The 72,089-nt window shown below is 41.3% G+C and overlaps 1 protein-coding gene across 1 annotated transcript; it reads left to right on the top strand.

Annotated features, from left to right (window-relative positions):
• Nucleotides 1–51,910: 51,910 nt before the first annotated feature.
• Nucleotides 51,911–55,157, top strand: eve1 (even-skipped-like1). Its single transcript, XM_034089156.1, has 2 exons — nucleotides 51,911–52,156; nucleotides 54,681–55,157. Exons 1-2 carry the CDS (start codon nucleotides 51,911–51,913, stop codon nucleotides 55,155–55,157), a joined length of 723 nt encoding a protein of 240 aa, XP_033945047.1.
• The last annotated feature ends 16,932 nt before the right edge of the window (nucleotides 55,158–72,089 follow it).

Below are 72,089 nucleotides of genomic sequence, written 5' to 3'. Positions count from 1 at the left end.
TCGCACATCCCTTTCAAGATTTCAAGATTTTCTAAGGTTTATTGACATATCATATACACAATAGCGTAGTTATGCAATGAATGAAAAACTTGGGTCACAGGTTCCTCAACAGTGCATTACAAGACATCTATCAATGTGTGTATACTTCCACCATTACACTGTCGTATTCTGCACATTTCTTTAAATAAAGCCTTATTAGTTAGCACATCCTCCTATCAGGCACTACACTGTTTTACTCTAGATATCATTTGAGTATCTTCTTGATATTTTCTATTCTATATTTATATAATTGACCTTCTACTTTCCCACTATTTTGTATGTACTCTTAAAGGGGAAAGGAAACACCAAATACAGTTATAATATTCCGGTAGTTTATTCATTTTACAATGGATATTGATCGTAATATTTATTGTATATGATATTACTCGCCAAAAGAAAATTAATTATCCGCCGGCCGGGTGGGGAATTCCGGGACCAGGCCGCCGCCATTAGGGGAGTCCCAAATGGTGACGTCACTGGCTGTGTTTTCGCTCCACCTGAAGTCAACACAACGTAGCAGATATGGCAGCAATGGAGGAATTTTGCAATGAGATCGACGTTTTGAACGATGAATTTGACTATTCGTCGGGAGATGACATTGATGTGGAAGCATCTACAGTTACCAGGCATCCCATGGCCTATGCTTATGAACCGATTCGGTCGAATAGAGTGGCATACGATCCGGAATAACACATTTTAAAAAACACAATGCTAACAGTGAGCCTCTTAATTAGCCCCGAGCGAAAATGCTAACCTATTACTGCACCGAAAATCACTCCTAGCTCCCTTATTACTTATCCTAGCCGCACATCCAACACATCGTTTATGATCGCAAGGAGACACAGAATCTAACGGTGCCCTCCTCAACACTGAAAGATACAAACTCGCGAGGTTATCCACAAAAACGTACATCAAAACAAGTGGCGCTAGGTACTAACATACGCCAGGCTAACGGCTTACCTTCCTCATTGGCTGGTCTTCAATGGCATTACAACGATAAAAACGATGATGTAGTTAATCCATAGGTTAATATCCAATGGGGCTGTGTCCCCTTTGAAATGTTCTGATAATCTATAAGCAATACAACTGCAATTCCGTTATCTGCTGTCCGCTCTGTGCTCCGTGCGCTCTGGGTCCTGCAATACCATCCATCAATAGCAATACTAGCCTGTTTAGGGCTGTTTTCGACAGATGAGCGTGTGTATGCCAGTTTAATTAGTTGAGCTATAGAACACCCCCAATTCTCTATTGTACGTCATAATAGCTACCATTTAGTTTGGACGCGATTGCGTTAATTAATAAGGTCACACTGTGTCAGTAAATACATGTGTGAGCTAGTAATCTGGTAGTGCTGCAATATTTACCTCTCTCTCGGCAGCTGAAGCAACTCGTTTGGTGGCTCGAACTTCACGTTTGTTGACACTGTCATTGTCTTGCGCGGCCGACGTGCTGGGACGGTCGGTGTTCCCGACTGCATACGTTGAGAAATCGAATATTGTGGGAACAGATCCTGGCTTCAAATCCAATGTTTTGTATTGAACCAGGCATCCAGACTGGACTTTGAGCAGCTTCTCATCCTTTAGTGGCAGCCTATGGAAATGTACTTCTTCCTTCTTTGTATAAAATCCATTTGTGCAGCCTGGGGCAATACAATAAACTCCTGACGACGACCGTTTTCTTGTAATGTAAACTACTGGTGCATTGCACGCCATGTTGTTTGTTATTGAGCTTTGGCCCAGGAAGCCGTACCCAATCAGTGACGTCACTGGGAAAGTCCCGGAGCAATGGAAGCGCCCATGGTCATTAGGCACATATTTCAAAAAGTAAATTTGAGTATCTCGATCGTTTATATTGGAAATAGACTAGATAAATACATTTCCTAATGGTAATATTGTCGCATGGAAAGCAGTTTGAAAAGTGTTTCCATTTCCCTTTAATATTTGAATGTTTTCATAAAATATAACACATTCAAAAGTGCTTTACAAAAATGAAAGACATTAAGAAAAAGGTATTTTAAACAGTCATTACAAAGCAACACAATCTTCTTGCATTGCAATTACTCTAAACGTGTAATAACGTGCTTTAACCAGTAGGTGGTTTGGGTTAAAAGCATAGGTTAAAAGGCTGTCAAGTTTACAGTGTTAACAAAATAAAATATACTGCTGTTTCCGGTTTAGTTTACGACGAATATTATTTTGTTATTGTTTTGATATTTGTAACACAAAAGCGATGGAAAAAACCCATAGCAACTAAAAAAAGATGGTCTTAAAATGACCCAGTCGTCTAGTAGTTAATAAAAAACAATAATATCAAAACAAAATATTACTACTATCTTTATTTTGAAATTAAAACAGAACGGTAAAAGAATAGTTTCCGGTCTATTCCGATGCCCGATCTCTGTAGATAAATAAAGAACTATGACAGATGTGTAATATTTAATGCAGCCAAACCATTTATTACAATGCATTCATGTGATGACTATCAAAGAGTAAAGCAAGCACTGCTGAATAAAGTATGATTTTCTCTTTTACGAAACGTTTTTTTTCATATGGAATGCAGTTGGAGGTCAACCAATCAAAGAGCTTGAGGACTGATCACGGGGTTCATGGTGTCTCAAACGATAGCTGAGGATTCTGGGTAGTGTAGTGTCTTCTACCGTCCAAAAACTCCGAAAAAATATTTGTTTCTCCGAATCGAAGGGGGAAAATACAAAAGCATTGTACACAATTCAAACCAATCAATGTTGTGTAATTAACAAGGACAATTTGGTGTTTTTTAGTCGATGAGTAGTGCAGATATCACTATAAAATCAATCGACAGTAAGGAGAATAGTCTACTTACTTCCGGGTGTAAAATTCTCCGTTATCCAATGGGAATGGACGCTCGTAATACAAGACATGATCATTATCTTTTAAATAACGTTAACTAAAGGGAACAATCTATTTGACACAGCTGAAGCTCTGGCCTTCCTTAAAAACAAACTAATTTAATACAATTAACAGTTGCATTACACACAATGCACTGTTTTTTAAGAACACAAATTCGTAACTAATGTAATTTTTACATTCTGACGAAAAATTAAAATAATTATGAATACAAATAAAATAAAAGAAGCCTCCCGTGAGTTACTACACGCTATAAAGTAGATTTAAAAAACGTTGTATAGAATAAAAGCTCACTGCGGGACGTTGTAGAAATGCGTGTGTGCACCACGACAAAGGAGCCTCATTCACTTTACATTGGGGTTGTTTGCGTGGTGCCGACACGTAAATGTAACAAAGTTCGTGACTCCACCACGCATTGTGGTGTTAAGAAGTCGTGGTGGAGTCACGCATTCTGGTGAGATCAGGTTGGCCCAGCAGCTGATCTCTGAGCAGGAGAGGTGGGGAGAGGCGGGGCTATTGCGTCATAGTTATCAGGAAATGATCGTATAGGGCAGAGGTACCCAACCAGTCGATCGCGGGGAGATTCCCAGTCAATCGCGAGATACAACAACAATATTCTGTTTTATCGTTAATGTCCTGTAACATAATCTTCCTGTGCCAGAATTATGCACTTGAACGCATCAAAGCTTTGTGATTAGCCGGCGTGACCCCATGTGTCGGGGCGTGGCTGGTGGGCAGTGGCACTAGTTAGCTGACGTTGTCCGTGTCAACAGGAGTGACAGTCCGCACACACATACAAAACCGCAATTATGGCAGAAGCAAAAAAGCTCAAAATATATAATTTTCACTCCGAGTGGGAGGATGATTATTTTTTTGTTTATCCCAATTCAAAGTCCATCTGTCTCATATGCAATGCGAGCGTGGCTTTATCGAAGAAGGGTAATTTAGAGCGGCATTTCAAAACAGTGCACAAACGCTACGAGACGGAATTCCCTCCTAATTCTGCCCTACGCTCTTCTGTTCGTTGCGTGCATATGTAACAGAGTTAAACATGTGAATACTAGTGCTGTAGCAACGCGTCGACAACGTCGACTTCAAAATATCGTCGACGACATATTTCCGCGTCGACGCGTCGCTACACACACGTGGGTCACCCACAGCAACAAGCAGTTCTAGCTGTGGTGGCTACCATTAGCAGCTAGCATTTGCTCTCCGATTTTTACATTAAAATGGAATTATGGATTATAAATTCAATCATTTTTTTATACATAGACGTTAAAAACCTATGGATTAACCGATTCAGCCGCGTTCTTTCTCATTTTAATGCCATTGAACACGTCTTTTGATCAGATTGACAGCTACGGTGGTGAGACGATCTCCCTAGAAGCTCTGTAAAGGTACGTGTTGTGATGACTGTATTTGCTTCCCCTGTCGCGAGTCCGGATCACTCAGTGATGATACTATATATCTACATAATCTGTGGAGTCTCAGCTTTAATCGGATATCTTGTATGTGCAGCTACGATAAGTAATAAGGGTACTTTTATCTTGAGTTCTGTGCCAATGTCCGTTAGCATTTTTCGCTCAGGGGTCATTTAGATGCTTCTTATGAGACTTGTGTTTTGTTTTGGTAAACATGGTTTGTATCGTCAGTTAGCTGAGATTATTTCCGTTAATCTGGTATAACACATTAATAGGTTCTTAAATATTAAGATCCCCTGAGACACAGTATCGTGAAAATAAAAAGTTTTACATTACGTTTTTTATGAATTGAACAACAGAAAAATAATCGTTAGATTAGTCGACTAATCGATCAAATAATCGCCCGATTAATCGTTTTCAAAATAATCGTTTCCCCCCAGCAATAGTGAATACATAATTATAAGTTTGTGAATGTTTAATTCATAATAAATTGTGAATTTTAAGAGATGAGATTGTTTTATTTAATATTTTAAATTTTGTTTCCCGTATAAACACCTTCCCGTTGCACGTCTTTGTTTACTTCCGGTATGTATTTTCCACCCTCCGCGGACTGGCCATCTGTAGAATCTGGAGAATCACAGAACAGCCGGTCGTCAAGGGCCGGCTCGATTCGCTGACGGCCGTCACCGCCCTTAATTTTTTATGTTTTTAAATGGCATCATTGAAGTTGCACCGACAGAGGTCCACCGTCTCCCCGTTGACAATTCACTCCCCCCCCCTCTATTTGGACTGGTAGATCTCGGCAGACCGGCAACTTTAGAAGTAGCTCATGGTTCAAAAAAGTTTGGGCACTCCTGGTATAGGGCATAGAAGACATTTGGCCCCCCAGAGCGTTTCGTCCACAGATCTACAAAGCAAATACCAAAGTGTTAAAATCCCAGAGTACTGATTACCAGAGAAGAAATGTGTACACTTTGGAGTACAATGGACATAAAGTACACTTCTCAGAGTGCACCAGAACCTCTCTTTGGTGTTGTTTTTTTGTGTGGTGTTGGTGTTGACTTGTGTAGTGTTTATTCTGGGATGATGGACTCCCTCAAGAGTATATATTTGCATTGAGTCTGTTTGGTCCGCATCGATCTTAGGTTTCGATTCGTCATCGGCCGCGCCTTCTCATTGGTTTAATGCAGCCTCGTGACCCTCGGCTTTTTGAAAATATTCTCCAGGAAAAGCGTGACCGTGACCGTTACAGATTGATGCAAGAGTTATACATCCATGGATCGAACACGGCAACATGTCTCCGCAGGAGGGTAACGTTAGGTAAGTAGACACCAAGTGAATAATTCTGAATATTCATATTTGTCTTCTTGTTTTAATTTGTATAACTAAACAACTAAAAACGATAACGTTAGCAAGTAGAGTATTTGTGACGTTATTGTAGTGGTAACGTTAGCCGTAGTCAATCAGATTAACGTTATTCTGACAACGAAAGATGTATTTATTTGCTATTTTAGCAGCCGCTCCCGTGTTAATTGTTAGGCTTCATTCACACTGACTCAGGGGGAAAACCGCTCCTATTTCCTATCATTCGACTGGGGGTTACGTTACGGAAGGGCCGCAGCGGCCTTCAATAAATGTTTTTGTAATCCATAGTCAACTCTAGTCTGCAGGCACCGTTTGAAATAATGAGACCGTTAACGTTAGCAGCTGTTAGCTTCGCTACCGCCAATTTACGTTACTCCTGTAGAATGAATGATTTCGAAGCTCTCGCCTCCCGCCTGATATAATGCTGTTAACAGTTAAGTCTAAGTTCGCACTACATTTGGTACTGTACATGTGCAATAGAGTGGCGAAGTCCCTCCCCTTCCAGGTTTTTTTCTAGGAATTCATTCAATGACTTTTTAATTGATGATTCTGATGAGGAGAAAGAGGGCGAGGACGAGGCTTTTGGGGCTTTGGAAAGTGATGTCTTTCCCGTGGTAAGTTCTATTTGTCATTATTAAAAAATAGGACAACGTTTGTTTCCAGGAACTGATAATGACACATACTAAATGCAATAATTTCGCTACATTTCCGAAAGCACCAGTACCCAAGACAGACAACCCCTCTTCACCAATCACCAATCATGTATAATGGACTTTATACATTTTAAATGATTTAGGAAGAAGTGGATCTGGCCGTCCTTTTAAGTGACTTCAGAAAGGAATTCGTTTCTGATGGCCTAGTCAGTAATATCTGCATCAGGAGGAAGACACTTCGTGAGAGTGCAATAAAAGCCATCTCAAGGGTTACATTCTGCTGGAACAATTCCCCCTACATAGAATTTGTAGGAGAAGGTGGAGATGACATGGGTGAACCACAGAGAGAGTTTTCAGGTTTGAATAACCTCATTTAGTGTGTGATTCTTAATCATAATGTGCCCTCGTTTTCAGGTTGACTGCAAAGTTATAGTACTGTATCTTTTTCTCAATTGATTTATTGTAGACTCTTGATGATAGAAGTACAAACATCCATGGGAATATTCGAGGGAAAGGCTGGTCAGGTCTTCCTTACCTATGACCAAGCAGCATTAGATGGCCACAAGTATTTCCAAGCAGGCCGCCTAATTGCGTGGTCAGTGGCACACGGAGGTCGTGTATCAAAGCCCTGGATCCCAGCCTGTACCAGCTGATGTGCGGCCAGGAGCCTCAACTGGAGCAATTTGACTGCAGTGTGCTGCCTGATCCGGATGTTCAAAGCAGAGCAAAAAGGGTGCCTGATTATTTTTATATTAATTAATATTTGTTAGGATTTGATAGAAAAAATACATTCCTTCTTGGTCAGTGAAAGTTTGTAAAAGCATAAAAAGCATTTCTACTAAACCATTGTAATTTATCAATCCGGCTACATTATTTTATCTCTAAGATCCTACAGTGCAAGTCCGCAGAGGACCTGTCTGCCCTCCAGCAAGACTTGGGGGACTGGACCTCTGAGTGTGGCGTCCCTGGCATCTTCAGTGCCACTATCGGAGACATTCCGAAGATCTATGCCTCTGTAGTTAAGCACTACATATTTCTCAGGTAAACAAAAACACGTATAAACAAAAACATATGAAGTCATAGACATTATAAAACAATGTTAATATAAAAGTCATAACTTACTGTATGCTACTAATATTTAACATTTTGAACACTGAATATTTTGTGTTTTACTTAACGTAGGTTAAAATGTTGCAAATTATGTATGCTCTTTCTATTATCACTGCTTTTTAGTCTTTTCCAAAAAAACACATCAGTCTTTCTTCAGGATATGTGTTTGATCTTTGTTGGCTTATAGAACGGCCCAGATGGTGAACCAATTCACGGAGGGCATGAATGCTTTTGGGAACCTGTGGGACCTGGTCAGGAACAACTGGATGGCCTTCCTTCCCTGCTTCACCAACATGAGGACCCCGCTGACAAAATCCTCCTTTAAGGCCATATTCAAATATGAATACAGTCCAAGAGGAACACATCACCGGGAACAAGAGGAGCACACGATATACAGCTGGGAGTTGGTCCTAAACCTCATCGAAGGTAAATTTTATACCTTTAGGAAAATGTAAAAGCACCTCATATGACATGACTATAACTCAGTAAATACTGTTATCAATGGATGCTTTACAAAAAGAAAATCGATTTAATTTAATATCAATGTAGCTAATGCAAATACACATGTTGATGTCAATATACCATAAAGCCAAATAAATGTAAACTACATTATTGATTCACGTTTGATGCTAAATTACTTTAGTGATATTATTACGTTCCACATTTGACTTTAAAAATGAAAATAACTATTATTCCAATATACACTTTTGTCATTGGCAGACAAACTGACTGAACTGACCTCTGAGGACCTGCTGATTTCCGTCACCGGGGCAGATGAAGTTCCAACGCTTGGCTTTCCACACAAGCCCTCCATTGACTTGAATACACGGGGGGCCGGCGTGCGTCGTCTGCCATACGCCTCAACCTGTGCTGACGTTGTTCCTACCACGAGGCATCACAGAGGAACACGAGCTTCACAACATACTGAAGCAGTCATTAAAGACTCGTGGGGCTTTCTAAAGGTCTAGACAAATAGACGAGGAGGAGGATTGGGAGGGTGTGCCGAGTATGACGATAAGGTGAGGGAGAAAGTATTACTGCACTGGGTGAAATTTGACATTATTGCCATAAATATGGAAACTGTGTTTGAACTTTGTCACCAACATTGTCAGGAAGTGCACTAATGATACCTCAATTGTTGCTTTGTTCTCTACGGTTCATGTTTGACTCCCTACTTATAAATGCTCTGATGTTAATACCATATATTATTGCAAAGCCCGTCATACAAAGTTTAAAAAGAACGTTACTTTAATAAAAGTACATTGGATGTAACATTGTGCAACATGTCCCTTATGCTGCCGCTGGTAAAGATAGGGATACATGTAACTCCTGGCTGGTAGCTAAATGTATAATAATATATCATCATTTATTTGTTGTTTTATTTGTTCATAAACTTAAGTCATTCTACAAGTTGCAGTTTTATGGGCGTTAAGTGCCAAACAATGTGTTGTCCTGTGAGCAGTAACTCTAACGTGGCCCTGTGTTAAGAGGGACCTTGTGTTAGCCTGGTGCGGAAGCTCAGCATTGTGTTCCATTCCTTTGATTTGTTAAGTACTTCAAACATGATATGTATGTTGACATATGCCGTAAGTCCACCTGAATAATACATCTGATTTTACATTTACTTGGTGCTATGATTTAAATGTACTTAACAAAATGAAGATAACAAATTACTTGCAAATTTAAGTAACGCATTACATAAAAGGAGAGATGTTGAGTAAAAGAATATTATTAGTAATTTCTTCTAGAATTTAAACACATAATATGGGAGCCGTGTGGCGCAGTGGGTTAATGCGCTCTTCAAATCAGAAGGTAGAAAGTTCGAGTCCCACTGCAGTCAGCATTTTGTTGTGTCCCTGTGGCACAGTGGATGGGAGCTCAGGTTCAAACCCCACTGCAGTCAGCATGTCCTTGTGTCCCTGAGACACTTCACCCCAAAGTGCTCCTGGGGGGATTGCCCACGGTACTGAGTATGGAAGTCGCTTTGGAGAAAAGCGTCTTAACAAGTAACATGTAATAATCAAAGTGTTATTTACTGAACCAAAAAGTCATTTTTCCAGTGTGTATTTTCAGTGGCGTTACCCAGTGTAGTCGGGGAGAACGGTATTGGAAACAGAAGAGGAGGGGAGGGAGATGGAAGCAGGGAAGAAAGGAGGAGTGTGGATGGTCATTGTCGCTCTCGTCATGACAGACACAGGTCGGTTCTTTGAAACGTGCGCTTATTCTTGGAGTTATATATTGTAGCCTATCATTTACAGTAATAGTGAATAATATCCCCTCACACTTAATAGTTTTTTGCAGTCACATTATGTTCTTTCAATTAGAACATGCTTTGAATCTGTCTAACACAAAGCAGATACCTGTCCTTTAAGTCAGTTGTTCCAGTCATTGCATTTTGGAGATCTTGCTGTTGTTCAGAGCTCAAGATCATGTGTGGTTGTGGCACTATCACTGCTCGTTCAAGATCATCAGTGTTTGCTTGCAACGGATCGAGCCGTATGCCATGTCCTGCCAAGCCATTTTTAATATTTGCTTGGCTGTAGGGATCATTTCCAAAGACATTGTCTATAGCTGTTGAATGCTGCTCCCTGTTGGCTAGCATGCCCTCCATCCAAATATGTGTTGGTGTACGGTTGTTAGCAGTTCTTAGTCTATGGTTGTTCCAGGCATGTCTGAATACATCTAGTCTTTTTTGGATTTCTGGTTTAAAAACGATTTGTAGTGCCATTTTCTGAATGTCATCTTCGGGGTTCAATATTTGTTCATCTTCAAAGGAATAAAAAAGCGTGTAAACATGGTGCACAACCTGCTGGAAAACATCTCTCCAAAGACGCTCAATACGTTGGTTGTGTACAGATTGGCCTGTAGTGTGCCTCACTTCTCCGTTTCCCTGCAGAAGGTTCATCAAGAGGGCAAGGAGAGTGTTCTCCCCGCCGTGGTCAGACCTGACTCTGGATGGTAACCCATACCGACAGGTAGCTCAAACTAAATGGGTTAGCACTGTCAAAGCTGTGTTGTCAGTGCCGCAGTTGATACAAGTTACGAGTCTGGAGTTCCCATCAATTCCGGCATGTGTCACAAGCCCCCACCTGTGCAGATAATCGAATGAATAGAACAAGGAATTAATGCATTACATTAAATACCTTAAAGGTTATCTTTATAACATTTGTTCAATATATCCAATACTTCAATAAATGTTGTTGATAAGAAAATGATTGAGATTATATAGTGAAAGAGGAAAATAATAAACAAAACTAGGCTGGATTAGAAGATTATAATTACTACTATAATTGCTTTCTTTCAAATTCAAGAGCTGATTACCGAATGAGACGCATATGGCCGTCTCTGTGCCACAAGCTGTTAGGAAAGGGCACAAAGCAGGTTCTCCTCGCCACAGTCTGGCCCCATCTCTGTGCTGCTGCAGCTGGATCCATTTGCTTTAGAGTCTCTCTAACTCTTCTTCTTTGTACCACAATCCCTTCTGCGTGCAGGTATGCCCTCATCATCTGAAAGTGGTTAATTTAAAAGACACAGAACATCCATCCATACATCCATCCATCTTCTCCCGCTTATCCGTGGTCGGGTCGCGGGGGTATCAGTTCCAGCAGAGAGCCCCACACTTTCTTTTCCCTGGCGACATCAACCAGCTCTGACTGGGGGATCCCAAGGCGCTCCCAGGCCAGAGAAGAGATATAATCCCTCCAGCTGGTCCTAGGTCTACCCCTTGGTCTCTTCCCAGCTGGACGTGCCTGGAACACCTCCCTAGACACAGAACATTTTCTATCAAATGTTATATATAAAAAAACTCAAAAAGGGAATATAAACTAGTATGCTTACTTCTGAACCTGATCTAGGAACTGGTTGTGGAGTCTCCTGACATGCTCATCTAGGTCAGGATCACTAATGGTAGTGAATCTGTTCCTTGCTGAAGTATTTAAAGTAGGGCTGTCAGTCGATTAAAATATTTAATCGCGATTAATCGCATGATTGTCCGTAGTTAATCGCGATTAATCGCAAATTAATCGCACATTTTTTATCTGTTCTAAATGTACCTTAGAGGGATATTTTTCAAGTTTTTAATACTCTTATCAACATATGAGTGGACAAATATGCTTTATGCTAATGTTTATTATCATTTGAACAATGACAAATATACTCATGAATATTAAACACAACAACCTGGAACCTCTCTCATACAATAATACTGTGTGTGTGTGTGTGTGTGTGTGTGTGTGTGTGTGTGTGTGTGTGTGTGTGTGTGTGTGTGTGTGTGTGTGTGTGTGTGTGTGTGTGTGTGTGTGTGTGTGTGTGTGTGTGTGTGTGTGTGTGTGTGTGTGTGTGTGTGTGTGTGTGTGTGTGTGTGTGTGTGTGTGTGTGTGTGTGTGTGTGTGTGTGTGATCGATCGTTGGAGCTATGTGTTTATGATATGGAAATAAAAAAGGAAAATATATAATATCAATTATATAAACATGTCAGTGTTTCCCACAGATCTGAAATATACTTGGGCGGGTGGTGGCAGCGGGCGACGCGGGGGGGGGGGGGCACGGAGGGGGAAAAAAAAGTTTTAACAACATGTTTATTTATTGACTTTTCATTCCTGTATAACCATTTTGACGTTAACGTGAAATGTAATTTGTTATTTCAACCTTGTGTTTTGTTGTTATCTTGTTGCTAGCCGTTGCTAGCTGTGCAGTTTGGCACTGCATAGCCTATAGATATGAATTGGACATGCTAACTAGCCACAATGCTTACATCGTTTATTTGTGTGCTTCAGAGAAAGAGCTGAGGAAGAAGTGGGATTCTCTGCGAACCCAGTACACCCGGTACAGGAGACTTGCCCCTTCGGGTAGTTGTGGAGCACCAAGGACGGGCAGACAGCAGTGGATCATAACCAGGCTGCCGTTTTTAGAGCCCTACACAAGAAGGAAGGAGAGTACTTCGAACCTCACCGTCACGGTAACTATTTTATTTGTTGAGTACAAATAAGTGTTTCTTGCTTCTTTCATTTACAAAAACATTATTTTCATTCATTTGGTGGTTACAGTGTTAAATATAACAATAACAGAACAATATATATATTATTGTATTATAATTATTGATGTGCTCATCACCTTAATGTTGCAGCTGGTAAAGGAGGAGCTAATTGAAATTACATGATATACTGCTGGGTAGCTTATGAAATTCACCATGGGATCAATAACGCTTGTATCTTAACCTATAATACATGATCAAGTCTTATATTTTGTAGTGTTTGTACGTCCGGTGGCTGCAGAATCACCCCCGGTGGCACCAGCAGTGAAACCTCGACCAGCACCACCGAGGAGTCCTTCCACTTTGATGCTGAGCCCTGCCTGGCAGAATCCACCATCTGCACCACACCGGCACCGCTCGGAGAGAGGCCAAGCACACTCAGCACTCGAAGGCCTCCGGCGAAGCGCAGGATGATGATACTAAATGAGATACTGTCTACCGCTGTTCATTGTTCAAGATTGAAATGTAAATGTGCAAGCCGTTTTTCTGCCCCTCTATTCACATGTAGCCTTTCATACGTGATGGTTTCTTCATTCTCGAACTGTTGTGGAGCAGAACTATACAGTTGCAGGATTAGTCTCAAGTACCTCAATATAATTATAGTATGTCTGCACTTTGTGCTCATTTCATCATTCATGTATTTTATATTCTACTAAAACTGAATCAAACTATAAACAAGGTGGCCTGTTGGGATTAATATATATATACAGTTGCAAGAGAAAGTATGTGAACCCTTTGGATCCTCCACACATAGCGTTGTGTTTTCCTCCCAAACAACTCAGCTTTGGTTTCATCTGTCCACAGAATATGTTGCCAGTAGTGCTGTGGAACATCCAGGTGCTCTTTGCAAACTTCAAACGTGCAGCAATGTTTTTTCTGGACAGCAGTGGCTTCCTCCGTGGTGTCCTCCCATGAACTCCATTCTTGTTCAGTGTTTTACGTATCGTAGATTCGTCAACAGAGATGTTAGCATGTGCCAGAGATTTCTTTAAGTCTCTAGCTGACACTCTAGGATTCTTCTTCACCTCATTGAGCATTCTGCGCTGTGCTCTTGCAGTCATCTTTACAGGACGGCCACTCCTAGGGAGAGTAGCAACAGTGCTGAACTTTCTCCATTTATAGACAATGTATCTTCCCGTGGACTGAGGAACATCAAGGCTTTAGAGATACTTTGAACCCTTTCCAGCTTTATGCAAGTCAACATTCTTAATGGTCGGTCTTCTGAGAGCTCTTCTGTGCGAGGCATGGTTCACATCTGGCAATGCTTCTTAAGAATAGCAAATTCAAAACTGGTGTGTATTTTTATAGGGCAGGGCAGCTTTAACCAACACCTCCAATCTCGTCTCATTGATTGGACTCCAGGTTGGCTGACTCCTGACTCCAATTAGCTCTTGAAGAAGTCTTTAGCCTAGGGGCTCACATACTTTCCACCCTGCACTGTGAATGTTTACATGGTGTGTTCAATAAAAACATGAAAACATATAATTGTTTGTGTGGTATTAGTTTAAGCAGACTGTGTTTGTCTGTTGTTGTGATTTAGGTGAAGATTAGAACACATTTTATGACCAACTTATGCAGAAATCCAGGTCATTCCAAAGGGTTCACATACTTTTTCTTGCAACTGTATATATATATATAATATATCTGCATTATTTGATCCCACTTTATGCTTTGCTCTTGCTGCTTGTTTTACACTGATTTATATCTTATTTCTTACTGATGTAAAGCACTTTGAACTGCAATCCCCTGTATGAAAGGTGCGATACAAATAAAGTTATTATTGGATGGATGTTTCTCTGTTCATTCTCCCATTATCCTCCTCAATCTGCCTAGAAGTATTTTAATGTTGTAGCTGTTACTATAACCAATACTAATGCTAGGGCTGCAACTGACATTTATGTAGGCACATTGTTATTGTTTCTTATCGCTTTGTGATTAAAAGAATAAACACAAATAGCAAAACTTTATTTGGCACCTTCATACACACACAACACAACATTAGAATGAGCTTTTATCAACGCCTACATGATGATAACCTGTCAACATGACATTAATACAGAGCGGGCAGAACCCAAATCTAGCTCCAGTGCCGCACGAAACATGTTTTCGATGGACGAGAGTGAAAATGGAACGCACACGCTATTTGTTGTTTGTTTATATCACGGTCTGTTCTTCTTCTCTGTCTTCCGGTTGTTGCCTCTTTTGAATGACGAATATACACTACCGCCGCCTGCTGGTAAGGAGAGTTATTGCCACTCACGCACTGAAGTCTTTGCGGTGTGTTCCCGTGCGACACATGGCCAAGACGCAGGAGAACACCGCGACGCAACAGCCGGCGTCGGCGAGTCCTCTGGTGACTGCTTGGTGTGTCAGGGCCTTTAAATGAAACGAATGCGTGTGAACAGAAGACTTTTTTGAAAACGCGTACTGTGCATAAACGCAAACGTTCCCGTGTGGAGGCAGGTCTGTCATTGTATTGAACGGTTGTATTTTGGATAAAAGTATTATTACGTTATTTTTACTTTGCGTATTGATTAGCCTTGAATGCAGTGACAAGTTGTATGTATACATGTGATAGAATTATTTTTTAAATAACATTTTACATGATAAAAATGGCTCTGAATGTATATTGTTGTGTTCATATTTAAGCAAGATTGAATTCATTTGTGTTTTTTTCAGATTCCACTAGATGGGTGTGCAAAACATGTAGCTTTGAATCTAACAAAAGGACAGGATTGTTAAAGCACTACAGGCTAAAACATGTAAATGGTGGACGCTGCAACTCAGTCCCTTGTCTTTATACAGATTGCCCTTGTTCGTTTAAAACATGTAATGCCCTTCGTGCCCATTTGTCCCGACAGCACACAGAGTCAGTAACACTAGGTCTTTCATTTAATTGTCTACTATGCAATTCTAGTTTTCATTCAGGGAGGATATATCTTGAACATCTTGGTAGGCATTTGAGGAGGTTTGAAGTAGTTGCGTGTGTATTCAAAGATTGCAGCTTCAGTACAAACATATATTCAACCTTTGTTACTTATAGACACAGGAAACATTCTCAACATGGCCCTGAACACTTTCAAACTGAGGTATTGAAAATATACCCTGATCCCACTGTTGCTCAGGATGAGTCTCTGTTTACGGAGGATGAGGATGATGGCCCTGAGCATTTTGTTGAGGAAGCAGAGGATTTATCTCAGGTTATAAAGGAGAAGTCTGGCCACCTCTTACTAAAACTAGAGAGCACTTTCAATGTTCCAAACAAGTGTATTGACACAATTGTAGATGAGCTACAGTTCATATCCTGCTCTGCATCTGGTCCAGTTTTAAGAGATGTGATTGAGTCCACTTTAAAAAGCCATAACTGTGATTTGGATGAAGCTGTAATCTCAGATTTGGTGAAAAATCTCTGTGAGTCACACCCTATAAATTCAGTTTTGGGAACAGATGGACCTTTTACTACTTCGTACAAGAGAAGAGAATTTATGAAGAAACATTTTTCCGTTGTTGAACCAAAAGAGTACATACTGGATAAGAGAGAGGGTAAAACATTCCATTATGTACCTATATTGCAGTCCTTGTTGCAGTTATTAAACAATAAGAATATCCAAGAAAAGGCACTAGGTATAAGAAACTCTGAAAGTACTTCACAATATCTGTCATTTCATGATGGATCTCACTATCAGAAAAATGATTTTTTTTCTCTGCATAGGAGGACAGAATTAGTATCATTCTGTACATTGATGACTTTGAGGTATGTAATCCTCTTGGGACTTCCCGAAAAAAGCACAAAGTCACGGCCGTGTATTGGGTGCTGGGAGACATTCCAGCACAGTCACGATCAACATTGGACTCTATTTATTTAGCTATTCTGTGTAAGGCACAGGACACTAAGCAGTTTGGATTCCAGAGAGTTTTAGAGCCACTTTTAACCGATCTGAAAAGCTTGGAGAAAGATGGTCTTTTTGTTACGGCTTTGGGAAAAGTCATCAGAGGGACTGTGGTGAGTGTGGTGGCAGATCATTTGGGTGCCCATTCTGTAGCAGGATTTGTCGAAAGCTTTATGTCTTCTCATGTATGTCGGTTTTGTCTCGAGGAGCGGTCCGACTTTCAGTCTAAAGAAGTAAGATCTGGCTTTTTCCAACAAAGAACTCAAGAGCAACATGAGCTGCATGTTCATACAGCTTTGTCTAGTCTGAATCACACTCATTGCAATGGTGTGAAAACAAAGTGTGCACTATCTGAAACACTTGACCATTTCCATGTAACATCTGGTTACCCTCCAGATGTTTTACATGATCTTCTTGAGGGCATTGTTCCAGTGGAGTTGGTATTGTCATTTGAAATCTTGATCAAGAAGAAATATTTTTCTCTCATGGAACTCAATGACTCCATTCGACAGTTCCCATTTAAGTGGAGCGATAAAACAAATCGCCCTCATCTTGTCCCTGGTAACTTTGCCAAACGAAGATCAGTGGGAGGCAATGCCCATGAAAACTGGAGTTTGCTGCGTTTGCTTCCTCTGATAATAGGTTTCAAGGTACCGGAACATGAGCCAGTGTGGCGGATGCTGATGATCTTGAAAGACATAGTGGACCTTGTGATGTCCCTAGTCCATACAGAGGAAAGCATTTGTTATCTTGACAGTTTGATCCCTGAGCACCGATGGAGATTCCTTGAAGCGTTTCCCCAACAAAAGCTCCGTCCTGAGCACCACTTCCTTGAGCACTATCCTCAGCTCATTCGGGAAGTTGGCCCCGTGGTTGCCCTGTGGACAATGAGATTTGAGGCTAAACACAGCTTCTTTAAGAGAATTGTCAGACAAACGGGCTGTTTTAGGAATATCTTGCTGTCCCTTGCAAATAAGCACCAGCTCATGATTGCACACCATCTCCATGATTCAAATGCAGTCAGACCATCACTGTCAGTCACAAAAACAACAGAGGTCTCTTTAGATGTGCTTAAGGATGACATAAAAGACGTGGTGAAGTGTAGATATCCAACTGTCACAACAGTACATGTTGCAAGTAATGTGTGCTTGTTAGGCACCAATATGCTATTGGGATGATGGTGTGGTATGGTTCGACCGCAGGATTGCCTGACTTTGCCGAGGTGTTACCGATGATGTTGATTCGTGACAAACTGGCCTTTGTTGTCAGACTACAAAACACATGGTACAATGAGCACCTTAGGAGCTACGAGTTAGAGAACACCAGCAATGTGCAATTCCTTGAGCAAAAAGAGATGGCTGATGTTTGCCCTTTGGCTGCATACACTCTAGCAGGAAGACGACTGACTACTTTGAAGCACTACATTTGCCTCTCCTATTAGCTGTGAAATGTGAGTACAAGTTGTTGCCATCCTTTATCAGTGGGATTGATTTCAAGTTGATTCATTCTTTATTTCTATGTTTCTGATGCAGCTTCTTCTGTCGAAATGGATACAACACCTGCAAAGCTCCGTATCTTTTTTTAACATAATGATATTCGCAAACTGGTTCTGCCCTCGGGAATCCCAAGAACACTTGAGGAACTTATTTGTGAACTTCAAGAGGCATTTCATATTCCAGGAGAGTTTACTGTGATGTATCAAGACATGGATTGTGATGGCCAGTTTTGCACTTTGAGCTGCATTGAAGATGTAGAAGACAAGGGAACACTAAAGGTTTTTCAAACTGAACCAATTGTCCTTAATCTCAGTCCCGTGGAAGTATTGGATATTGACTCCTCAATAGCAGAACAATCTTCTGACAACTCCTCTCGCCACTCATCAGGACCTCTGGACCATCCTGCTCTCTTCCTCTGGAACATCTTACCGGTCCGAACTGTGGCCAGCTATTTCAAGTACCTACTTTTTCTTATGATGTAGACGTTTCGCTGGAGGCAGGCAACCAGGCTTACCAAAAGGATGGCACCCTATTGAGCAATCCAAGACTGAGTAGTAGCGTACTTGAGAAATTAGCTGAGGAAATATTTCGCTATACAGCATACCCAACCGGTGTACAAGTTTTAGCTGTGCTAGAAGCCTTGTTAGAAAAGTACCCATGCCTCAAAGAGCCAAGGTCTTTTAATGGCATGTATGGTTGGCAGCAGAGGATCAGATATAAAATGGGCAATTACCGGGCAAAATTAAGATGCCGTAAATTTGCCTGCCCAGAGTTGGAGGTGAACTCGCGTAAAAGTCAGGCGTCAAATAAAAGGGGCCCCAAAGGCATCAAAAGGCCTAAGAAAGCTGAAGTGAACTACCTGCCACCACTGTCACTTGGGGAGACAGGTGACACTTTAGAGAGGGAGAGAATGGACTTACTGAACGAAATAAAGAAGAAAAACAATGACAAGATCATTGGTGAAAAAATGGAGAGGTCTTTCTCCTACCGAAGACTAGAAGTTGTCCAGCATTGCCCTGCAGTCCACGACTTCATGGAGAGATGGCCCGCAATGTTCTCCGAACTTCAGGTAAATCCAGCTCTTCGTGTGTTTCTCTACCTCAGGGGTGGGGAACCTCCGGCCCCCGGGCCGTATACGGCCCGCAAAACCATTTGGTACGGCCCTCGAGGTAATTTATAAACACACAAAAAAGAAAAAAATTAAAGAAATCTAGACCGCAAAAAAATTAAACAAGCGAGTGACTGTTTTTCCTGGCCAAGGTCAGGGTCCTTGAACACAACACGAGCCTAATGTGTCATCACGTGGTATATGTCTTGTCTGACAGGGGTGCAGTTCTGACGGAGAGCACCAGAACGTTGCTCCGGCCAAAAATTGCAGTACCCATAAGGAGCTGTACACATGCCGCAGTTTCTGCGTGGCTGTGTCTTTAGTTGAAAGCCCAGTGGCGATCAAACTCTTCCCGGAGCATCCTCCCCGGACCCCCCTAGAGGAGGTTAGGTCCCCCCCACTTAAATCACTTAAATCATGTCCACATAGGAAACTAAATACATTTGCACAAATCTTGTGTCCAATATCTTTCTGTTTTGGTGGTCATGCCACAACCGTGCACGTGCATGCGGGAGTCATGGTAAGATATCTGGATTAAGAGGTTGCTTTTTCTTTGCACAGCATGAAAGAAAAGTGAAATGAGTGGGCTGTGATTTTAGTTTTTTTAAGCAGAGGTCAATCATTTGTACGGCCCTCGGAGGATGTTGAAAACATTGAAATGGCCCTTGAGAGGAAAAAGGTTCCCCACCCCTGCTCTACCTGATGCTGAGATTGCTGTGATTGACTGCATTACTTTTAGCTAGGTCAGGGGTCTACAACCTTTTTGACCAAAAGAGCCATTTTGCTCCTTTTTCCAAAACATTTTTTTGTCTGGAGCCGCAAAACATATTTCATAGTTTTTTATTGTTATATCAGACAAAAACTACAGTTTTTTTGCATTTATTATGCTATTTATTACATGATATAAAACTGTTAAAGGTGACATGTCATGCTTTTCCGGTTATTACCCGTCCCCTTGTGTGTTATGAAGGTTTTTATGCATGTAAACGGTGTGCAGAGTCAAAACCCTCAAAGTACACCATGTAGGGAGTAAAGCTCTAACACAGAAAATACCTTCCCAAAACGCCTCGTTGGAGATACGTCACTGTCCATTTGATTCTTCCGGGTACATCATGATGTCTCACGAAACCACCTTTGGTCATGTCTGTGAGAAATTGACAGACAAAATTACAAAAATAATCAAAATAATCAATTCTATATCAAACTGCATTGTGTATTGTATGTGGTACTATTGCTATTTTTGTAGTTGAGGTAGTAATTCATATTTTTTTCACCATTTTTCCATGTAGAAATGAATTACCGTAATGCGTCCGGAGTTTATTTTTTTACATTTAACCCCAAAATATCACAATAAATCTGCACAATGTAATACATACATAAATACAAAAAATTGTTGAAATGGTACATTCTTACTGGTAATATAATTATTTTGGGTCTAAGATTTATGAATTAAAATATTTTTGGATTAATATGTGTGTCCGGAGCATGTGAAGTTCATTACCGATGCACTGCCTATTTTGCACCATTACAATTCCTGTTTGTTTAAATTATTTATTTTTTACCCATGATGCATTGCATGGAAGAGAAGATGCAAGATGGCTACAAGGTAAGATGTCCTTTCAAGGTCAAGCTATAGATATGTTAAAGATTCCATTTACTGACACCCAGTGGTGTAGTCTACGTGATACGCAGGTATACGCCATATACCCACTAGAAAATGCCAGTGATTTCCGTATACCCTCTTAAAAATGAGCGATGATACGTAACAACTTCATTTTGTGACTGCGCTTTCACGCTTTCGCCTCTTCGTTAATACTTTTGGACGTCTGGAGCTTCCGTCGCATGTGGCCTGTGGCCTGTTGCTAAGCAACAGCAACACACGGCTCTGACAAACCCCAAGTTTCTCTAACGTTATCAGAATTTGATCCGTCCACCATTCAAGTTCGCGGAGCGCTAAACAGGAAGCAAACATGAAACGAAAACAGACGACAATATTTCAATGTTTTCCCCTATTACCACTATAGAAGAAGAGCCATGTCAGGTGGCTGTCCTAAAGGTGATATCATTATCGTAACTGTAGCTAACTTGCTAACTTGCTAGCTAACTTGATCAACGTTAGTGTGGTGGATCAATGGAAGAGAAAGGGAGGGAGATACTGTGTGTGTGTGTGTGTGTGTGTGTGTGTGTGTGTGTGTGTGTGTGTGTTTGTGTGTGTGTGTGTGTGTGTGTGTGTGTGTGTGTGTGTGTGTGTGTGTGTGTGTGTGTGTGTGTGTGTGTGTGTGTGTGTGTGTGTGTGTGTGTGTGTGTGTGTGCGTGCGTGGTGTGTGTGTGTGTGTGTGCGTGCGTGTGTGTGTGTGTGTGTGTGTGTGTGTGTGTAGTCATAAACAGAACACAATGTTTATATTATCTCCTTGTTTCGGACACAGATGAGAGCTCCTGGCCAGCCTTGTGGACTGAAAGTCAGGCTATGGAATTTAAGAACAGGCATCCTTGGTTAGAGTGGAGGGACAGGACGTTAGGTAAATAGATTAGACGACATGAGACGTCCAGACTCCAGAGCACACATAATAGCCCAGGAGCTCACGGAGAAGGGTGGACAGGATTTAGTTGGACATTTGGTGAGAGCTGTGTCAGAGACTGTGTTTGCAGAGACAGATTCTGTATTCAGAACAGCATATATCTTGCGAAGAGGAACCGACCTTTTACTGACCATGATAGTCTCATTGAGCTTCAGGAAAAAAATTGTGCCAAAATGGGCACTAGTCTGCACGCAAGGTACAGTTTCACACAAATTGTAAAACACATAGCAAAAGAGATGCAGAAAAAAATTGTTCACAGTATTGTGACATCTTCAAGCAAGTTGTCTGTTCTCATTGACGAGGCTACATCTGCAGGGCGAGTGGTCTAACACAGTGAACCCAGTATGACATGTTGAGTGCTTTTTCAACCCTCATTTATTGAGGTGAAGCTTATTTGTTAATTTGTTTCTTGTTTGAAGCTAATTTGTCTTGTAGCACTTCAAGGATGTTTGCTTGTTCATTTAAGCTGATACAGTACATAGTTTGACAATGATCTATGGAAGATAATGGGGCTGAACAAGTTTGAATAAACTAATGCATTGAAAAATAGGTTTAAAATGATTATTGTGTGATATTTGTGCAGATCTATGCGAAACACAGATGTTTTTTTAAGTGTAGGATATGATGTGTGGGCCAGGACGTCTGTAGCATGACCATATTTATTGTATATTACTTGAAAATTGCAGTAGGCCATATTGAGATATTGATAAAAATGTCGATTAATTGTTCAACCCTAGAAGATAAGTGGGCTTTTTCCATCATTGTTCATTCTTTTATTTTTTTATTGTTAATGTCACTGGCAGTTAAAAGTCACATACAAATGCTTATAATACATTGACATGTTGATAACACATAACCAGTCTCAAGACTAGTTATGCATTAGTGAGTGTGATGGTGTTCATGAGGTGTTGCTTCGAGACAGGTGTCGCTCCGCGATGCGTCGCTCTAGGATGGATGAATACAATTATTAGAGTATACCCACTACAAAAAAGTAGACCACTGCTGACACCACCCCACCCCACTGCTGACACCCCAGTGTACACTACTAACTGTCATTACCGTAATGGGGTATTATATAATGTTTTTTTTTTAAAGTTATTGATTCCAAAATCAATAGAAAAGTAGCTTTTATAGAGCCAGAATGATAGTGCAAATATTTCTTTTGTAGCATCATGGTTATGCTAACTATTATGCTAGCTAGTGTTATGGTCATTCATTACCATAATGCTCTGCATTCATTACCATATCATATAGGAGGCTGTTACGGTAATGAACAAAATTGTTGCGGTAATGAAAGAAATGTGTGCAGCTATGTATGATGAGCTTTAACTATAAAGAAATCATTTATATATATTATTTGAATCTAATTTATTTAATGAATACTGAATCCTAGGGGTGTAACGGTTCACAAACATTTCGGTTCGGTACGTACCTCGGTTTTTAGGTCACGGTTCGGTTCGGTATGTTTTCGGTACAGCAGAAAAATTATCACAAAACATAACATATTTTTTTTTAATTATTATTAAACTGTGAATAATGTATTCACTCCAATAAATACAAAATAAAATAAACATTAAGGTGCAGCATTTCGATGAACTGAAATAATCTGTATTTGAACTTTACTGTACTAGTACTCACAAAACATAAAATATTAGTTTTGGGTTTTTAATTATTATTAAACTATGAATATTCACTCAAATAAATATAAAATATAATAAAATAAACATTAAGGTGCAGCTTTTCGATGAACTGAAATAATCTGTATTTGTACTGTACTGTACTAGTACCTAAGCAGCCAGTTTGACATTAGGACTTGCTTGTCATTTCATGTTTTTTTAAAGAAAGATGAACTTGTCCACATTGCTTGCCGAAAGGGCAGATCTGCTGGCACTAACAATGTCTCCTGCTGTGGAGAACACACCCTCTCGCTAGGGACAGAGGCAGCAGATACAGCCAGGTAGCGCTTTGCTAACATGGCAACATAAGGATATTTGCCATTTGTAATAGCTTTGGCTCGGTCTGAAGTTTTTGCGAGTGGTGGAGGCTTACATGCTAGCGGGAGTTGGGTTTGCACTTCAGTATTTTGGTACCGGTGATATTCACGTTCGGGTGATGCCTTTTCAAATGAGTGTGCAAGTTTGATGTATTGCCGCGTAACCAATTTTAGTTGAACAATGCCGACAAACAGCGTTGGTTCGGTCCACCTGTCTTTGTCCGTCATCCTTGTACGTAACTGCGAAACCAAAATGTTCCCAAACCGGAGACTTCAATGATGCTGGAGGATTTTCAGCTCAACTTTATCTGCGTTCGCCATTTCGACAGTTCCTCAAATTACTGACTACATTTGAACGCATCCCTCTGACCAGCTCGTCCAATGAAATGACTTTCTCGCTCTATGACGCGTTGAACACAATGGGAGCAAATTACTCTGAATGCTGCGACGCAGCACCTGAGATTACTTCCAAGAAGTTGTTCACGTTCTCAATTTTTTACGTTTAACGTTATATTCGTTCGGTACACTTCGGTACACACGTGTACCGAACCGAAGGGCCCGTACCGAATAATTTCGGTACGTGTACCGTTACACCCCTACTGAATCCCTCTTGGGTGGAAAGGAAAAGGGCAGCTTCCAAGGTGAGGGTGGTGAAGCACAGAGAGAAAGTGTACAGCAACCCAGAGCTGCTGGAAGAGTACAGAAGGAAGGAAAGAGAGAGGTTAGAACAGGACATCTTCACATTGTGTGTGAGAGAGAGAGTGAGTGAGAAAGAGGGAGAGACAGAGAAAGAGAGAGCCTGAGAAAGAGAGAGACAGAGAGAGAGAGACTGAGCCAGTGTTTCCGCCAGGGGGCCGTCTTTCCGCCAGGGGGCCGTCTTGCCGCCATTGCATGCCCTTTTTCAGCTCGGAACGCCCTCAACTCGAGCCGAGGCGGCCCAAAAAAAAAAGATTTATCCGAGAGAAGATCGACAATTTTTATCGTTTAAATCAGGGGTTCCCAAAGTGTGAGGCGCGCCTCCCCTGGGGGGCACCAGAGAGCTTCAAGGGAGGCGCAGCCGCCAGAAAAAAATAAAGAGAAACAGTGAAATCTAGCTAGTTAACTTCAGCTAACTTTATGCGAGCAGCAAAATATGGATAGATTTTTAGTGAAGTTACCTAAAGTGAGAGAGGAGACAGCGTCTGTCAGAAAACGGAGGAAGTATGACAGTGACTATTTGAAGCTAGGATTTTCATGGACCGGTCCTGATGACACTCCACTGCCACAGTGTGTTATCTGTAACGAGGTGCTAGCTAATGATGGTATGAGACCATGTAAACTCCGGCATCATATTGAGACGAAACACCCATGTTTGGTGACCAAGCCAAGGAGTTTTTTGACCGGAAGCTCAAGGAATTGCAGTCACAGAAAAATGTCATTGACACATTTAGCACTCTGAATACAAAGGCAACAGAAGCATCATACTGAGTAGTGTTACGGATAGCTAAGGCAGGTAAACCTCACAACATTGGTGAAACGTTAGTCCTCCCTGCTGCTAAAGACATCTCCGTCTCAACTACTTCTCTCCGAGTGCAACGTATGAGGAAGCTGCCATCCTTAACCTCAACATGTTTAAAACATAAAGATAAAGAGGTTTAAAAAAGCTATTGTTTAATGTCTTAAGGAGGTGACGCTCAGCCAATCAAAAAATAGGAAGGTAGCGAAAACAGAGCATTTTATGACATTTTCTCACCTTACATTTTCTCTTTGAAATGCAATTGAATACCCCTGCATTATAGCAACAACAACAATAATAATAATAATAATAATAGCAATAATAATTGGGAGGGGGGACGCGGCTGTGATTATGTTCTCTGAGATGGAGGCTCACCTTCCCACACTTTGGGAACCCCTGGTTTAAATGACAAAAAGGAAAATGCCATCCCTCTGTTGGAGGGGCAAAGGAGGCTGGTGGGATTTTTTTCACCGCCAGCAAAGCCGGGTCCTGTGACGGAAAAAAGTGTACTGCCAGCGAGCCTTGCCGTTGGCTCTCAGCCCAAGCCTGAGTTGCCGCCATCCTATTCTCCGCCAGTATCCCCCGCCCGTGCAGGTGCCCCGGGGCCGGAGTTGTCGTCATCTAGCCTCCCACCCCATCCAGAGCCTACGCCATCTGACAATGTCACTTCTACACCCGTAAGCCACGAAGAGAAACCGTTCAGCCACAACAAAAATAAGTTTGTCGGAACCTGGAAAATGAAGTTCCCGTGGTTGTGCTATAACAAACAAAGTCATAAAATGTATTGCACACTATGTGTAAGGGAAAAAAAGCACAACGTGTTCACCGCGGAGACGTCCAACTTCAGGGTGAAGACTATAGAGATGCACATAAAGGGGGTGGATCACAAAGCAGTGCTAGATGCACAGCATTTACGAAGAAACAACGTTCAAGTTGCCGTTAATCGAATGGTCTGTGCCAGATCAAAGGCGGTAATTGCGGCCAAGAGGAACGTGTATTACCTGGCAGAAGAACTGTTGCTGACACACAAAAACAAAAGCTTGAATGAACTGTGCATTCTGCAGGGATGTGAAACCTTGGCAGAACTGCGCGTTTCAGAGAACGCCCTCACAACGACATAGTGCAGGACATGCAGTGTGCCGTAATGTGCTGAAGGAGGATTTAATTGCAAAGTTAAATAACTCAACATTCAAGGGGCTCCTGACTGACGAGTCCACGGACATTTCGGTGGAAAAGCTTCTTTGCACATATGTTAACCTAATAAATGACGGTGACTTAGAAACCCACTACTTGTGCAACACAAAGATTACTGCATGCAACACTGCTACCATAACGCAAACTATTAAGGAGCATTTGCAAAATTACAACATCGACCTGAACGACGTAACTGGCGTCCGTACAGATGGGGCAGCGGTTATGACTGGAAGAGAAAATGGGTTCGTGGCGCGTTTTAAAAAGGGAAAACCCAGCCATCGGTGGCACACACTGCGCTGCACATAAGCTAAACTTGTGTGCCCAGCAGGCTGCTGTGGCGATACCATCCCTCCAGCGCTACCAGAGGACGGTGGGCAGCATCTATGGATACTTCTCCAACAGCAGCTCTCGGCAAGCACGGCTTAAAGAAATGCATGTCATCCTGGACACTGATGACGTTCAGCCTGCTGTAACCTCAACGATCAATGCGCTGTGAGCCATGCAGATTGGAGATGAAGGCGGCCCAAAATTCCAAGAATTCCTGGCCAACATTGCGGAGAAAAACGGCGAGATGTATTTTAAGGGAGAAAAGATAAAGGCCACCAGGGCGATGCGGCAAGCCGTGGATGGTGTAAGGCAGCGCTTCCTCGACACCCTCATCCAGAATATTGAAGATCGTTTCCCCGACATTGGCCTCTTTTCCGCTTTTTGCATATTTGACCCACGGAACAACACGTGAATGTGCGCGATTTGGACGCGATGAGCTGCAGACCATCCTGGATCACTTGTGCCCAGCGGGACGGGAACCTATCGTTGACACGGACACCTGCAGCGCAGAGTGGTCACCTTTTAAGGAGCTGGTCCATGCAAACTACAGCAAAAATTCCTTCCAGGAGTTGGTGAAGATCATGGCTACACAACATGCTGGCTTCCTACCTGAAACCACAAAGCTCCTGGCTGCAATCTCGGTCATTCCAATGAGCACAGTGCCGTGCGGACGTGGATTCAGCATTCAAAATCGCATAAAGACCAAGGGCAGGGCAAGAATAAAAGCAGAAAATCTCGACGTCCTGATGAGAATCTGCATTGAAGGACCACCCATTGAACAGTTTGACTTCTACAGAGCCCTGGAAAAGTTTAGAGTGGAAAAACACCGCCGCATTTTCCAAGGAGCGGTGTCCCTGCCGGCAGCGGTGATTTTATACAGGTACATTATGTATCATGTAACAAACGTTACGTTACTATTGTCTATTGTGTGTGTAAAGAGACAGTATATAAAAGTAACGGTGCCATTCAAAATTGTGTGTGTGTGCATATATATACGTAAAGCAATAGTATTTATAAAGCAATAGTATATCTCTTCTCCATGTAAGGTCATTACCATAACAAAAGCTTTTCATTACCGACATGCTCTTTTCATTACCATAACACTTCCTTAATAAGTTAATATTTTGATAGGAATATGGAAAACCTTCAAATTTTCATTTTGTACAGGAAATGCTTGGTATGTCTGTTCATATTTTAAAATTGTCTTTTTTCAATCAATTGTAGAATTTACACCACAGTAAAAGTCAATGTGTGGAACATAAAATTGTGTTACGGTAATGAAGTTAATAACTAAAATTATTATATTATTATATATTTACCTGAATTAGTACACTATGTAACTACTTGTGACTATTGACAGCAGCATACGTTAAAAAATAAAATGCCAAACATTTACTCAAATATTTAGTTATCATCAATTGAAAATGTGTTACGGTAATGAATTTATTTGGTCAATGAATCGTTAAAACTCTCTAAAAATGTGTTTTAAAACATATACAGAACTTTTCTTTTACTACGACTAGTTCATTTAGAACCTGGTTGATACCAGAGCCATTTAATAGAAGAGTTACGACATCTCCGTTCACTCCAATGGACCACTTTTTTACAGCAATGGCGGATCGTGGAGCCTCTCAATCGTTCCCCGGAAGTTAGCGCCAAGGCTGGCAGAGCTGTGGAGTTGCAGCATAATAGACCGTTCGTGACGGACTTTTAAAGGTAAGAAGAAGTTTAAAGATTTATATTGCGGATATTATCAGTACATCTGATTCAAATGAACATGTGTATTAAAGGATGTCAGTGGATTATCCCTAAATTAGTAGATTTAGGGAACGTTTACAGATAACAGATCAAGCTAGGATACCGAAGCAAGTTAGCAACACACGTTGAACAGCCTTTTAATTGTAAATTCCGTTCTCTTAATGTCATTTCGTCCAACATGTTGAATTAGAGAAGAGGGGCTTCTAAACGGGATTGTATGCGGGGGTGGAGGGAGTTAAATATTAGATAAATATAACTTTGGTGCGTGTAAGAGTGAGTGTTTTTAGCAGAGCCATATTGTGTCCTTGTGATTCTGTTGATTATTACCTGTCTGTATAATGTTGCAGCTCAGCTGATTTTGGATTGATGGCAAAGGGAGAGGGACTTAAGTGAGAGTGGAAACACAAGGTAAGTTTAATACTACTGTTTTATATAAGTAAACACCTTATCTCCCCAAGGCATTTCCCATCCAATAGGTGTGCTGTGTGTGTATAACCCTTTCACCTGTCTGTTACTCCCTCTTTCAGCACAAGAACCAGAGGGGGATTCAATGGAGCCTGAATACCTGCACTGAGACCCTCACCCTGCACCCTGAGTCTCAACTCTGTGTTTTTTAAGCCTTTCCCTGTTTTTTTGTATTAAACAAAACATTAAGCTTTCCCAATGGTGTGGTTTTCGTTTTGTGAAAAAGTGCAAATGCAGTGTTTGTATATAATTACATCACATATTTTGTTGCTGTTGGTCGTGAAATTGCTCCTGCTGACTTGAGCCAGCCATTTTTTCCTCCGCTCTGTGTCAGTGGGGAAGCCGTACATTCGTACTCCTTTCTCTGAGCGGTTTGAGCATCCCCAGGCAGCACAGCAAACCATGGTGGCGACTAGGAGGCAGCACAGCAAACCAGGACAACATGGAGGAAAAGGCACCGACAAACTGCATGATATGCTATTCAATGTTTATTGAATTCCATGTATTTGCAATGGATGTTCCTAAAACAACACATTTAACATCATCATCATCATCATATGCTGCTAGTCCTGCTAGTCCTGCTGCTGCTGCTGCTGCTGCTGCTGCTGCTGCTGCTGCTGCTGCTGCTGCTAGTCCTTTGATAGTCACCTGTCGGTCTCCTGTCCTTTCTGAAAGCCATAAAGATGACATTAGTCATTTAGATAGCTTGTGTCCTCAATTACCATTGGATTACTGAAACTACCATGAATTTAAGAAAATGGTAGAAATGAATCCAATCTGAATTTTAAAGCATTACTTTAGATCCCCTCCCTCTAAATGTATCAATAAACATTAGAAAGTGATGCTCCTGACTACCATACAAGTTTAAGAAGATAATATTGGTTTGAAAGAATTCAAAGCTATAAATAAACAGCAACAGGCTCTTTAACCAAGGCACTGTTAGTAAAATGTAAACTAGTTGTTCACACTAATCCTAATATTATCACTTAATATTAGCAAATTCGATTTTATTTTTTAAAACATATTGATGTAAATACATACACATATCGATTTGTTGTATAAATATTGCAAATCAAAACCTTTATTCACTAATAATTGCCAAACATCGTAGTTCTATCTCCTGTTATCAATGCATTCACATTGCCCGCCATGAACTTCCGGGGAACGATCCTCGTCTACATGAACCACGTGACGATAACCGTTTTTGGACTTCCGTTGTCGTAACTCTTCTATCTATATGGCGCTGGTTGATACTAATGAGAAAAATAATTTTCAAAATCTGCATCGAACTGTTTTGGCTCATGTTACAGCAAGTTCGTGAGAATCACCGCCTTACGTTACGTCCGCGGAGCCGTTACGTTAAGCCCCCGCTGATTGGTCCAAATTGACCAATCCACGGACTTCCTCACACACTCAGTGCATGCAGCTCTGCTGATCTCTCCTCCCTGGCTGCAGGATGATAACAGACAGTTGGGATCGCGGCGAAATTCTCTCTGCAGACGCATTCTCACAGCGTTTATCAACCTTTGTCTTACTCAATATCAAGCCACACTTATTGTTTTTACTTCGGCTGAGACTTTGTGTGTGCTCAGGGTGAGTTTGGCTGTGTTTCGCTGTTTATCGCTAAACAAGGAAATCACACCTCCACGGAGCTTAGCGCGATTCACAACGTCCCGACTGGTCCCGACCAATCGGAGCACACTGGGCTCACAGGGAGGGGGGGGCAAGAGCTGCAACGAGCCGTTAAGGACAGAGAGTGAATACACATACTTTACAGAGATGCTGTATGCGAAACCAATGTGAGTTTGGAAAATTGCACAGTATAAATCTATTCTGGTAGACCTCAACAATGGAATTATGATCAGTGGAAATGGCCATGACATGTGACCTTTAACCTCTAATAAGAAACAAAGAACTCTTATAAGGAGAATTAAAAATAATACACAGGCCTACTTTAAAATAAATTAAACACAGCACTTGGGGAGTCCTCTGCACATTTGAAGGAAAAAAAATATATTATAAATAATAAAAAATATTATTAAAATGGGCCCACTTTGAAATAAATAAAACATATAGCTGCACCCTAAAAAGAGTTAAAGGTAGGGTAGGTAAGAATGGAGAAACCAGCTCGAGTGCGCTAGAATTTGAAAATACACAACCGGAAAAAATATGCCTCTTCCTTCAGACTTTCTCACAGAGCCCCTCCTCCAATACACACGAACGCGCACATGACCAATGAGGGCACTGTCGTGGTAAGCGTAAAGTAATACAGACGGTTTTAGAGCATGGTGGTTACTTTATTCAGGCTTGTACTTTCCATGTCATTTCGTAGAAGCATGCCCCGTCGTGTCCACATCCGGTCTCATACATCCTGTTAGCTCTATCACAATACAAGCATAACAGCTAACACCACATCTCCCTTTCTTAAGAAAACAGAACAGACTGTCACATCTATATACTATGACTCAGAACATGCAAAATCAAACTCTGCAAGAACCTCAGAACATGTCATCACACTTCTTTCTGCACAATCACATAGCTATTTACTCAAAAATAGAACATTGCACTCTTACGGCTTCTCCTGAAAAATAACAAAAAACAACCACTGAGTCAGGCAATATCTTTGTGAGCATAAGTGATCTAAACACAAAATTATTCAACATTCTTCCCTTTTCACATCGTCTTTTTTTTTTCACATTCATTTGTCTCCCCCTCCAGTTCACAAGTCCAGTCTGTGAGGTTTTACCACCACTCTGCCATACCTAGTGGTAGGGCCGTGTGTGTGTGTACAGACAGGTGTGTGTCCCTTGGGAGTCTGTGTTGGTGACTCAGGGCGTTCTGGAGAACCCAGTGTAGGCTCACCTGGTTGGGGTGGTGTGCTGGGTGTTGGAGTGTGAGGTGTGTGTGGTACAGTCTTTGGAAAAGGGACAAGATGGTGTCTGTTCCGCCTGATGGTGCCTGAAGGCCCGTCCACTATGTAGGAACGTGGAGCTGAGTGCAACGAAACCACTGTGCCTTGAGACTTTGTATCTGTAATCCACACTGGCTGACCTGGTGTGAACTGACTTAGATCTCTCACACGGTGAATTTTGTTGAAATTTGCAGTGTCCTTCACCCTCCTCTCTCTTTCTTTAGCTGCCACAACAGTGCTGTCTGGAAGCTCTGGGGTGAGTAGAGAGGGATGCTGGGGCACTGGAGTGCGCAGTCTCCTGCCCATGAGGAGCTGGGCAGGACTGTAGCCATTAGCAAGTGGTGTAGCTCTATAGGCCAACAGAGCCAGATACGGATCCTTAGCTTTCTTTAGCAGCTGTTTCACAGTCTGAACGTGACGTTCCGCCTCCCCGTTACTCTGAGCGAACCTAGGGCTACTAGTGACATGTTTGAACCCGTAGGCTACTGCAAAGTCCTTGAACTGTTGACTGGAGTACTGGGGGCCATTGTCACTAAAAAATTCTCTGGGACCCCATGTCTAGAGAATATTGATTTGAGATGCACAATAACATCCTGAGATCGTGTGGGAGTTAGTTTGGCAATCTCTACATACCTAGAGTAGTAGTCCACTACTAGTAGGTAGTTATCCTGGTTGAGTGTGAATAAATCAGAACCTACTTTTTGCCATGGTCTCTCTGGGAGCTCACTGGACATTAATGGCTCCACAGGATTGCCACGCTCTTTGATGCATGTTTTGCAATTTCTCACCAGCTCGTTTAGTTGGCCGCTCAAGCCAGGCCACCATACCGTCTCTCTGGCCCGCTCTCTGCACCTGGTCATCCCCTGATGTCCCTCGTGTAGTGCATCGAGGACAGTGTTGCGCATCGCTGTGGGAATGACTAGTCTGGAGCCCATGAGCAGGAGTCCATTATGTACAGTAAGTACAGCTCTATCAGGCCAGTAAGCTTTAACTGGACCTGTGAGCTGGCTGCGGTCAGGCCATCCTCTCTGACAGTGTGACATGACCTCCGAGCAAACACTGTCTTCCTGCAGTCGCTCTCTCAGTTGTGCCATGTATGTTGAGCTGGCGGGCATGCTATTGATGATTTCATCCACATAGATGTTTGTGTCTTCCATTAAGTCGTTGTCTGTCAGTTTTGAACTTGAGTTTTGACTGACAGGTGAGCGTGAGAGAGTGTCGGCTGTAAACAGGGCTTTGCCAGGTGTGTGTGAGATTGTGTAACTGTACCTCATGAGTCTGAGTCGAAACCGCTGGATCCTGGGAGGAAGCTCAGTTAGTGCCTGGTGACCTAGCAGGCTGACAAGTGGCTTGTGGTCAGTTTCCATGGCAAAATGTTTCCCAATTAGGAAGTCTCTAAAACGCTCGCACCCCCATGTCAATCCTAGCGCCTCCTTCTCCACCTGGGCGTACCTCTGTTCTGTCTCTGTCATAGAGCGCGATGCGTACGCGACTGGTTTCCACTGCTCTCCCTCCTTCTGTAGGAGGACCGCACCCAGTCCGTAGGAAGAGGCATCCGCAGACAGTTTCAGCTCTTTGTTGGGGTCGTAAAGTGTCAGCACTGGAGGTGATGTGAGATCATTTTTCAGCTGGTCAAACGCTTTCTGTTGTGCACAGCCCCAGACCCACTGATACTTCTTTGAGAGAAGGTCTCTCAGCGGCTTGTCCTTTTCGGCTAGACCTGGAATGTATTTTCCCAGCTGGTTTAACATTCCCAGGAAACTGCGAACCTCTCCTGTGTTGGACGGCTCTCTCATGGACATGACAGCCTTTACCTTGTCTGGGTCTGGCTGCACGCCGTCAGCTGACAGAATATGACCTAGGAACTTGACTTCACGTTTGCTTAGCTCACACTTCTCCATGTTTAGTGTGACCCCGGCGTCTTGGAGCTTGTTGAGGACAGTGTGTAGTCTGATGTCGTGCTGCTGTTGATCTCTCCCCCAGATGAGGACATCATCCATGTGACATACAACCCCCTGCAGCCCGTCGATAATCATTGACATGCGCCGCTGAAAATGTTCTGGGGCTGACGCTATGCCGAAGGGCAGTCTGTTAAAGTAAAAGCGCCCAAAGGGAGTTATGAACGTTGTGTACAGTACCGACTCGGGGGACAATGGAACCTGCCAAAATCCTCTGTTGGCATCTAACTTGCTGAAGATCTGGGCTCCTGCCAGAGATCCAATTGTCTGCTCAACTGAAGGCATTATGTATTTCTCTCTGCGAACTGCTTCGTTGAGGCGGGTGAGGTCGACGCAGATGCGCACTGAGCCAGTCTTTGTAGGCACCGGAACCATGCCTGAACACCAGTCGGTCGGCTCTTCAACTCTGGAGATGACCCCAATGTCCTCCATTTTTTTTAGCTCCTCTTTCACTTTGTGGAGTAGAGGGATGGGGACCCGTCTAGGTGTGGCCAGGGAATAGGGAATAGCGTCTGGCCTGAGTTTAATAGTGTATGGCTGCTGCATCATACCTAAACCCTGACACAACTTTGGGTAGGACTCTTCCATCTCTGACTTCTCTATGCTGTCTGCTCTGTAGACTAGTTTAAGCTTTACACTTGCTGGTCTGCTTAACAAGGCTACGCTTAAGTCATTGACAACGTAAACATCCTCCTGTATCACCTGCTCTCCTTTGCATAGTGACTCTCTGTATCTGCCTAAAACAGATAGAAGCATGCGACCTGGGCCAAATAGTGGTCTGTCAGGCTTAGCTAACTGTGTGTTGCTCTCAGCAATGGCATAGTAGGTCTGGGCTGGAATAACTGAGACATCAGCTCCTGTGTCTATCTTAAACCTGACCTTATGGTCCCTTATAGTCAAATCAGCATACCATGGGTCTAAACCTGCATCTACTGAGCCTAGGAACAAGGGAGTGTCATCATCATCATAGCAACTTTCTGTTTCTACAGCATGTACTGCTTTGGTAGATTTACATACTTTACTGTAATGACCTCTCTTTCCACATGCATGTCACCTTTCTGGCTGGGCACTGTGCATTTGCATGACCAGGGGACTTTCCACATCTGTAGCACAGGGTTTCCGTTAGCCGGTAATTACCGGTTTTTAGCTGGTAACATTTATTAAAAACCGGTAAATTCAAAACCTGCCGGTCAAAATGTCTGGTAATAATTAGGGAGGCTCCGATCGATCGGCCGCCGGTCATTATCGGCCGATATTCACTCTTAATAGTTTGATCGGTGCTCTCTATAAAGGCCGATCAGGAGAGCTGGATCTGATCGATATGGACATAAACGCGAGTGAAGTATAACCGGACGCGAGAGAGATCAGATCAGCTGCTGAGTCTGACCGAGACACGCAGCTCTGTATAATCACCTGAAGCCCCGCCCTCTGTTTAGCGAGCTGCAGGAGCTGCTTGAGAAACTGACGGGCTGTCAGGAGAGAGAGAGAGAGAGAGGGGAAAAGAGAGGATCCGTTTCTCCCGTCCCGTGTTATTATTCAAATGTAATGTAAACTTTTGAATAATGTACTTTATCTACTACAAGTAGTTTATTTGAATGTAATAATTATGTTGTTTGTTGTTTGTGGAATAATTTATTGAAAAATGAATCTGAATTTTTCGATCTGTTACGATTATAAACTGAAGCAATATAAAAATGAGCCCCGTGAACTGAGTTTTAAACTGAAGCATATCTGCTCGTAGTCCGGTAATTACCTGCTAACGGAAACTCTGCTACACAACTCTTATTATTATTATTGAAATATGACCGGTAAGTTTCAAATTTGTCCGGTAAAATAAATTCTGCCCGGACATTTGACCGGCGAGAAAAAATCCTAGCGGAAACCCTGCTGTGGCATGACTGGCGATCCAACACACTCTCACTCCCTAAGCGTCCAATAGCGATGTTTGGTCAGTGTCCGTGGCGTCCAATTGTGACGCTCCTAGGCTCCTTCAGCGTCATAAAGGGACGCAAATAGCTTTCAACTGATTGCAATGTATTCCCATCTGCGTCGGGATTTGACGCTCATGGAAGCACGGCATTCGTTTATGCCGGCTGCCCTTAAAGGCAATGTGAGCGTCCATTCCCATTGTATAACGGAGAATTGTACACCCGGAAGTAAGTATTCCCCTTACTGTCGATTGATTTTACAGTGATATCTGCACTACTCTTCGACTAAAAAACACCAGATTATCCTTGTTAATTACACAACATTGATTGGTTTAAATTGTGTGCAATGCTTTTGTATTTTTCCCCTTCGATTCGGAGAAACAAATATTTTTTCTGTGTAAAGGATGGCAGAAGACACTACACTACCCAGAATCCCCAGCTATCCGTCTATGTCACATGATCTTTAAATTTCTCCCTGCAGAAAAAGAAAACATGGCTGAAATTCGTTTTATTCTCGGTAGAAAATGCCTATTTTAAAGTTAGTTTGGCCATTAACATGCGTTTTGATGTCATTTTATGCGAAAAATATGAGTTGTTATTTCAGATTATGTGTGCAGTGGATGTACATGATCTTTAGTTTGCTAGTTATTACGAAGATTACTTCAGGAAATCGCGTCGTTTTCATTGTTACCAAGGTGGTTGCTAGGGACGCTGCTATCGATATTATTTCTGTTATGTTGTGTAACTGTTTAATGGTGTTATCTTTATTGCTACCCCCTTCCCCGTCAATGTATAGTGTTGGTCCACAGCCTAAACATATTAGTTTAACAAAATCCGCATCTAAAGATAGCCTACGTTATTTTCCCTCTGTGCAATTCCAGTCTCACATCTCACAGCACATCGTCATTAACAAATACCGGAAACAGACCGAAAACATTTTTAAAAAATAATAATAAATACTTTATTCCGAGTGTGCTTGCTTTTCTCTTTGAAAGTCATCACATAACGGCATTGTAATACACGGTTCGGCTGCATTACATATTACATATCTGCCGTAGTTCTGTATTTATAGCCCTGATGAGAAGACAAACATGAGGAACTGAAAACGTGACGTGGATCATAAATATATCAGCCATTAAACAACATCTTACATTTCTTTTCACACAATACGTCTCCTTGCAGTATCAACACTAATTCGGCTCACTTTTATATTTGATCCAATTGGTAGGCTGTATTTACACCATAAAGGTGCACAGCTGATATAAAGGGACACCTGGTGGTTAAAGCATGTTATTGAATTTCAATATTTTTATTATTAGATATTAATACGATCCCTATAAAGTATATTCATTACTCGTTATTCTCTACTAATTGTTAATTAAAGACTGTATGTAATGACTATTTTGCACATCCCGTTCAAGATTTCAAGATTTTCTAAGGTTTATTGCAACAAGTCCTCCAACTCATACGACCAAATGGGTCGATTGTTTAAGCCCTTATTACGACCAAATATGTCGTTTGTTCAAGCGCTTAATACGACCTATAATTACGTTTTAAAATTGTCGGCCTCGAGTGCTCCCGTTGAATGCAAACGTTACAGAGGGTTGTTTATTCACAAATAACCCTCTCTGTAAAATCCTAAATTGTAGGATAGTTTGGCCATTAAAACGCTTTATGATTAGATTTCTAGCGAGAAGTATATATTGTACTTTTAGAATCCACGTCCAGTCGATATGTAGGATCTATAGTTTGATAGATATTACGAAGATGATTTGAGGTTTCGTCAGGACAACGTGTATATGCGGCAAGCTTCCATGTAAAGTTACGGGTTGAAAACAGTATTTCCGGTCTCGCCGTTTTCATAATAAAACCAATGATCAAATGATTTAACAGTGATATCTGCAGTACTCATCCACTAAAAAACATCAGTTTATCCTAGTTAATTATACGACATTAATTGGTTTAAATTGTGTACAATGCTTTTGTGTTTTTCCCATAGGTTTTTCTCTTTCCATTCTGAGAGACACATTTATTTTTTCAGAGGTTTTGATAGGCTAAAATCACGCCGCAATGCACGTCGGGATATGGTGTTTATGTGATATGAAATCGGAAAACATTAAAAAAAAAAAAAAATAATACTTTATTCCGAGTGTTCTTGCTTTTCTCTTTGAAAGTCATCACATAAGGGCATTGTAATACACGGTTCGGCTGCATTAAATATTACATATCTGCCCTAGATATGTATTTATAGAGCCCTGATCAGAAGACCTTTTGACAAACTGGAAGAGATGCCGCCAAAACTGAATACGTGACGTGGACCATAAATGTATCAACAATTAAACAACATCTTCCATTTCTTTTCACACAATACGTCTCCTTGCAGTATCAACACTAATTCGGCTGACTTTTATATTTGATCCAATTAGTAGATAGTCTGTATTTACACCATAACGGTGCACAGCTGATCGAAAGGGACTTTTTTGTAGTTTTTAAAGATATTATTGATTTTCTGAACTACCTTTCCAACTCCTCATGCAGTTGACTGTTACAGGTCTATACAGGTTCATGGTACAATGCATAAGCTTCACATCGAGAGACTGAAACTGTATTTTCCTTTACCATTCTGTTTTAAACTCACAATAAAGTGAATAGTCATATTATGTACGATATTATTATGTTTTATTAACTAGACCACTGGTCTAAACCGCACCTCCTAGTGGTTAAAGCACGTTATTGAATGTAGTTGTTGAATAAGTTATATTTATTTAGTTATTGATGAAAACATTTAAATATTAAGAGTAGCCTACATACAAAATAGGGGTCAATGATAGAAATATAGAATGGAAAATATCTAGAAGATACTGTAGTGATCTCTACAATAAAACAGTTTAGTGCAGGACGTCCAAAGATATTAACAGATGGATGTGCAAAACAGACAAACTGATAAGGCTGAATTTTACTCAGGTGTAACTACAGTCTGATTTAAGGGTTGTTTATATTTCACATCATTATTCAGAATCTGCAAAGTAACAAAAATAAATGTAGTAGAGTAAAAATACCAGGTTAACCTCTGAATGGTAGTGGAGTAGAACAAAGTAGTACATGCTGCTATAACAAAAACATTTCCCAACTTGGGATCAATAAAGTATCTTATCTTAAGATGATCGATGGCTACGGCCATATTTGCTAAATGTGCATCTGAACCTTGACAAGTGCATGTTTCAGGCTTATCAATTAACAACAGGAGGGGTCACAGACCAGCTGTCATGTGGTATTAATGCTGCCCATTATGGACACAAGCAATTTTCACCCATGTATTAATTATATGTTTTAAATTTGATAACACCAATGTGTTTCGTGTACCCTAAACCTCCAGGGATGTATACAGTTTAATACTGGCAACTTCTAATTGTGGGAAATACGAAAACGTCTTTTAAAACTACATTTCCCAGTAGAGACGTGCCATAGAACATGTTGCGAAACACACAATAGCCAGCAAGTGTAATTCTGGGTGGGAGGGCCGGGCTGGACCCGTCCAAGTCCAGTTTTGGATAGTCTGGCGTGGTTCCATTCCATTTCAAAGAGCTGTTTGACAGCGTAACCTTGTCGCACTGCCACTCCAATATCCAATCACAGAGCTTGAGGGCTAATCACGGGGTTTGTAAAGCAAGGCGGATGCTGTAGTCCCAAACGATAGCTGGGGATTCTGGGTAGTGTAGTGTCTTCGGAAACTCTGTAGTGTCTACACTCCGAAAAAACAATTTGTTTCTCCGAATCGAAGGTTAAGAACACAAAAGCATTGTACACAATTTAAACCAATCAATATTGTGTAATTAACAAGGATAAACTGATGTTTTTTAGTGGATGATTAATGGAGATATCACTGCGTAATCATTTGACAGTGTGGGGAATACTTCCGGTTTTATTATGAAAACTTCGAGACCGGAAATACTGTTTTCACCCACGCTAACTTTACATGGAAGTTGCCCCATATACAGTACACGTTCTCCTGGCGAGACCTCAAATCATCTTCGTATATCTATCAAACTGTAGATCCTACACATCCACTGGACGTGGATTATAAAAGTACAATATACACTTCTCGCTAGAAATCTAATAAAAAGCATTTTAATGGCCAAACTATTCCACAATTTAGGATTTTCCAGAGAGGGTTATTTGTGAATAAACAACCCTCCGGAGCGTTTGCAATCGACAGGAGCATGTTGTTTTTTACACGACCACTAGAGGCGCTACACTTTAAAACGTGTCTCTGGGTCGTATTTAGCTGCTGAACAATCGACCTATATGGTCGTTTTTTGTAGGAGGACAGGCTGGTTTATTGACATATCATAGGCCTACACAACTGTGGTGTAGTTCTGCACTGAATGAAAAACTTGGGTTGCAGGTTCCTCAATAGTGCATTACAAGACATCTATCAATATTTGTGCATACCTCCAGCAATGTTAACTATGTTGAAGCACTTACTTTAACTGATATTATACATAATGTATTATGCTCTTATAAGATGTATGCAGATATTTCATCTCCGGCCTTGTCAGGTATTGAACAATCAATAAATAAAGAACACAGAATTGTTGAATATAAAACACAGAATTTGTGTGATTATACTAAATGATTTTCAAATAAACACCACTGCATATTTAACTGTTACACATGCTGATGTAACGCAAATGTTCCAACTTGGGATCAATAAAGTATATCTTATCTTAAGCTGATCGATGGCTACTGCCATATTTGCAAAATGTGCCTCTGAACCTTGACAAGTGCATGTTTCAGGCTTATCAATTAATGTAATGTAATGTTATCACAGGGGTCACACACATAAGACCAGCTGTTAAATAAAGCTCTTCTGACCTTAGCTGGCATGTGGGTATATATTAATACTGCCCATTATGGGCACAAGCAATTTTCACCCATTTATTAATTATATGTTTTAAATGTGAGTGTTTCCTGTCCCCTAAACCTCCAGGGATGTACACAGTTTAATACTGGCAACTTCTTATTATGGGAAATACGAAAACGTCTTTTAAAACTACAACTCCCAGTAGAGACGTGCCATAGAGAACATGTTGCGAAACAGAATAGCCAGCATGTGTAGTTCTGGGGACGGGGTGGGGGAGGGGGGACGCGGTGGACCCGTTCAAATCCAGTTTTGGACAGTCTGCCGTGGTTCCATCCCATTTCAAGTGCTGTTCGAGAATCGGCTTAACCCTCGGAGCACACTCTCCAATCACAGAGCTTGAGGACTATCACGGGGTTTGTCAAGAGCACATGGTGTAGTCCAAACGATAGCTGGGGATTCTGGGTAGTGTAGTGTCTTCTGCCATCCTTTACTCCTGGGAATGGACGCTCACATTACCTTTAAGGGCAGCCGACATAAACGAATGCCGTGCTTCCATGAGCGTCAAATCCCGCCGCAGATGGGAATACATTGCAATCAGTTGAAAGCTATTTGCGTCCCTTTATGACGCTGAAGGAGCCTAGGAGCGTCACAATTGGACGCCACGGACACTGACCAAACGTCGCTATTGGACGCTTAGGGAGTGAGAGTGTGTTGACCAGCACGTTGCAAAAGTCTCAATAGTAAACTGTGCCGCCGAAACATAATTTCAGCCAATCAGCGCCATCAAATATTTTGGTCACGAGGGCGCTCACGTTGACGTGAGTTGTTTTTTAGACTCGTGAGTGACCAAGGTGATGAGAATGGCTTCGTGTGCAGGTGGAGTCACCGGACCTCGGTCCCCGCCCAATTCCGTTCCAGAGCTAATCTCCAATCCTTTCGAAAGGAGAAGTTTGGGAGATAAACTGTTGCTTAAAGACCTTGGACCAGACCAACCCGATTTGTATATATCGCAGCAAGCTCGTGAAAAAGACAAAACGTATCAACGAGGCTTCTCACGTAGCTGGTACACCAGAAAGGCATGGCTAGCTGGATGCAAACAGGTAAATGCTGTCTTTTGTTTCCCATGCTTGCTCTTCAAACAGCCGGGGACAGATACGATCTGTTCAGAAACTAGACAAAAGTGAAACAAGTACAAACCACAGACTGTCTGTGTCATGGAGAATACAGTCGCTGGTTTATTTATGTCTGTAGGCCGTTGTTGTGAGTGTGTACGGTCGGAGCATATATAACGTTAGCTTAGCCAAGCTCTATTTAGAAAACACGCATTTTAAAAGGGTTTTTCGCCTGCCGTCTGTCTGCAGACTTGTCAAAGCATTAATTCATGGTTTTTACTAACCGGTATCAGTATGTAGTTACTTCGGCATCATTTTGAAACGTGTATTACAATTAAATCACGGTAAAATATGTTCATCTTGTTGTAGTTGTAGCCCCCTTGCCAGCGATTCTCTCTATAGTTTAGCATACTCAGCCCGACTCAGCCTGGTTGTTCCTGGCCCTAGAACCACGATTTTATAGGGCCAGAAAAACTGTGAATTAGGACCCGCTAGCCGGTACTAGGCCAACCTGATCTCACCAGAATGCGTGACTCCACCACGACTCCTTAACACCACAATGCGTGGTGGAGTCACGAACTTTGTTACATTTGCGTGTCGGCACCACGCAAACAACCCCAATGTAAAGTGAATGAGGCTCCTTTGTCGTGGTGCACACACGCATTTCTACAACGTCCCGCAGTGAGCTTTTATTCTATACAACGTTTTTAAATCTACTTTATAGCGTGTAGTAACTCACGGGAGGCTTCTTTTATTTTATTTGTATTCATAATTATTTTTATTTTTCGTCAGAATGTAAAAATTACATTAGTTACGAATTTGTGTTCTCAAAAAACAGTGCATTGTGTGTAATGCAACTGTTAATTTTATTAAATTAGTTTGTTTTTAAGGAAGGCCAGAGCTTCAGCTGTGTCAAATAGATTGTTCCCTTCAGTTAACGTTATTTAAAAGATAATGATCATGTCTTGTATTACGAGCGTCCATTCCCATTGGATAACGGAGAATTTTACACCCGGAAGTAAGTAGCCTATTCTCCTTACTGTCGATTGATTTTACAGTGATATCTGCACTACTCATCGACTAAAAAACACCAAATTGTCCTTGTTAATTACACAACATTGATTGGTTTGAATTGTGTGCAATGCTTTTGTATTTTCCCCCTTCGATTCGGAGAAACAAATATTTTTTCGGAGTTTTTGGACGGCAGAAGACACTACACTACCCAGAATCCTCAGCTATCGTTTGGGACTACACCATGAACCCCGTGATCAGCCCTCAAGCTCTTTGATTGGTTGACCTCCAACTGCATTCCATATGAAAAAAACGTTTCGTAAAAGAGAAAATCATACTTTATTCAGCAGTGCTTGCTTTACTCTTTGATAGTCATCACATGAATGCATTGTAATAAATGGTTTGGCTGCATTAAATATTACACATCTGTCTTAGTTCTTTATTTATCTACAGAGATCGGGCATCGGAATAGACCGGAAACTATTCTTTTACCGTTCTGTTTTAATTTCACAATAAAGTTAGTAGTAATATTTTGTTTTGATATTATTGTTTTTTATTAACTACTAGACGACTGGGTCATGTTAAGACCATCTTTTTTTGGTTGCTATGGGTTTTTTCCATCGCTTTTGTGTTACAAATATCAAAACAATAACAAAATAATATTCGTCGTAAACTAAACCGGAAACAGCAGTATATTTTATTTTGTTAACACTGTAAACTTGACAGCCTTTTAACCTATGCTTTTAACCCAAACCACCTACTGGTTAAAGCACGTTATTACACGTTTAGAGTAATTGCAATGCAGGAAGATTGTGTTGCTTTGTAATGACTGTTTAAAATGCCTTTTTCTTAATGTCTTTCATTTTTGTAACGCACTTTTGAATGTGTTATATTTTATGAAAACATTCAAATATTAAGAGTACATACAAAATAGTGGGAATTTAGAAGGTCAATTATATAAATATAGAATAGAAAATATCAAGAAGATACTCAAATGATATCTAGAGTAAAACAGTTTAGTGCCTGATAGGAGGATGTGCTAACTAATAAGGCTTTATTTAAAGAAATGTGCAGAATACGACAGTGTAATGGTGGAAGTATACACACATTGATAGATGTCTTGTAATGCACTGTTGATGAACCTGTGACCTAAGTTTGTCATTCATTGCATAACTACACTGTTGTGTATATGATATGTCAATAAACCTTAGAAAATCTTGAAATCTTGAAAGGGATGTGCAAAATAGCAATTATATACAGTCTTTAATGAACTATTAGAGAATAACGAGTAATGAATATGCTTTAAACGGATCTGCAGATAAATATTTAGTCTTCTCAAGCACCAACTATCAAATATCTCGCCTGATTGTTGGCACTTGACAATCACCTTCACTGAATTTCATTCAGGTGTAACTAAAGTCTGATTTAAGGGTTGTTTATATTTCACATCATTAATCCAAATCTGTAAAGTAACTAAAATAAATGTAGTGGAGTAAAAATACCAGGTTAACCTTAAAGAAAGCCCTCAGGATTATAAAAGACCACCATCACCCCAGCCACAAACGGTTCTGTCTGCTGCAGTCTGGCAGGCGGTACCGCAGCATCCGGACTAAAACCACCAGACACAGAGACAGCTTCATCCCACAGGCCAGAAGACTATTAAGATAAGATAAGATAAGATGAACCTTTATTAATCCCCGAGGGGAAATTCAGTTGTACAAAAGCAGCAACAGGGTAAGCGTGAAAAAAAAAAAAAAAAAAACAGTACAGCAAAGATTCACACAGATCAATAAAATCTAAAATAAATAACATAAAATCAAGGAAATAATGATAATAATAATAAAAGACTATAAAAATAGGAGATAAATAAAAATAAGAGTAAAATAACTGTCAGCATATATACATATTTCGTCATCATCTAAGTTATAAAGTGCATAATAAGTTAAAGTGACAAGTTAACATGGGTTGTGAAAACAGTGTATATTTATGACCAGTGATTTAATTTGATTTCTTTTTCATCATTAACCCCTTGTTGTGCAGCCTGATGGCTACAGGCACAAAGGACTGTCCGAGGCGCTTGGTGCGTTGTGGTGGAGGGATGAGTCTGTGGCTGAACGTGCTCTTCATCTTCACTAGCTCTGCGTGGAGTGGGTGGGAGGGGTTCTCTAGGATGCTGTCGAGCTTCCTCCTCGTCCTCCCCTCTGCCACCTCCTCCAGATTGTCCAGTTGTACTCCAACTACAGAGCTAGCCTTCCTCACCAGCTTGTTCAGCCTGCCAGTGTCCCTAGTGTTTGTGTTTCCACCCCAGCACACCACGGCAAAGAAGAGCACGCTGGCCACCACAGACTGGTAGAACATCTGCAGCAGCGTCGTGCACACGTTGAAGGACCTGAGCCTCCTCAGGAAGAACAGCTTGCTCTGTCCCTTCCTGAATAGAGCATCGATGTTGTCTGTCCAGTCCAGTTTGTGGTTCAAGTGCACTCCCAGGAACTTGTAGCTGATTAAACACCTGAATTTAGAAATAACATTCATCTGGCTGCTACTTAGAAATTATGTATCTAATATATCATATTCCAATCACTTGTAGACTCTTATTGCACTATTTCACTATTTTTTCTGTGTATCTGTTTTATTGCGTAGCACTGTTGGAGGAGCCTGTGACCTAAGGGGGGGAGGGGGTAGGACACGTTCGATTCCTGTTTTGAATAGTGTGCCTTCGATGGGTTTCATTCCATTTCAAAGTCCTTTTGGACGCTCTGTGTAAACGTCTCACATCCAATCACAGAGGTTGAGGACTGATCATGGGGTTTGTCAAGCTAAGCACATGGTGTAGTCCAAAACGATAGCTGAGGATTCTGGGTAGTGTAGTGTCTTCGGCCATCCTAAAACTCCGAAAAAACATTTGTTTCTCCGAATCGAAGGGGGAAAATACAAAAGCATTGTACACAATTCAAACCAATCAATGTTGTGTAATTAACAAGGACAATTTGGTGTTTTTTAGTCGATGAGTAGTGCAGATATCACTGTAAAATCAATCGACAGTAAGGAGAATAGGCTACTTACTTCCGGGTGTAAAATTCTCCGTTATCCAATGGGAATGGACGCTCGTAATACAATACAGAGGACATGATCATTATCTTTTAAATAACGTTAACTGAAGGGAACAATCTATTGGACACAGCTGAAGCTCTGGCCTTCCTTACAAACTAACTAATTTCATAAAATTAACAGTTGCATTACACACAATGCACTGTTTTTTGAGAACACAAATTCGTAACTAATGTAATTTTTACATTCTGACGAAAAATAAAAATAATTATGAATACAAATAAAATAAAAGAAGCCTCCCGTGAGTTACTACAAGCTTATAGTAGATTTTAAAAATGTTGTATAGAATAAAAGCTCACTGCGGGCCGTTGTAGAAATGCGTGTGTGCACCACGACAAAGGAGCCTCATTCACTTTACATTGGGGTTGTTTGCGTGGTGCCGACACGCAAATGTAACAAAGTTCGTGACTCCACCACGCATTGTGGTGTTAAGGAGTCGTGGTGGAGTCACGCATTCTGGTGGATCAGGTTGTACTAGGCCTAGTGGAAACGCAACCAAAAACGGGCCCCGCACGGCTCGGCACTGTCTGTGTCATGGCGAATACAGTCGCTGGTTTATTTATGTCTGTAGGCCGTTGTTATGAGTGTGGAGTGAGCATATACAACGTTAGCTTAGCCTGGTCGACCCAATCTCCATTCGGAAAACAAGCATTCTAAAAGGTTTTAGAATGTGAACACAGCTGGCAGCCGCAGTGAAACTGGAGCGACTAGAGCAATGCGATCGGAGCGTTTAGAGCGAAGCGAATATTCGCATCGCGTCCGGTCTGAACGCAGCATTAAAGCGAGCTCCGCGCTGCACTGGAAACGCGCCATTACATCACCAGAAGTCCTAATTTAAAGGGGAAAGGAAACACCAATTACAGTTATAATATTCCGGTAGTTTATTCATTTTACAATGGATATTGATCGTAATATTTATTGTATATGATATTACTCGCCAAAAGAAAATGAATTATCCGCCGGCCGGGTGGGGAATTCCGGGACCAGGCCGCCGCCATTAGGGGAGTCCCAAATGGTGACGTCACTGGCTGTGTTTTCGCTCCACCTGAAGTCAACACAACGTAGCAGATATGGCAGCGATGGAGGAATTTTGCAATGAGATCGACGTTTTGAACGATGAATTTGACTATTCGTCGGGAGATGACATTGATGTGGAAGCATCTACAGTTACCAGGAATCCCATGGCCTATGTTTATGAACCGATTCGGTCGAATAGAGTGGCATACGATCCGGAATAAAAAATGAAAAAACACAATGCTAACAGTGAGCCTCTGAATTAGCCCCGAGCGAAAATGCTAACCTATTACTGCACCGAAAATCACTCCTAGCTCCCTTATTACTTATCCTAGCCGCACATCCAACACATCGTTTATGATCGCAAGGAGACACAGAATCTAACGGTGCCCACCTCAACACTGAAAGATACAAACTCGCGAGGTTATCCACAAAAACGTACATCAAAACAAGTGGCGCTAGGTACTAACATACGCCAGGCTAACGGCTTACCTTCCTCATTGTCTGGTCTAAACTGGTCTTCAATGGCATTACAACGATAAAAACGATGATGTAGTTAATCCATAGGTTCATATCCAATGGGGCTGTGTCCCCTTTGAAATGTTCTGATAATCTATAAGCAATACAACTGCAATTCCGTTATCTGCTGTCCGCTCTGTGCTCCGTGCGCTCTGGGTCCTGCAATACCATCCATCAATAGCAATACTAGCCTTTTTAGGGCTGTTTTCGACAGATGAGCGTGTGTATGCCAGTTTAATTAGTTGAGCTATAGAACACCCCCAATTCTCTATTGTGCGTCATAATAATAGCTATCATTTAGTTTGGACGCGATTGCGTTAATTAATAAGGTCACACTGTGTCAGTAAATACATGTGTGAGCTAGTAATCTGGTAGTGCTGCAATATGTACCTCTCTCTCGGCAGCTGAAGCAACTCGTTTGGTGGCTCGAACTTCACGTTTGTTGACACTGTCATTGTCTTGCGCGGCCGACGTGCTGGGACGGTCGGTGTTCCCGACTGCATACGTTGAGAAATCGAATATTGTGGGAACAGATCCTGGCTTCAAATCCAATGTTTTGTATTGAACCAGGCATCCAGACTGGACTTTGAGCAGCTTCTCATCCTTTAGTGGCAGCCTATGGAAATGTACTTCTTCCTTCTTTGTATAAAATCCATTTGTGCAGCCTGGGGCAATACAATAAACTCCTGACGACGACCGTTTTCTTGTAATGTAAACTACTGGTGCATTGCACGCCATGTTGTTTGTTATTGAGCTTTGGCCCAGGAAGCCGTACCCAATCAGTGACGTCACTGGAAAAGTCCCGGAGCAATGGAAGCGCCCATGGTCATTAGGCACGTATTTCAAAAAGTAAATTCGCGTATCTCGATCGTTTACATTGGAAATAGACTAGATAAATACATTTCCTAATGGTAATATTGTCGCATGGAAAGCAGTTTAAAAAGTGTTTCCATTTCCCTTTAAGGGGTCATTTCTCCCAAAAAATCTCACTATATCAACAGCCCCACCAAAAATATTTTCCACCAGCCGCCACTGATTAGCTGGCATTAGCATTATTAGCATTATCCCAGCGCACCAACGGAGAGAGACTTTTGGCAACACAAAATAAAACATGAGAGCGGTGGAGTGATGAGGTGTCGGCGTTCTGGCGATTTAGTCCGAATTCCGGCCGGGGACTTCGGGTGGCAGTATACGCCGTGAAGGTGTTTGCGGCTGTCACTACCCGATCCGTCCCCCTGCCCGATCTGTACTGCGCATGTGCGAGATGGTCCGCCATATTGGAGAACTCCGGACGGCAACCCAAGTAGGACACTTGACACAGTGGCTTTTAGCAAAGCTCAAAAATAAAACGAGAGAGATGAGTTATTGTTATTACAACGTAACTTCACTATTATTTAACAACTCTTTTCATTGGGTTCTTTTATTTGGGGTTAAGTACATTGTCAGAATAAGTGAGAAATGAATTTAACTTCTGTTAGACAGCTATCATACTGAATACATATTTACTGTGAGTGTGTGCAAAAATGTATGGCATATAGCTCTGCTCTGCTTTCACTACCTCACAGGATATATTTCACTTTAAATTCAACTTTCAAAGCTGCACAATGCTTTAATGAACATAGTGCAATATGTTTATATGTTTATATCCCTTTAATAGCTGAGTGTTCTAATTTATTCTGTATATTTTATAATGTGTATTCTTATACACTCTTCTATGTATTTTCTACTTTGACCATGCATATATTTGTTTTATTTTATTTGAAGTTTATTCTATTTTTTAAGAAATGTTGTAATTCTTGCACAATGTTATCCAAAATGACAAAACTAATTTCCCAAGTATATCTATCTATCTATCTATCTATCTATCTATCTATCTATCTATCTATCTATCTATCTATCTATCTATCTATCTATCTCTATCTGTCTGTCTGTCTTTGAAGTGACTATGATCTACCTGAGTGCTTTAATAACGATACATTTCCTGCTGGAGGGACTCCACCCTACCTGGCGTCTGAGTGTCTCCGTCCTCCGCCTGTCCTCTTTATCATCATCTGGCCGCTGGATTAACAATCAACGCAAATTATAGCCACAATAAACTCCAAAACACAGGTTCAAGGGTCAGCTCTGCAGCGCGGAGAGAGGCTGTGTAAAGGATGGTTTAGAGACTGATACTGCTCTACTTATTATTACAAACTCACATGATCTGCCTTCAAGTCTTATTGTCATAACTGCTTGTTATTTAAACGCCTGCTTAAAACAAAGGACATTTCCTCATATCATTAAAATACATTGCATTACATTTCATTTAGCTGACGTGTTAATGCGAAGCGAATTACGCAATCCAATACCGTTAAGAAAGTTTTATTTGCAAATTAAATATTTAGATTATAACGTAGACACATTTCTTTAAATACATACAGTAAGCCTACTTTGTTATGGCTTAGTGTTACTGTACATATACAGTAGATGATTTTAAAAATTAATCTACCTCATTTAATCGAGAAAGAAATAATATATAAGCACGGTCAGAATACCACCGCTTTGAAAAAGGTCATAATTTATACAAATACCGATTTAAAAAAGATTGCACTATTTTTTTTCTATTCGGTTTCTTTTTGCACCATTTTTATTGTGTTGTGTTCATTTATTATATTGATGTTGCATTGTTGGAGGAGCCTGACAGCAGCAAGTATTAATGTACAGTATGTAAGACTTTAATAATTCCTCCGTCGTGATCCATGGGCCAATTTGGAGCCATTAGGCCTGTAATGATTTACTTCCAAACCCGCCGACATCAAACGGCGGAGAACAATGTGAGTCTGCTCCCTGTCTCTGCCTGCGCGTCCTTAATTCTCCATAACAAAAGTACAAAGGCCGAGACGGAGACCAAAGGCTCCGTCCTTAAACACCTCTACACCTCCGCGGGCCGCGGCGCCGCGCCGGCCCGACGCGCACACGGCGGCCCGTCTGGAGCGCCTGTGATAGGGCAGAGGGGAGCAGAGCCGCCCCGGGGACTCAGACAGTGGTGAGGAGGAGGGGGAGTCGGGTCAAACACACCTCATCTTCACCCTGACTGTCTGCGTGAAGTGCGAGAGTCAGGGAGAGAAGTTTGTCAGACTGCAGACAGCATCTTCAGCGGAGACACGCAGGAGGATTTATTATCATTTCATTCTAACACCACAGATGCGTAAGTAGGCCTATGTCAAACATGCTTGTTCATCACTGTCAAGTGCTTCCAAAGTGGAATAACTGAGATAACTGTATTTCTTATTTCAAAATAGAAAAGTAACCTCATTAAAATGTCCAAAACACAACTGTCCATGTGATTAATCGAGTGTGTTGTCATTGGCAAGGCACGTTTAAAATGTAGGACATGTCTACACGGGGCAGTTCAAAGTGCAACAACAATCAACACACTTTAAAAGTGAAGAGATTACAAATACAACAAGCTCAAATGTAATTAGACAGTTATGTCTAAATGACTTCTGTGTTGTTTGGGGTCTAACAGAAATGTGTAAAATACTAAAGAAGTACAACATCGACCCATATTTTACGGTGTTCTTGTTTTAAAATACAAATAGTTTTAAAGATGTTTACAGTGATTTGGTATTTGAAAGGAGGCCTGTGTAAAAAGTAGTGCACCAAACCCAAATGTATTAAGCAGCATGGAATATATTGAATGTAACCAAGTTTACAGCTGAGTCTCTGACAATGTGACACTGAAGCATCAAATGCCATCAGTTCAGAATCAAGTTACAATGATCAATGTAAGGCGTTTACTCAGAGGTGGGAGAAGTACTTCAATATACAGGACCAAATGTAAAAGGGATCAATAAGGGAAATGGCACATGTCTCTATCAAAGGTGGAGCTCATTGTAATTATGCTGGGGATATCTTATTATGTGTTCATGTGTGTTAGTTGATGTATGATGTAGCTAATAATCTGAGTCTGGACAGTAACTAAAGCCGATAAAAGTTGGTCCCATAGTTTGGTGGAGTATACTCGAGTACTTCATTAAATTCCACCCTGCATTCTGCTTGATTCATGTTTTGACTGATTTGTATCTCACGTGTGCTACTGTAGTTTGTGTACAGGTGAAACCACAATATATATAAAACACCGGATATGACACGATATGGTGCAGTTATACCTACTTTATTGCCAGGTCAGGTCTAATTTCTTTCTGCCACAGCAGCTGTTTTTGCAACAAAGACAAGACAAGAGAGACTTGGTTGCGAAATTAGTCAAAATTGTTTCAAACTCGCAATTTGGACGAGTACAATATTCAAATTGCAGGAGTAACGAAATTATTAAAAGCTAAATGTGAAAATACAATTCAAGTATTGTGGAGCCGCAGAGATCTCCCAGCCTGCAAACAGTGTTCCACACATGTAAGAAAACGTATTTGTTTGCTACAGATCCTCTTAAGAAATCACACCATGATCATTTCATATATTCTTCAAGAACTTTGATTGAAAAACGACCAATGCCTGCGATATCATGAATCATGATGGACAACAGAAAATAATCGCAACTATGTTGTTGGCGCACAGAGGACCTCTTCAGTCTAACCTTATTACATTGTGGACCCTCCCATTTACAATCCATGTTCAGTGTTCAGGACATGTGGGGTCAGATGTGAGACTGGCCCACATTGATTCATTTATTATCCTCTATGCCTGCCGTAGTGTCGGAGGACAGACAGACGCCGGTGGCCGCTGTGCACTGTCCCGGCGCAGAGGCGCACACGGAGCCGTGCCCGCGCAGCGCGCTGCTGGACCCAAGCCGGCGGCACCGGACCGCGTTCACGCGCGAGCAGCTGTCCCGGCTGGAGCAGGAGTACAACACCGAGAGCTACGTCTCCAGACCCCGCCGCTGCGAGCTGGCCACCGCCCTGAACCTGCCGGAGACCACCATCAAGGTGTGTGTGAGAGAGAGTGTGCGTCAGTATGTGTGTGTTAACATGGCCAACAGTTTGTGGGGGGGGGAGCTGAAGCAGAAACCGAATCAGAATTCCTTTATGAGTCCCACAGCGGGTACATTTAACAGTGGCTTTAATAATCTTCCTCATTAAAAGACACACACAAATGCTACAAAAATACTTAAAAACAAAATACATCTTCAATGAAGTTACAGTGAATACAGTAAATACAAATAATGAAAATGATTATACAAACAAAAATATATGAAAATGTGTATATATAATATAATTGATCAATACATAATTAATAAGGAAATTCATTTCCATCTTCAAAATTGTATTTACTTTAAAAAAAAGATTGAATGCACAAGGTGTTTGTATTTTTACATTGTGCTAAATACTTACTTGAAAAGTAAGAAAAGTTAATCATTGTGCTGAATGACTGTTTTATAAGTGATTTATGATTATAAAATATTATAATATGTGTTTTTATCACTACAACATTTTTTATGTGGTAATTCTTCAATGTAAACCAACGTTTGGATACTTTGTGTACTATTACTATATCATATATAATAAATGGGTTATGCATGTAACATGTGTCAAATAAATGAAGTTAATATAATAATATCTCCATGCAGTGGAGTGAATAAATCAGTAACAAGCACCCACTTCAGACGGGTACTTATGATGCAGCAACATGAAGGTGCTTTCATCCGACCAGTCGTCTGATAGCTTCCACTACAGAACACAGGCTTCATGTAATACTCTTGCGTATTAGAGAGACTGGGTGGTCAATAGGGGCCCAGCAACTACTTTTTGCCCGAGGCCAAATGCATGATAGGACACTCTTGACTAGGGTTAGGGTTAGTCACTAAACTAAAATGAACTACAACCCTAAGCTGACTGTATAGGAGCCACACACAGAGAGACAGGGAGTTTGATTTGGGGTTTTCCAGACAGCTGTTTCCACTCATTGCGCTAAGCATTGAATTAGCATATTTTTCAAAGTGTGAAATTATTCCTTACATGTCGTATATGGTTTGCCAAATCTGTATACAACGAGAAAACAGCAGTTTGTGGTTTCATGGGCCGTTAAGTTTGTCCCCCTAACACAAATCATCATTTTAGCATTGCTGTTTCAGTACAGGGTACAACATGCTAATCAGTTAGCTTCAAAGGGGCTGCACAGTGGTTTTGAACGGATGTTGGATGGAGTCATGCTAAATGTTTCCCCTAGTCTTTAGCTAAGATCATTTCCAGTTCCGTATTGACAACACTGACATTGAGCTTTCAGAAAAATCCATCTCTGATTTTCAATTCTTACCTCATTTGTTCTGGCAAGAAACAGGAAGCCAAAATCTGTGACAGCTTCAAAAAGAAACGACAAACCCCCTGGGACAGTTCCCATGAATCTATCTACTTTTCATCTTAGTCAGCGTGCTGGATTGAGTACTGACAGGTTTAGCAGTGTAACATTTGGCCCAGTGCAGCAGCTTTACTACGCAGTAAAGCCACCTTTCTGCCAACTACTGGAGGGTCTTTTATGAAAGAGCAGGAATGTGAGGCGAGGCCTCGTAAACGCTGCCACCTGACGCTTTAGAAGCTCAGCCTTCTGAGGAGCTTCTACGAGCTGGTAAAAGATTTGAGGACAGACGGACACACAGAAGACTCCCAGCTTTAAAGCTTAAAGGAAAAGGGAGATATCTAGTTAAGTAGAGAAATGAAATGAAGCAAGGGGATGGACAGCATTGCAATTTAAAATATACATTTACATTATCATCTGTACATGTGCAGTTACATTTTATTAAATCAATGGTTCAAACACAATGTATTCTGATGACTTTCCATGTTTGTTTTCAGTGCTACATCTCAACAGCCATTTGACAGAAATGTATTTGCCACAAACATATATCCCAAATATAGATAGATAACAGATGATGGGTTACGATAAGGTCAGTCCTGGAACTAAACCATCCCAACGTGTCTTTGTAAGTGAGAGTAATATAGAGAATATTAGATCAGGGGAAAAATACTATTAAATAATAATAATTAAAGTATATATATCTTATAGAGTAGCTCAGACCATGTGCATAACATGTGATCATGTCAATGATATGTTTGAACATTGTCCTTGTATTGTATTGCTGTCTTTTCTGTGTATATGTCTTTGAATTCAGTCAAGGCAAGTGTATTGCCTTAGTCTTTAGTCAAATCTAAATGATAAGACAAAATACCTGCAAAATAATGACATTCCCATCGGCCTCAGCTGTACGTTATGTCTACTAATAAGCAGATGTTAGCATGCTTCTGAGATTGCATATCAACATTGGTCGTTTGAAGCTTTTTGGTCAAATAACCGTTGCTTTCCATTTTAATTGTACAGTTAATTTCCCCCAAAAAAAAATGTACTTCTTTGAACAAATCGTCTTCTCTCAACTTATCATGACCTTCTTTTTTCTGCTCTTGTCCAAATCTTCTCACCTTCCTTGCCCTCCTTCCTTCTTTCCTTTCCTCTCTCAAGGTGTGGTTCCAGAACAGGCGGATGAAGGACAAAAGGCAGAGACACTCCCTGCCGTGGCCCCACCCTCTTGTGGACCCCCTGGGGGCGCTCCTGATGGGCCGCGCCTCCTCCGGCCTGCCGTACCCCTTCATCCCACACCACCTCCCACACCTCCCACACCTCCCCCTCCACAGCCACTACCCCCTGGCTCTCTCCTCACCCTCGGCCCACAGTCGCTACAATGTGCCCATGAGGACCCTGGACGCACTCCGCCTCTCCCAGTACCACCACAGAGCGGGGGGGCTGCCTCCAACACAAACAGCCCTCTACCCCTCCAGCAGCATTGTGCACCACCCTGTCTCCTGCCCCTGCCTGCTGTGCATGCACTGGGGACCAGAACACCTGCTGAAGGCCAGGGGCGAGGCACTCGGACTGAACCGGCCCCGGAGTCCCAAGGTCCAGCCAGCAGGTCTGGAGCGGAGAGAAGAGGTGGTGTAAAAGAGGACAGAAACTACCTCACCATCCTAGGCGGTCAAACTGCTGTCGGATAAGGAAGTAGCAGCATCACTGTGTCTTCAATTAATGTCACGTGCACTGTTGAGCTCACTATGGTAGGACATTTTAGAGTTTCATTAACTAAGAAGAGGAAAACCACTATTCCTAGGTCTTATCTATGCCAGTCACATGACACAGATAATCGCAGCAATTTGTTTATTGGATGACAGGAAACTGTTTCCACATAGAGTGCTGCAGGAATGAGTCCCAACACCCGGTAATGGGTTAGCATTTTACCATTTCCGGTGCAGTTTTCTTAACTAGTTTTTTAACACCCCACTGGTGAATGTCCAGAGCCTATATGTGTATAGACACTTCCTCACTTGTCTTCTACTCTAAATGACACTACTAAACATGGTCACGTCGAGCATTAGCCACCCTTAGCTTAGTGGTGATGATGTCAAAACAATTGTGTCGTTTGTTTATAGCCTAATGTTAGCTTTTTAGATTTACATTTACGCTTCCAAAATAATAAAAGTAATGTTAATATGTGGAGATTGTCCTGCTGAACAAAACGTGTCAGTATCATAAATGTATGTCTGACAAAGATCTTCAATCCAATGGAAAAATTCCATTGCTCTTTGTCAATGGAGCCCTTGTGATGCTAACTTCCGTGTTCGGCTTACAAAATACGTCAACACTGCAACACTATTCATAGGTGTTATCTCAATCAAGGCCATTTACATGAGCATGGAGCCATATTTTTATTATGATTATAATTCATGATCATTTTCAGCACAAAGGCAGCTTTTACCTTCAGACTGCGGGTAGGCCTATAGTCCTTGTTTATTCGCATCAGAAAACCAATCTACCATCTGTGCAAATCAGTGGCGGATTTAGGATTGTAGGAGACCCGGGGCTTAGCCCAGGAGTTGTTGGGTTGGGGGGGAGGGGTGCAGAAGTACAGTGCTATTTTTATAAGTGGGGGGTGGACCGAACATCCTTTAAGGGGGTCGTCGCCTCCTCTCGGAGGGTCCGGGGGCATGCTCCCCCGGGAAGATTTGTTTTTAAATATTGAAGTTGAAAGCATCAATCTTGTGCACTTTGAGAGCAACATTAACCCTACCTTAATAACACCTTAAAGCGGACAAAAGGCACTGGAGAACACTTATTAACACCCTTTAAAGAAGCAAACTAATGCCATAACTCACTCAAATAGTCGTTTACTTATTAAGGTGAAACGAATGTTCGTAGGGTTTTAAAGGATGCGGATAGTCTCACCTTGATTCTGGTGCATCGCTTATCGTTTTATAGATCTATTCTCATCCACCATCTTTGTTTGTGACGTAAAGAGTGTAAGAGTCACGTTTCTGAATCGGACACTCTGAGTGGATGCAGTCACAGCCAATCGGAGTCTGATTCAGAGGGTTGCCTGTCAGTTCTGTTGTTATGTGTACTGAAACGAGAGCCGGTATAATTCCACACGCGAAAACAAAATACAAATTGGAATATGTTATTTTAGTGTCTTAAAAGTAGACTGAGGTATGAAGGGTTAACGTTACATCTTAGGATCATTTTTAGTCATGTTCTGTATACATACTAACATAAGGGTATACTTAGTGTGGTTACTCCATGTTTACTAGCTATAACATTAACGTTACATCACTCTTTTTCACTTCTTACTCAGTCAGCCAGAGTGCAGATTTCACCATTAGATTAACAAACCTGAAACATCATCCATTTCTTCACTGCTGGTGATGACATTGTTGTCAGCTGCTGCTGATACTGCTGCAGCTTGTGGCGCCTGCTTCGATGACAATAACTTTCTAATATCCATAACTGTATAGGCTATTAGCTTAAAACTCGTCAGGCACTAGGAAGGATCACTTCTTCTTCAGGGCAGGCTACGCAGTACGCAGGCTGTTTTTATTTTTTTAAGTGAAACATCCGGGGCTTTTCAGAAAACATCCGGGGCTTGAGCCCAAGTAGCCACCCCCTAGCACCGCCACTGGTGCAAATTTTAGCAACTCAAACTTGTTGCTTGCATTCTTAAAAAATACAGCCATTATGCTGCAAGAGCAATGTTTTCGTACCTAATATTTTTAAGTTGCATGTTTGCAACATGGCGCAGCCTCTTTCCTATCCGTTGCAGCATATAAAAGCTTTGCACACTTCAATATTTAAAGAGTAACACTCAAAATGTTGTTGCTGACCTCTAGTTGTCTAACTGCTCAGCTTTCAGCAAACTTCTAACTGGTCTTAAATGACAGTAGGCTACACCTGCTGCGGAGATCAAAATCATCAGTTTTTCTTCATTTTTAAAAAACGTTTAGAGTTTAGGAATACATTCAGCTTTTTATAAACTGTACATTTCACCAAAACTGACTTTAAAACACATACTTTGAAAAATTATTTATTCTCACCTTTTTATATATATGTTCTCACCACTTGGAGACTATCAAGTGTAGAAGCTAGCTTTGCTCCAGTAAATGTGATCGTTCTCAGTTCATGCATGCCGTTTGTTATTGAAAAAAAGGGAGTATATATAAGCGAGAAATTACAGTAGCTATGATCTGTCAAATGTTTGCAAATGCAGTTGTATTGCCTTAAAGGAAAACTGTCTTCTGGCCCCATGCCTTTGATTCCATTGCCATACTAGCATCTGGTGGTCAGCTCTTGAGGATATCGTCTGTTAGAGCATTTTTGCACTTTAATGTAAACCAAACATGTTCAGATGTTTCCTTTCGACAAAAGGCATTGTTGTTTTCTGAGGTCCTTTAATCATACCTAACCAGTGATGTTTTTCTTGAAGGGCAAACACAAAAAATGCCTAGCCACTGTAAGTGTGCATGTCTGCGCACAATGTGGCCGTGGAGCAGAGAAAATGAAGAAGAAAGACATCTTGAAGTCAATGTCTGTAAACGTGCAATTGCACCATGTGAAGCCTTAATGTACATATAATGCTGTTGGAGTTGTTTTGATTGTGTGTCTGCCGCTGTAACACTAATGACTACTGCTTTTATTTATTTGTACAACTGCAATGTTTTAAGTAGCATTCACAATCCTGTTGAAATGTGTAACTGTAGCCTATGATACACTTATCCGCTTTCTTTTTGAGCGTCCAGATGTGTAGTAACTCTTTCCTGACGGACCACAGTTTATCCACAGGTTTTGGTTAAAGTCTCTGCACAGCTGTGAAGGAGTAAACCTGACAACACAGTCAGGATGCACCTCTCTCTAAATCCACAAATTGACATTGTTACAATTCTGTTGATGTATACATTAAACAAACAAAAAGCAATGTATAATGAGTTGAGTTATTGAGATATCATTATTTATTTTAACTATCTCTGTTAAGTGACTGTGAGCACCTGTAAAAGCGCTTACAAAATACATTAAGATTATTATTATTATAATTGGGATATTTTTGAACTTTGGACAGTCATCTTTCCTGTCTATGTTAAGCTAGGCTAGGCTAACAACATTGCCAGTGATGATCGCCACTGTTAGCTGGCTGGCTAGCTGGCTGGCTAGCTAGCAACGTGTGCTTGCAGTACCAAATCTTTACTGACTGCTCGATTAACCTTTTAAAATTACCCATGGCTCCTTTTCGAAAGCAGTATAGTGGTATGTTACTTAGTTTAAAAAAACATGTAGTACTTTTATTTGTATGGTGCTGTGTTAGCCACAGAGCAAAGATGTTGGGACAAACGTATGCACACAAAATAGAAAATACAAGTGGCAGAACAGTTTTGTTGAAAGGACCCTTAAGTAAAGACCCTTGATTGATTGTTGTGTTTCTTGATGATCAGAAGATTGCAATAAAAACCAACATACAATGAATTGGTGTGTCCCAGCACCAAGCGGGAATTATAACTAAAATCACATAACAAATAGAAACGGCCATCAAAGGGTGTCTAGCTGTAGAGAAGGAGAAATATGAAGTCACTTCTTCTTTTATACGACCTCACCTTTATTGCAAAGCCATCGGACTTAAACCTGACATCACAAAGACGTGGCAGTAGCCTCAGATGTAGATCTCAATGCAGGAAGCCATGCGGTGGTTCCGTTTGTGTTTACTTTGGGTGGCTCTCAGAGACAAGCGTTGGAAATGATTCATATGAAAACTGAAGGAGGCTTGCAGTCTTTCTTTGGTCTTAGCTTAAAGGTAGCAACGTGTTGAGTTCACCTGTTTATACTATTATTATTCTACTTCTGTTTTCTTGTGTCTGCTGTCATTCCGACACTCCATCTGCCCGCCCTCAGTAGGTTGACTCCACCCGCTCCTCTCACCTGATACATATCCAGCTTGCTACCTGGTTGTCTATGTGCATTGTGCCTTAAAGCCTTCCAGCATTTAAGTCCTAGCCTGCCATCTTCAAATTGTTGTGACCAAAGTCTGTATTTCCCATACTCTGGTTTAGCCTGGCCCTCGAGTACTTTGTTTTATTCTTGTACTTGTGTAGACTTTGTTATTTGCAGCTGTCTTTCCCATTGTTTGTTCTGCCCCCGAGCTGTGAGTAAAGTAACAACTACACCACGAACTACAAAACACACGTGATATATTTCCAACAGTATTTACTTATGTATTATGTTTATAGTATATCGTCCCTGAACTGGACACAAAACAATTGAAAACATCTGGCAATTGGCGTTAAGCCTATACATAATAAGTTAAAATATATGGCTATACATACGAAACAAACCTCTAAATGTCACTTGCTATTGAATCTGCCATGTCAACCTCGTGTGTGTGTGTGTGTGTGTGTGTGTGTGTGTGTGTGTGTGTGTGTGTGTGTGTGTGTGTGTGTGTGTGTGTGTGTGTGTGTGTGTGTGTGTGTGTGTGTGTGTGTGTGTGTGTGTGTGTGTGTGTGTGTGTGTGTGTGAGAATGCCTAGTCCTCCATGCTTGTTCATGCCATGCCGTGGTATTGGTTCCAACAGCCTTCACACACTAGAGCAGCCAGCCCCCCCCCCCCCCCCCCCCTCTTGTTAATGCTGCAGGCTGTAAAAGGTTTTGGACAGAAAAGTCAATCAGTCGGTTGGCTTGGGTGGATTCCTATAAAAACACAGCCTGTGTGCACGATGCTGCTGTGACTGTAACATTTCTTTTATTCTTCCAAGCAGAACTGACGCCCTGAATCTGATCTGCGGCTGTGTGAAGAACTGTACGATTAGGAAAAGACCATTTGGGTCTATCAAAATGGTCAAACAGGTCATAGCAACGATACAAAATCCACTATAACTAAGATAAAAGGAGGTGAAAAGCTACAATGAACAACAAGGGAAATGGCAATATTGGACATCCGTTATAATGTACATGGTCTGCAAATAAATAAATAAACATGAAAGAAAATACAAATACAAATATGAATATGAATTCATATCTGGGCCGCTGAACTTTTAATTAGGTCAACATTTAATTATATTATGGTAAAATAAGATTTTGAATTCACTAAATAATTATTTATGGGTAATGTGATTACCCACCGTAATAATAATGCATTAAAACAAATTGCTAAGTGCCTGCATATGTAACACACATGTTCCTCTGCGGTCTACCCTGACATTTTGAAAAGTTCAAATGGAGTCCAAACCAAATAAAGCAACAAAACAATCTTCTAACAAGTCAAATGCTTTACCGTTGTCCCCAACAGCAGTGGGTTGGATATATCTGGCCTACACATTATTTTATAGTTCTAAGAACTCAGCCCACAAAAACTGCATGATAAGCCTTAACGTTATATAGTATGAATAATAAAACTGTGTTCATTGTGAGGGTTTTTACAGCGCATCAGTTTCATTGAGTAATCAATATGAGGTTTACAGAATCAAAACAAAGCTGTAAATTAGCATTTGTGAGGTAATCAATTTCCTAGCATGAAGTACAGATTTAATCAGTCGTTGTTGTTCTCTTTTGAATACATTTCAGACAACGTGTCAATCAGTCCCTAAGTGTGATAGAGATTAAATGCCATTACAAACCTATGCTTCCTGATGATTCCAGGACATCAAGTTCGCTGTAAACCTCTGACTTCACCTGGGCAGGTATCTCCACCACGTCAGCCCTACGTGTGCAGGAAGCAGCTCTGCAGGCTGTGTGTAATGATGTAGGGCAATAAACATAAGGGTTAATTACAGGTGAGTGCGTCTGAGCGGAGATTAGCACGGCGGGACACACAGAGGGTACAGCGAGGATAATAATGTGGTATAATCACGTAAGGCCATAAGTAGAGGGGCCGACACCCTGGCCTGTCTGAACGGGCTCAGGTGGGATGTAGAGAGTGAATAAAGGGCTTTCATGTCACTTCATTTACTGTCTGGTGGTCCTCTGGGAGCAGCTGCCTGTGTTTCTGTCTGTCTCCACAGCTGACCAGACATTGCACTGAAAACGTTGACAAATTAAATGTATTGTCAACAGATTTCACAAAACTGTATTAGGTTAGTTGAACGTTTAATATTACGCTTAAATCAAAAATATTAGGTTCAACTTAATATTATTGCTTTCAACTTACCTAATACTGTTATGTGAAATGTTGTGACATTATACATTCATGGCGACTGGTCATTAGGGGCAGGTGCACAGCCCCACCTAGTGTCAGCAGAAAGTATTAAAATAATGATTACAAAAAAATGCAAAAGTAAATAAAAAAATATATAAAATATATTTTAAGATCATGTTTAATCATCTGATTCGTCTGTACATTGCTGTTTTAGTCTGTGTTCTTCTAATTAGTGTCTACAGTGTGCCTATTGAGCTGTTTAGAGCCATGTGGGACAAAACCCGATCCTGCCCCTCCCTCTCTCTGTCTAAGTGAACGGTGACTGTAAAAACTACACTGTGCATACTCAGAATATTTTTCTATTTAATGTGTGTGGCAAAAAAATAATGACCATAGGGGCATAGAGCTGCCATCCCCACCATACGTCATCTCACATCATTCAGAGCTGATTGGCTGTAAGTACGTGTGCCGCGAAAAGTGTGGTGTGTGAAGAGGAGACGAGAGAGCTGCAGTGAGGCGTCCTAAAACCAGGAAGTAAGCTGCGCATGGCTTCCCTCCACAAAAAAGCAATGAGATTTCTCCATAGGATTTTAGAAAATAGCTTGAAATAAGATCTGTGGGAAACGTAGCTGTTAGATAAATGCACGTTTTGTTGAGCCGGATAATATCCACATGTCTACCCTACTTTTATAATTTACATTGTAGAACTTCCTGTTGTGCTTAACCCTAACTTCATCGCAGAATGAAAACTCAAGTTTCAACTGCACCTTGGTGAATACAACTTTACATGACATTACACTTGTACACTAGACACTTTTATCCAAAGCGACTTACATACTCAATACTGTGGGCAATCCCCACGTAACCAAAGTATCCATAAGTGTCCGGGCCAAGCCCCCCCATAGTGGCCAATGGTGGTACTACAACTTCCGGGTCAGTGACCTGACACCATTGGGATACGATACTTTCTCCCATGGACTTACATTAGGAATAAACAGGGCCCAAATAAATGAAAACCAGCATAGCTTTGTCCAAAGTTCGGGGCAATATCTTGTGCAGTTGCCAAGCAAACATCCAGGAAAGTACTGGTCAGCATATTTGCAAAATGTTTAACATTTTCAACAAGACATTTAACACATTAGCAAAACGTGGTGTTAAATATTGAAGCAACAATTCATGTTATTTCAAGTTACATAAAAAATGAAATACATCACAGGTTCCTGTGGACACAGACCAAGCACAGTAGGGCAGATCTCTTAAATGACTTGTACAAACAATCAGCCATGTAACATTTACCCTTGTTCAGAGGTGGTTCTGCAATTAGTTTTAAAAGGTGAGCAAATTATTTTCCAGTTCAGTTTAATGAGTCTGTTGGATGAAACCATAATGTAAGCAGTGAAAGAGGGGGGTCAACCAAGCTACAGGTTACTGATCCATATCGGTCACAAACAAAAATGCTGATTGTTGTCTACCAGAAGGTTGCAGAAAAGCCATGAGTCATTCATTGGAGCAACAAAGTACCCTTATGTGTAGGTCCAGACTGCTTTACATGTCATGTCCATCTGAAGTTCATATTTATACCAGAAGTTATTTCAGGCAGTTATTCCTCTTAGATTTTCCAATTCATTGGCAAATGTAATCAAATTGTTTCATTCCATCTATTGATTTGATTCTTCAACCCAGTCTCAGGGCATTTCGTGTTATAGTCACAAATGTAATCTATTGATTCGTGTTCAGCAACACGATTTCGCCATTTTCTTTGTGTCCCACAGAACGATTTTAAAAGCAATGTAAATAATAACAAATTAGAAGGAAAAGCAGATAAAAAAAAAATACAGATTTCAGTATTCTGACAAACAATGATTTTAAAAGCGATGTATTTCTATTGGTAGTATGTTTCGTGCCTGCACCAAATAATAACAAATTAGAAGGAAAAAAAGATGACAAAAAAATACAGATTTCAGTGTTCTGAGGCTCTGAGCCCCATTTCTGTTCCTCGCGGACGGAAAAAAAAGTCTGACATTATACGATTTAAAATAAAAACAATAATCGTGGCTTGATATTGAATAAGAACATGTTTTTATGAACCCCACAGCTTCCGGTCTTCCAAGACCCGACCGGACAAAAAGACGTGCTGCAGGCACGAAACATACTACCAATAGAAATACATTGCTTTTAAAATCGTTCTGTGTGACACGAAAAAAAGGGGGAAATCGTGTTGGTGAACACGATTCAATAGATTAAATGCCGTGAGACTGGGTTGATACTGCAGGGTAGCTTGTGAATTTACTCCAGGTGAAACTAAAGTCTGATTTAAGAGTTGATTATATTTCACATCATTCATCCACATCTGCAAAGTAACTAAAGGGATTAAATACATGTAGTGGAGCAAAAGTACACTATTGACCTCTGGATTATAGTGGGGTAGAAGTACAAAGTAGTACAAATTGAAATACTCAAGTAAAGTATAAGTCCCTCAAAATGTTACTTAAGTACAGTATAGCCTATTTGAGTAAATGTACTTTACACCACAGCATTTGAATGAGCTAAGACAGCATGTGACGTAGCTGTTGGGATGCGGGGTTTAAGGGGGTTCTATTGCACGTCTGTCCGTCCTGGGAGAGGGATCCCTCCTCTGTTGCTCTCCCTGAGGTTTCTCCCATTTTTTCCCCTTAAACTGGGGGTTTTCTCTGGAAGTTTTTCCTTGTACGATGTGAGGGTCTAACGGCCCGTCCACACTACAGCTTCGACAGCTTCAAAAACGGTTTCCAACGCGTCTGCCCATTCACTTTGAATGGGGTGACGTCACGTTGCCTCGCTTTTCGCCTAACTGAATTGTGGGTAGCATAGCGGTCCGTCTCCGGCGCAGAAGTGGAGTAGCCAGCGCCAGCCAATCAAATCCCGTTTCTGAAAATCTGACAGCTCAAGCCCTAGCCAATCAAACCGCGTCTAAGCTGGGAGAGATATCCCGCCGTTCATTTCTATATTTCAAAAAAAGTCGGAGGAGAAACTAACTATCGCCGTAGCAAATCACCCGGTTTTGTATGACCAGACCCTCTTCACCTACCGGGATACAAACCGGAGGAACCAGGCATGGAGGGAGGTGGCAGAGACAGTGGGGGAAACTGGTAGGTTTTCGCCTGTTTGTGGAGTTTATATATATTTATATATTGCTCGCATAAAATCCCCGGGGGTTTTGCTTTGTATGTCGGGGGCGGGAGATTCATGTGATTGGTTGTTGGTCGCGTTGCTCGAATAAAATCCCCAAGCTTCAGAAACGCCCAGCTCCAAGATTTGTTTGAAGCTGTAGTGTGGACGCTCCGTACGGATAGAGGGTGTCGTTTTTCTCATACTGATATTCTGAACAATCTGTGCTGTTGTATTTGCTGTAAAGTATCTCTACTGTAGGCTATTTTTGTTATATGTACAGCACTTTGGCTGGACCAAAAATCGTTTATAAATGTGCTATATAAATAAAACTTGATTTGATTTGATAAACGCAAGTGCACATGCTTTTTGGGCCAAAAAGATGCGAAAGAGAGCTGGAATATCTGGGTATATTTGTTCCTGAGCGTCAGGCCATTTTGTCTTTATGCACCACTGAGCAACTTTCAAAGGAATGAGCGAGACCCTGCCTCAACGCTGTATCCAGTTCTCTTCTAACCCTTAAATGAAAGGACTTGAAGAACAGACACAGCATGACGTGTCTTCTGCCTCACCACGCGTGTAGCTGCACGGCTACGCAGCGAGCGAAACACTCGCCCAAAAATGACAGACAGGAGCTGACGTGTGGTATTTTAATAGGAGCGGTGTGGAACTGAAATGACACAAAAAAGACATGTATAAATATCTAACAACAACAAAATATAATGTACTTTTCCCCAAAAATAAACAAAATGCACTCCAACATCCAATAAGGGACAATTACTACTCATGCAGCAATTACATACATGGCTTAACTACATATGCTGCATTTAGATCAATGTTACATGAGATGCAAACATATAAGTAGCACATTATACAAAATGTTTCCCTAAACAAATGTACTCACAGATGATGCCTTCTCAAGGGTGAAAATAACCGGATGGACAGATAGAGTCAGGGACCTGGTTGCGTTCCGATATTCCAAAAATCAGCTCCTAAATTCTAACCCTATCTCCTATTCCTCGACCTCTGAGTGAAACGTCACGGGGTTAAGGGATAGTGGATAGGAGAATTCAAAAGGACTTAGGAGAAGAAACTGCGGTACTTTAGAGAATCCGAATGCACTTTCACTATCTGACCTGTTTATGATGCGCCAGCGGACGTCATTGTGTGCGTCTGCTGAACTATAACTTTCCGAAAACGGACTACTATAAGCGCATCATTAATAAACGCTGTTATTGTGTTGTTTTATGGTTTATGAACATGTGCTCCAGCTTAACCCTTGCACTAATTAAGGCAAGGGTTTCAGCATCTGTGACTGAAATAAATACATCATATTAGGCTTGCATGGTACAACGCAGGAAACGAAGAATTAAATAGCCTAATGCAAACTGAGCATAAAGGTTTTAGTACGATGTTAACTTTACCTGGATAATTTCACAACAGTCATTTCATATAAGCATGTTGCCAAGTTATGGCTTAAGAATGTAAAAGCTTAAGAGAGCAGCGGTAACTTACATGATCTTCGTTTGTCTGCCATGATCGGTTGTTTCCGTGAACGACCGAATATTCCCTCGCCTTAAATGGCACGGCCGCAAGGCATTGTGGGGCAGCATTTTCTCCTCTCCTTTCGGATAGGGAGGTCCAGTGGTTCCTAAGCTAAAGGAGGTTATAAAGGAAGTTTGAAACCTCCTTTCCTATCATTCTCATCATTCTAGAGAATTGGAACGGCACTTATCATGGCTGCCGCTGAGGGACTTCCGGGACATTTCACTCCGTTAGGAAGGTTCCTAAGCTAAATGGACTATTCGACTTCAGCCCCTGTTCCCCATGCGGCTCTCAAATAAAATGGCAGAACGGAAGCCTAACACAGATGTTTTACTAGGAACGCACTTGCCTGTCCCTAGAGGCCACTAAGGATATAGCAGTCAAGGAGATAGATGTCAGTCATTAGAATGATAGAACAACGTGTGTATACAAATAATCCAGAATACAATACAGTATGTATACTATTTTTAAGTTTGTAAATAACAATACACTGTTTTCACCTCCACCGTATTGTGCACTGAAAAACTGAAATGTTGACTCTAATTAAATGCATTATGTCAACAAATGCCACATAACTGTATTAGGTTAGTTGCAAGAAATAATATTAAGATTAACCTAATATCGTTCCTCACAGATTCTTCCGTCTTATCAGCCTCATCCTTCCATCAGTCCCAGTCAACGCCTCCAGCACACTTCCAGAGTCTGACTCCATATGATATTGTCCTGATGCTGTAAGGGTGATAACCCATGATCACAACATGACCCCTCTAGAGTCTGAGTGCCAAGGACCTCATCATATGTCTGTCATTAATGTTACATCACCCATTAAAACAATTTTCTTTCCTTTTTTCTCTTCTCTTAACTGTAAAGTCCTTTTCCTGCACCATTTTAAGGCTTCAAAACTGGCCTTTTTACCGTAAGTGTTTGGAGAAATGTCACAATCAATGGCCCAGAATTGATAAACTATTAATCTTGTGGTGCTTGAAAAAATACACACTGGCTAAGCCGGCCAGGATATATATATGCCTTTTTTGGAGCCCTTTTTTGCAATATTTATTCAAATGTCACTAGTTATTTAACAGAACCGCCAACGGGTCAATTTACCCGCAGCTGTTTTTTGATTGTATGTAACTTTTTTTCAATAAAATATTAAAGTCTCCCAGTCCGTGACTTTTCCTGAAAGTATGTTATGTAGCACCCTCTGTTGTTAAAAATTGTCAATATGAAGTCAGATTGAAAAAATGGCCATTTATACCTATAACCTAACCTATATAATAATAGGTATATATATTATATATATATTTATTTATATACATATATATATCAGGGTTTCCGCTAGGACTTTTCCTCGCCGGTCAAATGTCCGGGCAGAATTTATTTTACCGGACTAATTTGAAACTTACCGGTCATATTCAGTGGTGTAGTGGGCGTTGGACGCGGGGGTACGCCGTACCCCCACTTATTTGGAGCATGATCTTTTTTGTAATAGTCTAATAAATATAAAATCATTGCCAGTCTTATCAGTTGCAAGTGTGTATTTGTTGTAATAATGACAAAAACATAATACATTTCACAGTAATTATAATAAAAAATAAAAACGATTTCCTTAAAGAATTATGATTAGTCATCACGCTCGTGACCCCGCGGCGAGCTGGGGGTGTGTCAGTGACACACCCACGGCCAGCTTACCGCCCGCCGATTTTGCGGCAGCTCTTTCCCTCAAGAACGCTAACGAAAAAGCTCTATAATGGCAGGCAAACATTTTTTACTTGACTTCTTTTCTAAAAAGAATATAATTCACAAGAAAAAAGAGTCTAGCAGCACCGAAGCTACAAGTGAAGCTGCTACTAGTACTACATCATCAGAAGAGCCGCCTAAAGACGTGGATAATGCTAGCTAACGTGCACGTTAGCTGCGCTAGCAACGTTCCCCTGGCTAGCTCAAGCTCACCTTTCCCAGAGGTATGGACGGAGGAGATGTGGCGGAGGAAACAAGAGACATACCCGTGGATAGACTGCAAAGCTGGGAAACTGGGCTGCAAAGTTTGTTCATCCATATCTGATGTATCAGTCTTCAAAATGCAAGGTGTGTGTGTGTGTGTGTGTGTGTGTGTGTGTGTGTGTGTGTGTGTGTGTGTGTGTGTGTGTGTGTGTGTGTGTGTGTGTGTGTGTGTGTGTGTGTGTGTGTGTGTGTGTGTGTGTGTGTGTGTGTGTGTGTGTGTGTGTGTGTGTGTGTGTGTGTGTGAAAAAAGCAGCGCTGTCTGCTTATTTGCAATGTAGGCTAGGCCTAATCAGAATAATTTCCAGTCCAGATTCAATGTTTGCATTAGTAGGCTATATATATTTTTCGTTTTGTTTATTTAATAAGTTCATTTCAGGACAACTTTGGGAATTTTGTTTGTTTGTTATGAGTTTTAAATAGATTTTGAAAGTGGAGATAGAGAGAGAGAAAAGCAGCGCTGTCTGCTTAGTTGCAATACTGTAGTTTATGCAATTTGGGCCTATACATTGTTTATGTAACGTATGTGCCAGTGTGTCCATGGTTTTGAGTCTGTGTGTGTGTGTTGAGCACAGCGCCGTCTGCTTTTTGCAGTACAGTAAGTAAAGTAGGACTAAGTGTCACTACCCGATCCGTCCCCCTGCCCGATCGGTACTGCGCATGTGCGAGATGGTCCGGAAGTCCGGACGGCAACCCAAGATGGACACTTGACACAGTGGCTTTTAGCAAAACTCAAAAAGAAAAACCGAGAGAGATGAGTTATTGTTATTACAACGTGACTTCACTATTATCTAACAACTCTTTTTATGGGGTTCTTTTATTTGGGGTTAAGTACATTGTCAGAATAAGTGAGAAATAGATTTAACTTCTGTTAGACAGCCATATGCCATACATACATTCACAGTAAATATGTATTCAGTATGATAGCTGTCTAACAGAAGTTAAATCCATTTCTCACTTATTCTGACAATGTACTTAACCCCAAATAAAAGAACCCCATAAAAAGAGTTGTTAAATAATAGTGAGGTCACGTTGTAATAACAATAACTCATCTCTCTCGAGTTTCCTTTTTGAGCTTTGCTAGAAGCCACTGTGTCAAGTGTCCATCTTGGGTTGCCGTCCGGAGTTCTCCAATATGGCGGACCATCTCGCACATGCGCAGTACCGATCGGGCAGGGGGACGGATCGGGTAGTGACACTAAGCATACCGGTAGTTTCTGTGGACCTGTCTGCCCGTTTTGTGAGTGCACTGCTCGCGTGGGCACTTGTTTGGCATTGTTTGGGATGACCTAATTTAAAATAGCGTCCCCCCAGTAAAAAAATCCCCACTACACCACTGGTCATATTTCAATAATAATAATAAGAGTTGTGTAGCAGAGTTTCCGTTAGCAGGTAATTACCGGACTATGAGCAGATATGCTTCAGTTTAAAACTCAGTTCACGGGGCTCATTTTTATATTGCTTCAGTTTATAATCGTAACAGATCGAAAAATTCAGATTCATTTTTCAATAAATGATTCCACAAACAACAAACAACATAATTATTACATTCAAACAAACTAATTGTAGTAGATAACGTACATTATTCAGAAGTTTACATTACACTCTCTCTCCTGACAGCACGTCAGTTTCTCATGCAGCTCCTGCAGCTCGCTAAACAGAGGGCGGGGCTTCAGGTGATTATGCAGAGCAGCGTGTCTCGGTCAGACTCAGCAGCTGATCTGATCTCTCTCTCTCGTCCGGTTAAACTTCACTCGCGTTTATGTCCATATCGATCAGATCCAGCTCTCCTGATCGGCCTTTATAGAGAGCACCGATAAAACTATTAAGAGTGAATATCGGCCGATAATGACCGGTGGCCGATCGATCGGAGCCTCCCTAACTATTACCAGACATTTTGACCGGCAGGTTTTGAATTTACCGGTTTTTAATAAATGTTACCAGCTAAAAACCGGTAATTACCGGCTAACGGAAACCCTGATATATATATATATTTATATATATATTATAATAATATATAACCTATATATGTAACACCTAAGTCACTTCCGAGCAAAAATTACGGCCCCGCCCACTTTTTGGGGAAAACAACGCTGTAATTTGAATGGTGGTCAATACAAATTCTGAAGTTTTTGCCAATCCGATCAGAAATGTTTGAAAACCGTGGATTTTTGGATATTCAAAGAGCCGATTTGGTCAGGCAAACAATTACATTAAATCATTTGAAATGGACAATCGGTCTCGATATATGGTTAAATTAAAATCAGTAGGCGAGGCTGTAATTTCTCCAGCTGTTACTCTCATGAGCGAAGCGGAATATAATAGTTTTATCATGCCAAAAAGCTGCTGTGTCGTTTATTGCACCTCAAATAGGAAAACAAATCCAGAGTTACGTGTTTCTGTACTTCCTCTAAGAAGAAAGGACAGTAACAGAAGAGCTCTGTGGCTTCAGGCTTGATCGCCATTCAAATGACAGCGTTGTTTCCCCCAAAAGTGGGCGGGGCCGTAAAGTGACGTAGATGTTACTCTCATCTGAAAATCGATAGCCTACTGCTATATGTAACCATATATCGAGCCCGATCCTCGATTTCTAATGGCTTAATGTAATTGTTTGCCTGTCTGGCCATTGCTCTTTGAAGATCCAAAAATCCACGGTTTTCTTACATTTCTGATCGGATTGGCAAAAACTTCAGAATTTGTATTGACCGCCGTTCAAATGACAGCGTTGTTTTCCCCCAAAAGCCGTACTTTTTGCCCGGAAGTGACGCATTTGGTACTCTCACTTTTTTTCAATAAAATATTAAAGTCTCCCAGTCCGTGACTTTTCCTGAAAGTGTGTTATGTAGCACCCTCTGTTGTTAAACATTGTCAATATGAAGTCGGATTGGAAAAATCGCCCAAGAAAAAGCCATTTATACCCAGCGGTGCACATCACTGTTTGCCCCGGTTCTCAAAGGAGCACCTGGAGATGTTGCTGGTGCTCAGCCTTAACATGAAATAAACCGTAACTTTTGAGGGGGTCTTGATTTGCCACACGGCACTGAACACACAGAGGTGAACACAGAACACACAGAGGTGAACACAGGACACACACATACAGAGGTGAACACAGAACACACAGAGGTGAACACAGGACACACACACAGAGGTGAACACAGGACACACACATACAGAGGTGAACACAGGACACACACACAGAGGTGAACACAGGACACACACATACAGCGGTGAACACAGGACACACACACACAGAGGTGAACACAGGACACACACACAGAGGTGAACACAGGACACACACATACAGCGGTGAACACAGGACACACACACACAGAGGTGAACACAGGACACACACAGAGGTGAATACAGACCACACACACAGAGGTGAACACTGAACACACACACACAGAGGTGAACACAGGACACACACATACAGAGGTGAACACAGAACACACACACAGAGGTGAACACTGAACACACACACAGAGGTGAACACAGAACACACACACAGAGGTGAACACAGGACACACACACACAGAGGTGAACACTGAACACACATGCAGAGGTGAACACAGAACACACACACAGAGGTGAACACTGAACACACATGCAGAGGTGAACACAGAACACACACACAGAGGTGAACACAGGACACACACACAGAGGTGAACACAGAACACACACACGCAGAGGTGAACACAGAACACACACACAGAGGTGAACACAGAACACACACATGCAGAGGTG

This window comes from Pseudochaenichthys georgianus, chromosome 8 (assembly GCF_902827115.2).
Source record: "Pseudochaenichthys georgianus chromosome 8, fPseGeo1.2, whole genome shotgun sequence".
NCBI lineage: Eukaryota > Metazoa > Chordata > Actinopteri > Perciformes > Channichthyidae > Pseudochaenichthys > Pseudochaenichthys georgianus.
This window is presented reverse-complemented; position numbering and strand designations above follow the sequence as displayed.

What these genes read in the sequence shown, in the direction of transcription:
- eve1 (XM_034089156.1), top strand. Translation starts at nt 51,911, where the DNA reads ATGCCTGCCGTAGTGTCGGAGGACAGACAGACGCCGGTGGCCGCTGTG. An exon ending in TGCCGGAGACCACCATCAAG is followed by an intron (nt 52,157 to 54,680) that starts GTGTGTGTGAGA and finishes TCCTCTCTCAAG; the next exon opens with GTGTGGTTCCAGAACAGGCG.